This window comes from Lissotriton vulgaris, chromosome 2_1, assembly GCF_964263255.1.
Source record: "Lissotriton vulgaris chromosome 2_1, aLisVul1.2, whole genome shotgun sequence".
In the NCBI taxonomy this organism is placed as follows: domain Eukaryota; kingdom Metazoa; phylum Chordata; class Amphibia; order Caudata; family Salamandridae; genus Lissotriton; species Lissotriton vulgaris.
The window spans coordinates 699,502,783-699,574,871 of NC_141687.1; positions in this window are offsets into that span (position 1 = coordinate 699,502,783).

Genomic DNA, 72,089 nt, shown 5'->3' on the forward strand with positions numbered 1-72,089 from the left:
ACCCTTTGATTTGAAACCAACATTAATACCAAAAAAAGTAATTTTTATAACGTTATAGCAACATACCGATGCTCTACAAAGGCAGATCAAATGGATAATTCACCCTCCCGTCTTGTGACAGCCAGCCACACATGCACACTTTAACCAGCTTGGTTAGAGCAAGCCAAAGCCTCCAGAGTGCTGTGGAGCACAGAGTGAGGACGCTCCTACCAATCCTAGCGCTGCTTTCATGCTGGTGAGAGCAGCACCAGGATTTGCCAAGGGAGTTCCAGTATCTGGTTCCTGTGTCGGCGGATGATGAGGTCTGGAGCGAGGACATCACTGTGTTCAGTATGTTTTATTTTATTTTTTTATATTATTTTTTACAAGTGTAACCACCCCCCCATGTCAGCCACCACTGCCCACAATACAAGATTTGCAACCACCAAGAAATTAACTCCCATTCTTCAAATTGTGATTGGTGTTCGTAACAATCCAGTAAATACTATAGGCTTCTCAATCAAAAATTAATCGCCAGGAGTTCGCATCTGTGAATTACTCACTAAAAATAAAGTGACATTGGAAGATTGGGTTTAGCTCCCGGCTACTCCCAATAATATAGCATCTGTCTGTTGTGACTGAAGTCTGAATAATATCAACAACGAAAATAAGCAAATTAGGCTCTGTTCTTGGAATGTTCATGGTTCCGCTTATGATATCTTATCTTTTTTACAAATCTTTGAAACCTTAATGTTTTAGGAAACGTGGAAAGAGCAAGATACTTTATTGATCAGTTGGTTACAAGGAATTCAACCTCATAGCCACACTTTCAACGAATCAAGGTTGTGCCACAAGCAGGGTCTCATTTTACATGGCAATAGAATTGAGCATTAATGTAGAAGCTATTCAACTTGTACCTATTAGGGTTACAAGGTGCTTTTACAGTTTAAGTCCCAATTGATAATAACATCTATTTAATTGAAAGAAGAAAGAACAAAATGACCCAACTGTTTACTTTGTTGGACACTGTAAGAACTTTGGTACTTTGTTGTCCGACTGCCAGTTTTATCATCTTGAGTGATTTCAATATACATCTTGTATCGCCAAGATCATCAGATAAGTCAAGTAAGGGGGCAGCCACATTGTGTTGCGGTGACTTCCATCACTCAGGCCTAATAACTGACCAATGAGAAATTTCCAGCTAAATCAAGAGATGTACCAACATTCAAAATATGATTCAGTCATTGACTACTCTCTTGTAACAGAAGGATTGAGCCCAAAAATCTCTGTCTATAAGGTCATTTCAAGAGCTGAAAGTGATCATAACCCTCAGTAACTATTGTTGGTTCTGTCGGTATGTTGCCATCCCAAAGCACTCCATAAACAAGTCTGAGAAGACTGGTCTGGCTTTCGGATAAACAGTGCAAAATATTGGAATATGCTGATTTATTAACTAACAATAGCAGTCTGGGCATGCTGGATAAGTGGAAAATTAACTCCTCCACACTGGTGAAGAAATTTCCTGCAATTAATCACTCAAAGGCAACTCCCCTATGTTTGATGGCTAACAAGTGGTATACATTAAGCTGCCCCACCTAAAAAAGGCTCTTAATGGTGCCTCCAGGGTTGCCTTCAGTCAATCCCACTGGTCAATCTATTGCTCCCTTAAAGAAAAGGTGAGGTCATTAAGAATGATCTATCGGCAAGAAGTTTGGAAGGCAGAGATTCAGTACCAAGAGGTGCTGTGGATCAGGCAATTAAGTGCCACCATGTATAATAATGCTAAAGCTTTTCTGGGAGTATTCAGTAAATTGGAAAAAGGAGGTATTAGGGCCTACAATGTCAACATTACAGAGAATGTATGGGTCAAGATCATCAATAATATGTATAGCCCTAGTACTGCCAGCCGTAATCGCCCAATAAGGAATTATCCCCTTGTGTAGAATATTATGACATCTGAAATGATTGGGAGTTGCCATAGTCCACCTTAATCTATATATGAGTTTAAACCTCTGAGCAAAAATTAGAAATTCCCACTATCCTTCGCCAAGTCAGATCAAATGGGGCCCCCTGCCCAAATGGTCTTCCCAATGCTATATTTTGAGCCAATCCTGATCTGTGGGCATAAGTCCTGACTTTCCTGTACAATAAGGTTCTTTCGATGAAAATCAATCCAGAGTCTTGGCAAGGAAGGATCCTGCAACCAATCCACAAAAGTGGATCAATAGGTAAATCTTCAAACTATCGGTTATTCGCTTTAACTGATGTTGAGGCTAAGGTTTTTGCTTCCTGTTTACGGTCGAGTTGGAAGAATGGGTAACAGCACAGGAGGTAATTCCAATTAACCAAATGGGATTTTGAAAAGGTCAATCTACTATCACTAATTTGCGGACCCTCACCCTGTTGGTGGAGTGAAATGTTATAAAACAACAAAATGTATATATCTGTTTTATAGATTTAAAAGCTCCTTTTGATTTTGTTACACGAGCTGTACGATGGAAAAACTCACTGGTTGGAGAATTCCCTAGAAATTGTTGGATACTATCATATGTTTGTACTCAAATACATGGGTACAAGTGAAATTAGGTGATGGCTCTAGTCTGCTTCAGAAATGTAAAACGTGTAACGGCCTTAAACAAGGCTATGTATTGGGCCCTTGTCGTTTTAATATCTTTATGTCCGATTTGTTTCTGCACCTAGAAGTCATTAATGCTCGTCATCCTAAACTTGCCAATTGCCATCAAAAATATCTTCAGTATGCCAATGATATGATATTACTTTGCCACACCCCTATAGGATTACCATGGCTAATCGCTGCTTTTGATTTATATATTTCAGCAAATCGTTTGGAACTGAATATAAAAAAAAACTAAGGTAATGGCCATAGGCCCATCGACTACTAAATCTCGAACTTGGCAAGCAAAAGGAAGGCCAATTGAGATTCTAAAGTTATGTAAATATTTGAGCATCCTATCTGCTAATAAAGTCTAGTTTAAAAGCCATTTTAATGTACTAAGAGCAAAAACATAATCTCTAATATTCGCTTTAAGTCATTACTAGATTCTCTAAAATTCCAATTGTATGAACATTATGGAAGCCAAGTTGCTCCCCACTATTTCCTATGGCTCTCATATCATTAAGGGAAAGGATGCCAAACTATTGGACCTATTGATAATAAAGGCCTGCAAGTCTGTTTTTAGAATTCGAAAAGGTATTAGACAATCTGAAATACATCTCGAATTTGGACTTCGAAGACAAACTATAGTGAGCCAAGGGTGGGTCTTGACATGTATGCATTGTTTGTTTTTATCAGAAGTTGGTTACTTAACAAATAATTGCTGGTGCGAAATTAACCATCCTGAATATGCTGGGGCCTGGATATCCTACCTGTCAGAGGGCTTCCAAGGTTTCAATCTAGAGTCAGGATTCCCTAATATGAATAAGCACTGTTTAAACAGTTTTTCAACAGAAAGATAAAAGTTATTTCTTTCACTGCTGATTAGGAGGCTTTAGCTGCAAAGAAGCCTTCCTGGACAGTGATACATTCTCACCAAAGACTGGAAATTCAGCCTTATTTAACTTCCAATTTACATGTTGCATGCGTCTGCCCAAACTTGCTTACTGCACGTCGCATACTGTTAAAGCCATCATTTCTCGATACTGGGGTGAGATCTGTCCGCCAGGCCCTCGTATTATGCTTATCAGGTTCCTCAATTACAACTTTACCATAAGCACTAACCATTTGCTTCATCCCCAGTGTTCATAATATTTACAAGCAAGATCTTGGACTAGGAAAATTGCAGCTTTATTTTTATCCTGATGAATTATACATGCATTGGCTCAAACTGACTTGTCAAATGATTTCCATATGACACCTTGATGCATTGTTTAACAACGATGAATTTCTATGTATGGCACTTTGACATAAGAATGTTTTTACAATTTATGATTTTTATGAACATAATGTTTATAAGCACCTGCCACTTTGTATGGTTCTTTATAGGCAGAAATAAATAAAGCTTTATCTTTATCCTGATTAAATGTATATGCATAGGTTTTAATCGGACTGTCGAATGATTTCTCATGGCACTTTGACGCTTCGTTCCTTGATGTGGCGCATCAGTGTTTTTTTTATGCCAGATTTACAAAGTGACGCATCTATGGAGATGCGCACGGAAGACAGACATGCGATGAAATGGAACTGTGCGAGAATCTGCTGCGTCACGTAAGTATTCAAATATGCAAGGTCGGCATTCCGATGTTAAATCCAATACATTTCCGACACAGGGATATTTACAAACGTACCCTGTGGTGACGCATCTTTTTGGCTGAGTCACACATGTTATGTTATGTTACATATTTTTATATAGCGCTCAGTGGCCCCAGCCAAGGGGCGTCCCGGCGCTTATCAAACAGCAAGGAGGGCAACTGCCTCTAACACAGCACGGCAGGCCCTAACCTAACAGAGCCTAGGATCTAATCTGAGGGAAAAAGGTAAGACTTAATGGCTTTCCTGAAAGTCAGGAGATCATTTAAGCCACCCAACTGCGACGGCAAGGCATTCCACAATTTAGCAGCCAGATAGCGGAAAGGAGCGACCGCCCATAGGAGAACGTTTTCCCCAAGGAACCGCTACCAGGTGCCGGCCTTCCGAACGCAAGGATCGTCGGGGGACATACGGGGTCAGGAGCGGGCAGAGCATAGGTGGGGTCTCGAGCTTTAAGATCTTGAATGAAAGTCAGAGAACCTTGAATTGGATCCGCTTGGCCACAGGCAGCCAATGGAGTTTACTCAAAGTGTCCACAACCGGATGAAAGCGAGGGAGGCCTACCAAAGTTCTTGCTGCCGCATTTTGCACCCGCTGCATTCTTCCAATCTCTGCCTGGTTAGCCCCTAGCAACAAGGAGCTCACATAGTCCAAGCGAGAGAGAATGGTCGATTGCACTATGAGCTGATGGGTAGAAGGGTCAAACATTTTTAAAATGTAGAAATTGTGCTCAAAATGCTATGCCACACAAACCCATGCGCAGGAAATGATGCATTTACCATCGGAATAAAAAACAAGACCAGCAGAGCAGTCTTGCAGCAGATCAGACAGCATGGGCGTACAAATCCTGCAGCTGGGAGTTGGATCAAAAAGACAACAACCACCACCAGATCAACTACCACGACCGCAACCTCTACCATCACCACACAGGCAGCGCAGGAGAAGGGAGCCCATCTACCGGCAAAGGACCAACCTCACTGTCATAAAAATGTTATGCCTTAAGAGGGCGTCCATTGTGACCCTGCTGCATCAGATCTCACCACGGCTACAGGCAGCAACAGACATGGTCTGCAACATTCCACCTCAGACAAAGCTCCTGGCGGTCTTACGCATGTTGGCCTGTGGATCTTTCTAAGCAACAGCAGCACGAGTGGCAGGTGTCTCACAGGCATATTTCTCACCCTTTCTCCCTTCTGTCTTAGATGCCATAATGCAGCCTACACCACAGTACATCCATTTCCCCAACACACAATAGCAGCAGATGGATATTAAACAAGGCTTCTATGCCATTGCTTGTTTCCCACATGTACTTGGTGCACTGGACTGCACACATGTCCAACTGGTACCACCTGCAGTAACTTCACAGGCATACCGCAAATGGAAGCACACACACTCCATCAATGTCCAGGCCAGTGTGGACCATCGTGGACTATACACCAATGTACTTGCCAAATAAACTGGGAGTGTGCATGATTCATATATATTCAGAAACGGCATCATCCATGACCGTTTCCAAAATGGACAATATGGCAATGGGCTACTCGTCGGAAAGCAACAATCAATTAACACACATACTAGTACCATGTAAGAACAGTTGGCATCTGGCACATGGCATGCACACGTCATGATGACAATACTAGTACCATGTAAGAATAGTTGGCATCTGGTACATGTCATGCACATGTCTTGATGACACAATACGTGATTGTGAAAAGGCTAACTGACAGCTACACTATAATTTCATAACATACAGTCAAAAGGTGCATACACCCATGTCAGCATAGCAGTAAGTGTCCTGTTGGTGCCATGGTCCCATCTTCCCCTCAGTTTGCCCACAGGGCACATAGTGATTACAGAGGTGGGCACAGAAGCATGTAACCCACCTCATGAAATGAGGTATGCAGAAGTGCCCATAAGGCCACAGTGCTGTCTGAAGGCAAATTATTCACCATTGCATGTAGTGTGTGAACACATGCAAATGATGAAATACCCTTGGCTCAATGCCTACACAGTACTACAGGCACAAGAGCTGAGTACCGGAAGTTCACATCATGTGCAAAAACATTGCAGCACCTCAGAAATGTGGCACTGTCAGTGTGCCCGCAAAGGTTACCCATACTGATGCCTTAAAGGGTGTCCCTTAGCTAACACAGACATCACCTTGCATGCATGTGTACCTAGTCACAGCACCTGTCTGTAATGGAACATGACACATCTGTCAAAATTTCATTTTGAAAACCACATGCTAAGTGACACATAGACCGAATAAATGAAAGCTGGTATGCATATTAATTTAATGTTCTGACCTCATGGCAGCATGAATAAGTGTCAGGCATGTGTGCCGATCAATCAATGTGATTTGTCACACCTCCTATATTTTGTGGACCTGTGCACACAAGTCTAGAATGATTCTGTACGAGCTCCTTGCTCAGCTGGTACGCCAGATTGTGTGATGCAGGGGGGAGTATTCTGCTAGTACACAAATACATGAACACATGAGTTCACCATGTGTGGCGTTCTGTGTGCCAGCTAATACTGTTAACTTTCATGCAAGACTTTGTGTGTAAGATGTGTTACATGGTTGTTGCTGTGGGTCCATCGATGCAGCAACCATGCATCCTGATGGACATCAGAAAGAGCAAAAAGATACAAGCTGGAAGTGCCACAGAATGTCCTTCAAAACTATGTTGTGCACACTAAGTCACACTGTCGATATATGCTTACATCTCACATTCTTAAATGTTCCTCCTTCAACGTATAATGCATTGTGAAACATTTCTAGAAAGAGGAATCCTGCAAAATTAATTATTTTTGTGCTTTAAGTTGTCCCTTCATGTTTAAAAACATGCTACACATGATGTAGGCATCTGTGCACCATGGTACAAGGCTGTGTGTGCAGGGCCATGTCATCCGATTGTGTGCCAACAAATGGAATAAACTATAGAAATATGTTGTGCCTTTAAACTGACTCACTTCAGCACAGCCAAATTATTGGCAGCATGTTCATAGTGAAATTGTCCTGGGTGTGCCATGCACAATCATGGAAGGTGTGCGTCTAACATAATAATTACCCATGTATCACTGAAAAATTGCAAGACCTCGCACATTTCAGTCAACAAATCATGCACTGCAACCCACCATCCCATGTCATGCACATCACAAAGTAGATAACAAATTAAGGGGTATGAAAAAACGATTTTGCGAATCTCAAAATGCTAATGCAGCCAAGCTGACTGGCGGATGAACCTCCACTGCAACTGAATCTACGCCCCTTGAGGAGTTGGTGGAGTCCACCCTACAGCCAGAGAGTGTCAGTGGTGTGGCTGACATCAACAGCTCCAACCCTGCCAACACAAGACAAGGTAATATGCATGTCGAATCATCGCTGTCACATTACCATCTCAATCACACACTCAGGAATGCACCAACTACAAAGTAAAAATGCACCTCCATTACACTTTTTCTAGCACACCCAGCAATGCATCATGGGAGATGTAGTCACACACATCTTGCTGTGTTGAGCAATGACACACAGCAATGTGGAATCAGTAGAAGTAACTCAGTAAAGGCAGAAAACGCTAGACAGCACTTAACTAACCCAAAATCAGAAAACTTTATTAAGTGAAAACTATGAAGCAGAACACACAATTAAAATGTTCCTTTTCATTTACAGTTCTACCTGAAACACATAATGACAGTTCAGGAGCTGAGAAGGCTGCAGATACAGAGGACCAGGCAGGGCAGGAGGACACTGAGAAAACCACACTGACAACACCTGTTCCATGGAGACAGCGTCATATTGTGCCTCCACTTCTGCTGTTAGAAGGAGAACTAGAATCCATAGAGGATGAGGCCGAGCCAGACCAGGGACGGTGTGCAGAACAGGTCCAAGAACAGACCCCTGTGCACCGTAGGGACGAATCATGCAGGAGATGCAGGCCAAGGGCAACCACCAGTGCAGGTGCTGTTGAGGATCACACCGTCTTTGCCGGACTGCAAGGCCCCATGGTAAAGGTCCAGCGCCTGCAAACAAAATCAATGCGATCAGTACACCAGCAGCTGGTGTTTGTTAACAATAAACTTTGACCTTTGTGACATGAAGGAGGGCATTAGAGAAATGAAGGTCGCAACTAAAGAACAATGTGCCACCATGAAGAGAGACCAGGCAGACAGACGCAGGGGGAGACAACGTCTCTACAGTCGTCTAGACACATATAGCAAGGCGGTCAACCGCCTGTGTAATGCAACATCTCTGCTGTCACACCGCTCAGTAAGCATGCAGGTTGAAATGGCAGACTGCAGCCAGGATGTGGCCAAAGGGTTGGTGCAGGTAACTAATGCTGTAGAACAGCTGTGAACGGCTACCATAGGTGGCACAGGATTCCTTGGCTCAGGGGATGACCTCTCAAGCAGAAGCAGCATCACCCCACCAATTGCCGAACACAGACGTCACAGTGTTAGGCAGGGAACAACACCAGATGCCTCTAGGGAGAGCAGTCAGCACCATGAGCTTGTGACAGCAGGACCTGCCAGAAAAAAATAACTGTCCCAACAACATAATGTCAATGGTTGAAGTGACCCAGGTCATGTTGACTTTTGTTTACCCTCATACATGCAATGTGGCCATAACATGTGCAACAAATTATGCCAGTCATAAAGTTATTATTTTAGGCCGTGACTGATATTTACCTGCAGCTAAAGGACAAATAAAACTATATTTTGCATTGTGTCATCATTACTCACCTAAAAATTGCTTTGTGTTATCTCATCATGTCTGTGTCGGCCCGCAGCTGCCCCAACATCACCTGCTGGTCTGCAACATGGACCTGGGCCCTCATCCACAGATTAATCATTATCAGTCAGTTCAACTGGAGTGCCTTTTTTAGTTGGTATGTTGTGGAGCATGTCACAAGTAGCCACAATCTTGCAGCAGGTCTCTGGGCTGTATTGGAGTGCTCCTTCACTTTTGTGGAGGCAGCGGAACCGACTCTTTAGTATCCCAAATGTCTGCTCTATTACACAGCGTGTAGATTTTTGTGTGTGATTATATCTCTGCTCCCTTGGATTGGCTGGATTGAGGTAAGGTGTTAAGATGAAGTCTCGCACAGCATATGCACTGTCTCCTACAGGATGAAAGACATAATGTTCATCAACTGTCCTCTCACTTCAGACCTTAACTGTATGTTAGAGTGTTAGACATACATTTACCTAGCAGGTAGCCCTCGCCAAATACGCCACCAGTGAGACATCTGTTTATCCCACTGTATTTAAATATAATGGAGTTGTGTGTACTGCCTGGGTATTTTTCAACAATGGTATTGAATATATCTGCATTGCAGATGATCTGTATGTTGAGGGAATGATAAGATTTGCGGTTCTTGAATACATACGCATTGTTTGGTGGGGGTGAGGCAGCTACATGGGTTCCATCTCTACAGCCAATGACGTGTGGGAATTGTGCAATCTGGTAGAAGTCCAGTTTTGTTTGCTGTAATGCCTGTTGTGTGGTTGGGAATTGAATATGATGTGGTAGCCACTGTACCATTGTAGTGTAGTTCCTAGTTTCCCACTAGGCCCTGCGCATTGGAATAACATAAACAGTAGTATCGACGTGGAACTGCGGATATTCCAGGCCTCCACTGACTATGCTAAACTTAATTGGGTTGTGTTACCAACTAGCTCAGAGGTCACTGGAAACTTTCTTCTCTGCATAGGAAGTGATCAGCTTCCTTGGCACAGACAAGAAGGGATTCAGTTTTCCAACAACCGTGCAACATGACAACTTTGCTCCTCAGATCAAGAGTCAATCTCTAGGGTCGTGTGAAACAATAGACATGTATTTCACTCAGTCAGTCTAGTGCAGTTTACTTTCACGAGATGTAGAGAATAGAGAGACGGGCGTTAGTCAATAAAGGGTTAACATTTATTGAACAGTCTTTCTTCTCGTACAAGAGAAATGTATTGCCACAATTGCAATAATTGTTATTATAAAAAGTACGTACAGTAAGATAAGTATTGCGAAATAGAACTGTAAAAGCATTGATATGGTTTCTTAGCCATACAATGGTTTAAAAGTAATAAAACATATATACAGTCATATATACATTTGGCTAACGTACTCAACTGGTGCTTCTAACTAAGCCTACCCCAGTGTGCCTGACCTAAGCCTAACACGTGAGAAGGGGAGTAAGTAAGTAGCTTTAAGTTAAGTTGGTTTTGCCAAGGTTTGTTTCAAGAATTCTCGTCTAAGGGTTTAGTCAACACCATACCTCTGAATAGAATGATGGAGGATTGGTATCTCCTTCAGGGGTCTCTCTCGATATCCCAGTCACCCGCGAGGGTAGACCGGAAGCGCCGGGACTGGATTTCTCTGCACGAGAAAGGCAGCGGCTTCTCTTCAGCGCGTCGAGGAAGGAGGGGTGACAGCGTCCGCGGGCAGCTGGAATCTGCTGGATGTCTTCGCAGAGGACGGCTGTTCAGCTCCTTAAGCGTACTGCACCATAGTTCGCGCTGTAGCGGCGATAATGGTAATCAGCAGCTTCACCACCACAGGATAGCAGGCTGCAGCGACAGAGTGCTAGTTTTTACCAACACAGGGTCATGCAGGCAGCTGGCATCAGCAACAGTAGCTTGCAGCTCACATTGCTTAAGGCAACGTTGGTAATATTTATACCTGACAGGTGCCGGGTTTGACGCAAGTTTGCTGGACATAAGACGTCAATTAAAGATGTCACTAGGAAGTGACAGTTATCAGTTGCTCATTAGAGTTCCATTACTAATCAAAACATAGCAAGCGGGGATTTCCAGGTTTGCTAAGTTTTTATCTTGTTGAAGAACTCGGAGTGTTATCTAGGAATATCAGATAGTGACTGCTGCTCTGTCATTGCACTAATTGGTCGCAAAGGAAGTAGCAGAGAGTCATGCTGGAATGTGGCTCTGTTCGTGTGAGGCCAGAGATGACTTTTCAGAAAATCGCACGTGAACGGTTATGCCAATATAGGGAATAAATGGATTTATAGCCGAATAGGGGCATAAGGTCACAGTATCGATCAGGAACCTAGATAAACACGCAACACCCACTCCACGTTTTCATGTCCATCAAAATTACTAAAACTAAGCAATAAGATGCATGTGTAACATTGCCCACCCCAAAATACATAAATGCATTCGAAATAGGCGTACTTGTAATACATGGAATTTAGGTACTGTACGTTTTTTAAAGCATATTAATCATTCAAAAAATTATTGCATATGAAGTAAATGAACGATTATGCAAAAGGAATTACACATGAAGTATCTCTGACAGAAGAAAGGCGAGATAAATCATCACATAAAAATGCATTGTAATAACATGAGTGCTAGAGGCTGGTGTTATGTTGTTATGTCTCTAGATGTGTTTAGAAATAGAAGTGTCAAGCTTCTGTTCTCTAAGAATAGTTTTTACGTTAAGCAAAGAATTGTTCGTGCCAAAAAGGGGTCAATATTAAAAAAAATTGTCCAATTCAAAGAAAATAGATTTCCAAAGCTCCTGGCAGTTTTTGTTGATCAAAACTGAAGGCCGAATTCAGAGTTCATGGGAACGCTGTGTGTCGGAAAGCTTCTCAAAAAGTTATTGTTTCTCTGTGGGTGAGAACATCGTATCAGACAGGCTCTCAAAGAATTGGTCTACAAATTCAGGTGATAGTTCAACCAAATTAGATAGCGCTGTAACTTGGCAGGTGTGAGAATGATTGCTGTCATCGAAGGCAGGATCAGCAATGCTCACAGAACGTTGTACCTGGATGATGTTGCTTTTGTCACTCGCTCCACTGATACCACTTGGCTGTAGTACAGGAGTCTCCACAAATGCCGTCATCAGGATTGGTAGCCGCTGGGGACAACACAATGCGTGAGCCGTTATTGGACTGAGCAAAGTATCGACGTCCATTGGTACTGCTGATGGAAGTGAAAGACAGATGTCCAACACGCATTCATCGCCGCAAAGCATACACCGTAGCACAGGTAAAATGCAATTTTGCCATATCGGTCTGAATGAAAGGAACCAGGTCATGTTTAGATCTCTCAGCCTGGCCAATCCAAGGACGTTAGTTATCCTGTCCCTGTAGCGCATTGCTAGGATTGTCTCTTCCATTCCCATGGGAGCTATGTCTGAGCCGAGGCTTGCCATAACGTAGCAGGAGGGTCAAAAATAGAATCCCTGCAACGAGTCCCAAAAATAATGGAATTGCCCCAAAAATGGAGTGCACAAAATTAGGAAAGATTCCCAAAATTGCCTGGAAGGGTGTTAGCAGTCCCGTAAAGACTGTCTTAAATATGCCTGGGATGCTTGTTGCACTAGACATGTTAAGGAGTTGGCTGAACATTTCTACGAAATGCACGGGGCAATTTGTTGATAAAAGGTCATGAACTTCAGTAGCCGTCCTTGCGACTAGAAGATCATACGTCTCTTTAGATGACGTTATAGGCACTGTTGTCTGTAAAAGTACAGATTTCATTTTGCTTAATGTATCAATTCGTATAGAATAGAGATTCAGACGAGGCCAGAGGGGAGTCACTATGTCTGGAGGCCCGCTCGGAAACAATGCTTGACCATGGACGTTACTTGTACTAGATAACTTTTCCCTGGCGTCAGGCCACAACATCTGTGATCCGTTCTAAGAATGTAACTCCCGTTTGCGAGTTGCATAAAGAAGGGCTCTATCTGAGTTGCAGGTGTGACTAGCTGGTGGCATGAAAGGTTGTTTGAATTTCCATCACATGCTCCGTGTAAATTAATACCCTGACACAAAAGTATACCGCTTAGTGAATGTTTACAATTTTCACCACTAAGAAATACATTTTTGTCACTGTCACTATAGCAAGAATGAGTGTATGGTAATTTCCATTCGGATTTTACATATCCCTTACCCAATTGTTCATATTGGCCAGCAGGTATGTACTCAAGGCACTTTTTAAATCGGAAAGTTGTTATCGGAATTGTGATAATTCCGTGTATTATCCATTCAATGACAGGACTCTCTGACATTGTCAATGATAATCTCTCGACTTTTTCGATGCTCAGGATTGTATAGTCTGCTCCTTTCTGTGCCAAACTGATCTGTTTATCAGTAAGGTTAAAACTGGAAAATAATGACGTTGTGTTGATTAAACGCCAAGGCACATAGCCTGAACGAAGATTTTGCAGCGTCCAGCCTAATTCTATAATAGAGCGTAATTGAGATTGGCCATGTTGTAACATTAGCAAATCTCTGTCTATCACATCAAAGGCAGAGGATACAATATTGTCCAAAGAATATATTCTGGAAGACAGAGTCATTAACCCATTGTCTACCACAGAAAGTGATTTCTCCAAATTAATACGATCAATTTCTCGTATTTTTTCAGCAGTTTCAATTTGCTTTACTTTCCAAGCCTCGTTGTAAGCAGCATAGATACTGGTCGCTATGAAACGCTTTTGACGCTGTTTGCGTGGTCCAAGAATGAAATCGCGCAAATCAGCACCATCTTTTAGTAAAGACAAGTGTTGCTTAATTTCAGCCAGTGTGGATGAAGTTAGCCATTCTAGGCAGAGTTTCCCTACACTGTATGTTGTTATAATCCCTGGATGTTGTCTCTGGGAGTATCTAGGGTCTAATCTGGTCATTTTTAACCCCTGTGTTTTATTCAGGAATCTATCTTGACAGCTATTTGTGTCTGTAGGCCAGATTAACCACTTTTTCCAATCAGCATTTGTTCTGTTGAAATGTAAAATTTGTGTTACGTCTAACTCAATATCTGTTGTTGTATTTTCAGGTATTGGCTTTGGTATAGACGGTGTTTTAAGGTCTTTGATCTTAGCTAGGCCAAGACAAGATGTTTGGTGTACAGTGTCATTTAAAAATAACATTTGTTCTGGTATCATGCAGGTTCTAAATAGTGCTTCTATGCCTTGCACCTGCCAATCTTTTGTACCCCAACTTGTTTTCGTTTCAATATTATTTTTCCAATAATCAAAACCAAATGTCATCATTTTGTCATAAAATGCTTCTGAATATATCAATTTAGAATTTGTCAGCATTGTTTTCATTCCTGTTTTATCTAACAGTTTGTAATAAAACGTTTCTGCATTACTTGTGTTAAACCCTGAGAAGTATTTGAATTTCTCAAAAAATGCTTTAGAACTGCTTTTAGGTGGTGTAGCACAATGTTCCCATTGATTATACATAAAAACATTTCTAGGCTGTGCAGATTTATGCAAGTAATGATCCCCATAGTGAGTGTAACAGAATAACTGCTCATAACTAGATGAACCTTGTAAATAATCATGATCTGTGAATCTAGCTGACATTACTAAATCAGACATCATGTCATTAATACTGTTAAAGTCCCAATCATCAGAGAATGTACTAGGTGTCACAAAGTCACTTAAGGAAACCTTTAGTTGATGAGGATACTTCAGGATTTCGACCGGACCATAGATCTCATAGTCTGTTTTCTCCCATACTACCCCACCAGGTATTGGAATTGCTGTGACATTTACTGTTGACAGTTCTCTTTTCTTCACGTGGGATGATCTGTGTGGTTTCAGGACTAGGTTGATGTTCTGACTTGCTGTGTCCATTCAATTGTAATGAACTTTCCTAAAATGAAAACTAAAATTAGGCAGAGTAGGAGTATCAATACCCCTGAGATAATCCAATGCTCAATCAACGGTGAATCCAGATATAGTTTTTTGATTTGTTGAAGGAGTCCTGTTGTATTTTCTTTAGAATACTTTTTTGTTTCTGGCATCACTTCGGGGTCGTTAAAATCTTTAGAGAAGTTGTCGAAGTTGATGAAATAACCAGAGGCAGTTCTGTCAATTGATGGGATTGTTTTTTCAATCTGTCTTTCGGTAGCACTTTCTGATGCCACATCATTGTAGACTGGTGTTGTTTCTTGACAAACTGTTTCAATCTGTGTTTCAAGAGGCACGAGTTCCATGGCATTATTGCATAGTCCTTCATTGTGCACTGCAGGCTGATCGAATGTGATGAGTCTTTCAGTTTGAAGCTCTTGGATTGTTGCAAGTTTGGGTATTCTGTTGTTTCTTGGGAGTCCACTGGGCCTACTGTTGATTATAGGCCACATGCTTGTGGTTTTACCAGATCGATAGACACGACTCTGTTCTCCTTTTTACCAGCAAGGGGCGGTAGCACAACTGATCTTGTTCCGGTGACTGCTAAGACAGGTACTGCTTTTCTGTAAGAAGGCCCAAATTCCTTCTTAACCGCGATCTTTTCTCTGACTAGATCCCCAATCTTTGGAATCCAGACAGGCCTTGCTGGGGCTGTTGCGGGTGGTGCCTCGTCAGTGGTACTTGGCTGTTGCTTTAACTTTATGTTGCTTAATGATTTTCTTGTTTCATTCAGTTCCTGTAAAACAGCCAAACGGTCTTTTACATCAAACTGCGTTTTTTCTTCTTGTACCACTGACATCTGACTATCGAGGTCCTGAACGTTCATTCTAATTCCGAACAATAGTTCGTATGGGCTGAAACCTTTTAGAGAATTTCTTGGCATGTTGTTAAGACTAGTCTGGACACTTATTAAATGTTTGACCATCCCCCACCGCCTGAACCTAATACCTTCGCTGTTATAGATTGCTTTATGTCACGGTTTTTTCTTTCTACCACACTATTCCCTTCGGGGTGCGACGGACAAGAATACCGCAACCCAATTCCCATGCTGGCCATGGCCTCCCTATAGGCTCGAGAGCTGAAAGCAGGACCCTGGTCAGAATGGAACGTGGTAATTGCGTATGTGCCGATAAAGACTCGCAAATCTTTTATAACCGTTCTAGCGTCAGCCGAGCGCTGGGGCCACATCCATATGAACCTCGTACAGGAATCCACTGCTACCATGATATATCTATAGTTGCCGTCCCTTTGTAGGGGACCACAGTGGTCCAGGTAAACGCATGCAAATGGTTTATCCGAGATGAGAAGGGGTGTCTGCGCCGGTCGTTTCACTGTTGATACTTTTATCCTTTGGCATATGTCGCATTCTAATACATACTTTTTAGTTTGTATTCTCAAGCGAGGCCACCAATATCTTTGTTTTAATAGTGATATTGTTGCGGAAACGCCAGCGTGTGCAGAAGCAAGCCCTTCGTGTGCCGCTTTGATTAGTCCTAGTCTGTGTTCCCTGTTTGGAATTACTCTATCCCCCACTCCAGGGATTCGAGCAAAAGGAACATTATTTTTATCCGTTAAGTACAAGTACTTTTCAGGAAAGCCTTTTGGGAGTGTTTTCTTATCATTTTTTACTGACGTACTGACAGCTTGTAGAATATCGCTGTCTATTTTTGTTTGTGACCGAGTTATCGCAGCTACGGAAGCCGTTTGCACAGCTGCCTTCGCGGCTTCATCAGCCAATGAATTCCCTGCAACGTGAACGGCATCACGTTGATGACTCAGTGTATGTATCACGTGAGTCTTTTGTAGTTCTTTTTGTAAAAGAACTACCTGTTCCCAAAGCATTTTATGCTTTATTGTGCCACCTTTTGCATCTTTGAAACCATTTTCCACCCAATTCTGCAAGTATTCATTATAAGATTGTACGCAATAAAAAGAATCGCACACTATTAGTGTGGGGAATTCGCGATCGGTATTTTCTAGCGCCATCTTAAATGCTACTAATTCAGCTCGTTGAGCCGAGCAATCTCCTAGAGATTGTGTTTTAGTGACCAATGGTCTAAATTTTCCTTTGTGCCAGTGACCTTTAACAATCGCGCACGCAGCACTGTAAGCTTGCTTACCCCCAACTGCGGGTTGTGCTGATCCGTCAGCATATATAATACTTCCGTATTCTTCGAGAGGCAGGATTTCAATTGGCAGAGGACATTCGTATTCATATTGTAAAAATTCCTGTGTTTTTAAGTTAGGATCAAATTCGTAAACTACGTCTGTTGCAGCAAGAGAATTAACCCACTGAATCCATCTCGGATGCAAAGCTTTAGCATTAGGAATGCTTGCTTTAGTTACCGCTTCTAAAGCCGGTATGGGTGTTACGATTATTATTCGTTTACCTTGTGCTAGGGGCCTTTCTTTCGCTACAGCAGTCTGAACCGCAGTTAGAATTTTCTCCGTTGAACTGAATTTTATTTCAGCCTTTGTGTACAAATGTGATTTGTAAGCTATTGGTACCTTTTCTCCCTCATTAGAGGTTAGGTATGTGAATCCGCATCTCCCTGGGATGACTCGGATTACAAGATCACGTGTGTTGTCACGTGTATCTAATTTAGTTTTTGCTAACATGTCTGTTTGCAGTGATCTCAAAATTTCTGTGTGTTTTTGAGTCCAATTGATTTGTTTAAAATCAGGTTTTATTAGTTCGTAGAGAGGTTTAACCCTCTCTGCGTAATTTAGTATGTAAGTTCTTCCGAAATTCAGAAAACCTAGAATGGATTGTAAATTCTTCAGCGTTTTTGGAGCTTGGAGTACAGCGCACTTCTCTAAGAAGTTGTCCGCTAGGCTTTTCCCTTCACTTGATAATTCGTACCCTAAAAATAGTACTGTCAGATGGGCAATTCGAGACTTTTTAAAGTTGAATTTGTAACCCTCTGCTGCGAACCCAAGTATAATGGTGTTCACTCTTTTCAAGTGAGTATCCAAGTCGTCGTCTGTGAGATAAATATCATCTACGTAAGATAATGCTTCATCATCATAGATTTGTAGTAACTCTGTTACCCTAGCTGAGAATAGTCCTGGGCTGTTCTTGAACCCCTGTGGGAGTCGACAGAATTTTTTCTGCGATCCAAATGCAGAGAAAGCGGTCAAATATCTGCTTTCTGGTGCAATGTTTTGACAAAAGAAACCATTAGAAATGTCTAATGTCGTCTTATATTTTTTCCTAACTATGTTATTCATTAGGGCTGCACTATGCGAGTTTTGTACTGCAAAAGTTTTGCAACACGTATTAAGATGTCTGTAGTCCAAAACTAGACGATATGAATTGTCTGGCTTGGAGACAGGAAACAAAGGATTGTTCATTTGAGAGGTGCATGTTTCAATCACCCCCTGGTACTCAAGTTGATCTAAGATCTCCCTGACCTGTTTTTTAGCTTCTTGCTTTATGGGATACTGCCGTTGGGCAGTTGGTTCACTTTTAAGTTGGATTTTGTGAGGCGGAGAATCCTCATCCCATCCTACATGATTTTTATATAATGCAGGTGCCTGGGCTACTGCCCATTTCCTTGCATATGTATATTTTTTATGAATCGGTATGTGATTCGAGAAGGCAGGCATAATCACTTCTTCGCCACGAGGGCACTCCCTGACAAACTCCGGGGGCCAATCTTTTTCAGCTAACAGAATATCATAGCCTTTTGAGAGCTTATCCCAAAATAGACCCTTAATTTTCCTAGTCTTATCACCCTCTATACGCAATGTTATTTCGTATATTCTATGGGGCTCGCTAAGTCTGGCGTCGGCAGTTTCAACCTGAATGAATTCATTCGTGTCCACTGTCTCCAGATGACTCATCAAGATCTTGCGCGCTATACTGATCTCTGCTGCACTGTCCAACATTGTCAATGCCCACTCCCCGTTTTTCAACTGTGTCCTCAGTATTCTCGGCATGGTTGATTACTCTAATACTGGCTACCTTCTTTTTCTGAAATTGAGATTTCTTATTTTGAGCACGTTCCTTGTCTTTGGACTTGGTGTGCTCTCCTGGGTCTGACCGTCCTCTTCTTTCCGAATTCTGTGGAGAAGATCGAGAGGGACGTGTATCAATACTTTGATATCTATCAGGTTTTTTTATATTATCCCTATTTCTAAGGTTATATCTTTTCTCAGAGGGCTCCCGTTGGGGAGACTGGCGTTCTCGAGTCGGAGTTCTTTCCCTCCGTCGAGGAGACCTTCCTCTGGACTGCAAAACTTTTTCCTTGGGAGTGGATTGTTTATTTCCATCCCAGCTCTTTTTAGGAGTGTTTAAATTATTTTTAATAAATAATTTTTCAGGATTTTCGAGCAGTTGGGGTTTAACTGGTTTTCCACCCAAGCTGTCTCTACCTAATTCTTCATAGCATTTTTCTATGATTTTTGCAAGCTCAACAGGATCTTTTATATCTGTTTCCCTCAACTTCTGGCGGATCGCCACAGATGCTGCTTCTCCCTTTATGTTGGCTAATAATATAGCCGTGACCTGCTTGAAGTCTTTCAGTAATTTCATACCTAGATTTAAAGCGGGCTCTGGACCGAATTCATTTTGAATCTGTTTTAGCACTTCTGGTATTACCGCCATAGACGGAACACCGTGTGTTTTTGTGTAAATGGAAGCAAAGACTGTACCCCAAGTGTCGCAGTCCTCCACGTGTGGTGCGATTCCCATAGGAAGGCAGATGGTCAAGATTCTGTGTTTCTCAATAGGGGTAGTATCAGGAAATACTGCCTCTATTTGAGTGATTTTCTGGGCTAACCAGAAAGGAATTTGTTCCCGTTTTGCGGGTGTTTTACCAAGACATGACTGTATGTTCTGTGGTGTAATTTTATTTGTGTTCCCCTGGTGAGGGGTCAGCTGGTGTGAATTAACAGCTGGCTGGACTGTTGCAGTCCGCATTACATATTGGACTAATTGCCTATGTATTTTTATTAATGTGTTTAGCTGTGCTAACAGCTCTTCCTTAGACATTTTTGCAATGTCAGGATGTGGTGTGTAGCTGGCTAAAACCGGCCACGTGGCTCCTGGTCTACCTAGTGGACCGAGCCTAGTTATGTGATCATTGTGTTTTAGGGCGCCATTAAACCAGAGCAGGTGCTCTTGAAATTTAAGTGGGATTTCAATCTCCTCGAAAGGAGCGTACTCTCCCGGAGGTTCCTCTATTTTGTAATAGTGAAACTCTTTTGTTCTAGCGTTTACCGCTGGAAAGTTTATCCATGAATAGAATACCTCTGTCTGCCGATACTCGTGAGCCTCTATCACGAAAATTACTGTACCACCTTGAGGTGTCAGTCCGTTTTCTATAAGTTTTTAAAGTTATAGATCTTCTTAAGTGGACCGGGATGATAATAGCATCCGGGTCTGCCTGTAGGAGACTCGAGTCCTCCTCTATTAGTATGGAAGCCAGCCTAGCTGCTTCCCTTTCTTCTTCATTGTCTGACATTTAAAAAATGCAGGCTTTGCAGAGTAGGTCTCCAAGGAGACAAAGATTAGGTGCACAATATTTTGGAACACTGTATCCTTCAACGTTAAATAAACCAGAGCTTTACATAGGAATCTCTTCCTACTAAGGTCGGGCGGATTTTAACCTTTCACCCACTCCAGACGTCCATTGGAGTATTTACGGGAGAAAGGGGTCTGTGAAATATGCACGACTGAGTTACTCTACAAGTCTTGCGTTAGTTTATCGCCTTACCAAACGTTGGGCGCCATGTAGTGTAGTTCCTAGTTTCCCACTAGGCCCTGCGCATTGGAATAACATAAACAGTAGTATCGACGTGGAACTGCGGATATTCCAGGCCTCCACTGACTATGCTAAACTTAATTGGGTTGTGTTACCAACTAGCTCAGAGGTCACTGGAAACTTTCTTCTCTGCATCGGAAGTGATCAGCTTCCTTGGCACAGACAAGAAGGGATTCAGTTTTCCAACAACCGTGCAACATGACAACTTTGCTCCTCAGATCAAGAGTCAATCTCTAGGGTCGTGTGAAACAATAGACATGTATTTCACTCAGTCAGTCTAGTGCAGTTTACTTTCACGAGATGTAGAGAATAGAGAGACGGGCGTTAGTCAATAAAGGGTTAACATTTATTGAACAGTCTTTCTTCTCGTACAAGAGAAATGTATTGCCACAATTGCAATAATTGTTATTATAAAAAGTACGTACAGTAAGATAAGTATTGCGAAATAGAACTGTAAAAGCATTGATATGGTTTCTTAGCCATACAATGGTTTAAAAGTAATAAAACATATATACAGTCATATATACATTTGGCTAATGTACTCAACTGGTGCTTCTAACTAAGCCTACCCCAGTGTGCCTGACCTAAGCCTAACACGTGAGAAGGGGAGTAAGTAAGTAGCTTTAAGTTAAGTTGGTTTTGCCAAGGTTTGTTTCAAGAATTCTCGTCTAAGGGTTTAGTCAACACCATACCTCTGAATAGAATGATGGAGGATTGGTATCTCCTTCAGGGGTCTCTCTCGATATCCCAGTCACCCGCGAGGGTAGACCGGAAGCGCCGGGACTGGATTTCTCTGCACGAGAAAGGCAGCGGCTTCTCTTCAGCGCGTCGAGGAAGGAGGGGTGACAGCGTCCGCGGGCAGCTGGAATCTGCTGGATGTCTTCGCAGAGGACGGCTGTTCAGCTCCTTAAGCGTACTGCACCATAGTTCGCGCTGTAGCAGCGATAATGGTAATCAGCAGCTTCACCACCACAGGATAGCAGGCTGCAGCGACAGAGTGCTAGTTTTTACCAACACAGGGTCATGCAGGCAGCTGGCATCAGCAACAGTAGCTTGCAGCTCACATTGCTTAAGGCAACGTTGGTAATATTTATACCTGACAGGTGCCGGGTTTGACGCAAGTTTGCTGGACATAAGACGTCAATTAAAGATGTCACTAGGAAGTGACAGTTATCAGTTGCTCATTAGAGTTCCATTACTAATCAAAACATAGCAAGCGGGGATTTCCAGGTTTGCTAAGTTTTTATCTTGTTGAAGAACTCGGAGTGTTATCTAGGAATATCAGATAGTGACTGCTGCTCTGTCATTGCACTAATTGGTCGCAAAGGAAGTAGCAGAGAGTCATGCTGGAATGTGGCTCTGTTCGTGTGAGGCCAGAGATGACTTTTCAGAAAATCGCACTTGAACGGTTATGCCAATATAGGGAATAAATGGATTTATAGCCGAATAGGGGCATAAGGTCACAGTATCGATCAGGAACCTAGATAAACACGCAACACCATTGCATCCAAAAATGCATGGAAGAAGCGCGACAGGCAACTCAGGGAGACTCCTCCTGCTACTGCTATCACCCCAATGAAACTCCCTGATGCCAGTAACTGCAATGAACACAGGACCTGCACATGGGTTGGAATGGTTTGTGTCCTGCGGGTTGGGTGTTGAAGCATGGATTTTAGCTCAGCAATCAAATCCATAATGGTGGCTGATTCCAGCCTATACTTATCATGGATCTCCTCCTCAGTCTGCTGGAATAGAGTGTTGCGGCAACAATGGGGGTTCTGGCTTGAACGCAGTAAGGCTGTGCCAATATGAAAATCAACAAACAGGGTGCCAGTACTGCGCGTTAGATCAATATTTGCAACGAATTGAGTTCCAATCCTCAATTCGAAAGACCACTCTTTCAGTCTAACTTCTTATAAGTGCTTCTTTTTATTTTTTGAATTATGTTTTTTATGTGTCTTCTATTTTTGTTGTTAAACCTTTTGAACAAAAGTTGTTTTGCAAAGGGAAGGACTTGGAGGAGTATATACAAACATACAAAAAGACTTGAGGGGGGTCATACAATTTTGTCACAACTCAAATACAATATATATCATTTTTCAAAGCATATGGTGAACACATTAAACATTAAATGGACAACATTAAGTGCACTTGGGGACATATACACACAAGACTAGACAAATTGGTGAGACAGTGACAAAGTAGATAGATTATAAAACTAGTGTAAGCGCCCTGTATCTGATAGTTTTTTGAAAACAGGTGCGGATACTTCTACTTAATAGAACACTTGCTAGTGAATTTTTTTTATACATTAGACCATCAAATAATTCAATGTTCTTTTTTTTTTTTTTTTTTTTTAATACAATCATGTAAAGATTGGTCTATTGAGAGGTCAGGGGTCGACGCGTTTCGAATCCCTTAAAATGCAGGGATTCTCATCAGGACCGTGTAGGCTCAATCTAAAAAGATAAATGAAACATTCTGTCAGTCATACTATCCAGCAACTCTCAACTTCACTCAGTCACACACACTCTCAGATCATACCTGCACTTTATTTTTCAGTGGTCGGTCTCCCAAAGGTAGAAAATGGATTTAGCTGGAACATTAAGAATGGACTTAGTTAATGGTGGAGTACCAGGAATAGATGCAAAGCAATTAACATTTCGCAGTCGCAATACTTACATTGACAACCAATGTAGCGGCGTATTCAATTTTTTAGTTGTGTCAGTTTCCTTTGTACGAGTAGTTCTGTAATAAGGAAAAATACCTGATTTAAATATTTGCAATTTTTTAGCTTGTGCTTTAGTGACAAGCGTATGCTATTGCTTAGAACGGAAACAATGTGGACGGGCTCTGGAATGGGATCCCAAGTGTAATTACACCTTTAATTTTTGCTAACGGCTTAGCGTGATTGTAGAACCGGACTCCCGAGTGGAGGATGCGGGCGGGTTAAGGAATGGAAAAGTATCCTAAAGTTGAACAAATTATTATTATCGTTTGTTCCAACCGCAATGGTTAGTTCCCTGATATATCTAAAGACACGCATTTCCTGCTGTTAGCGCTTTTGAAAACGAAGGGCTGGGTGATAAAGATCTTACCGGTGCTGGTAATTTAGTCTCCTCCATAAGCGTCTGAATCCATTGTCAGGACGCGTTCGCAGTGAATCCGTTTGACCCGGTTGTTTTAAAAGATCAATTCCTGTTGCCCAAGATTATGGGAAATGTAGTTCAGTCCGTCGGTGGAACACATTGTACTGGTTCTGGTTAGGTCAATTGAATTGGGAATCATTTCCTACTTAGTGGGCTTTTGGGAAATGTAGTTCAGCGCTTCAAATTCCGTTTTATACATGATTGAGAAATTATGGGTGATGTATGAATTAGATGCCCCACATAGCCTCAATCAGATAGAATTGTGGATTGAAGTTTGAAAACCGTTTATTCCACAGGGTCCAAAACTTCTTCATAAAATTGTGAAAACTTGCATTTGGGAGATCCAACATCTATATTCATAGATTGTAAAGTTCAGGCAATTCATTTAAGCCCCGAGTAGCTGAGTTGAATTTCAGAATAAGCATTGCTTCTCGTTGCTTCAGTTTGGCCTCTAAATCTCCACCTCTCTGGTCATGCTCTAGCTTCGAAATCACAGTCCATCTAAAATCGAGATCTCCATGTGACTCATCAATCCAGTGTTGCACAAGAGGTGCTGTAGTGATTTTTTTCTTTATTGTTGATTTATGTTGAGAAATTCTCTGTCTGACTTCCTGATTTGTTTTTCCTATGTACAATTTGTCCTGTGACATAAGAAGTGTGGAACATGCCTGTGCTGTAACTCCACAATTGAAGGGAATGTTTTTCAACATGAAGGAATCTCATGGAAACACAACACCTTTACAAATTGCAAATCAAGGAATTTGATCTACGCCATCCTATGCCCATGTGCAAAATTGTACATAGGAAAAACAAATCAGGAAGTCAGACAGAGAATTTCTCAACATAAATCAAGAATAAAGAAAAAGATCACTACAGCACCTCTTGTGCAACACTGGATTGATGAGTCACATGGAGATCTCGATTTTAGATGGACTGTGATTTCGAAGCTAGAGCATGACCAGAGAGGTGAAGATTTAGAGGCCAAACTGAAGCAACGAGAAGCAATGCTTATTCTGAAATTCAACTCAGCTACTCGGGGCTTAAATGAATTGTCCGAACTTTACAATCTATGAATATAGATGTTGGATCTCCCAAATGCAAGTTTTCACAATTTTATGAAGAAGTTTTGGACCCTGTGGAATAAACGGTTTTCAAACTTCAATCCACAATTCTATCTGATTGAGGCTATGTGGGGCATCTAATTCATACATCACCCATAATTTCTCAATCATGTATAAAACGGAATTTGAAGCGCTGAACTACATTTCCCAAAAGCCCACTAAGTAGGAAATGATTCCCAATTCAATTGACCTAACCGGAACCAGTACAATGTGTTCCACCGACGGACTGAACTACATTTCCCATAATCTTGGGCAACAGGAATTGATCTTTTAAAACAACCGGGTCAAACGGATTCACCGCGAACGCGTCCTGACAATGGATTCAGACGCTTATGGAGGAGACTAAATTACCAGCACCGGTAAGATCTTTATCACCCAGCCCTTCATTTCCAAAAGCGCTAACAGCAGGAAATGCTTGTCTTTAGATATATCAGGGAACTAACCATTGCGGTTGGAACAAACGATAATAATAATTTGTTCAACTTTAGGATACTTTTCCATTCCTTAACCCGCCCGCATCCTCCACTCGGGAGTCCGGTTCTACAATCACGCTAAGCCGTTAGCAAAAATTAAAGGTGTAATTACACTTGGGATCCCATTCCAGAGCCCGTCCACATTGTTTCCGTTCTAAGCAATAGCATACGCTTGTCACTAAAGCACAAGCTAAAAAATCGCAAATAATTAAATCGGGTATTTTTCCTTATTACAGAACCACTCGTACAAAGGAAACTGACACAACTAAAAAATTGAATACGCCGCTACATTGCTTGTCAATGTAAGTATTGCGACTGCGAAATGTTAATTGCTTTGCATCTATTCCTGGTACTCCACCATTAACTAAGTCCATTCCTAATGTTCCAGCTAAATCCATTTTCTACCTTTGGGAGACCGACCACTGAAAAATAAAGTGCAGGTATGATCTGAGAGTGTGTGTGACTGAGTGAAGTTGAGAGTTGCTGGATAGTATGACTGACAGAATGTTTCATTTATCTTTTTAGATTGAGCCTACACGGTCCTGATGAGAATCCCTGCATTTTAAGGGATTCGAAACGCGTCGACCCCTGACCTCTCAATAGACCAATCTTTACATGATTGTATTAAAAAAAAGAAAATTGAATTATTTGATGGTCTAATGTATAAAAAAATTCACTAGCAAGTGTTCTATTAAGTAGAAGTATCCGCACCTGTTTTCAAAAAACTCTATCAGATACAGGGCGCTTACACTAGTTTTATAATCTATCTACTTTGTCACTGTCTCACCAGTTTGTCTAGTCTTGTGTGTATATGTCCCCAAGTGCACTTAATGTTGTCCATTTAATGTTTAATGTGTTCACCATATGCTTTGAAAAATGATATATATTGTATTTGAGTTGTGACAAAATTGTATGACCCCCCTCAAGTCTTTTTGTATGTTTGTATATACTCCTCCAAGTCCTTCCTTTTGCAAAACAACTTTTGTTCAAAAGGTTTAACAACAAAAATAGAAGACACATAAAAAACATAATTCAAAAAATAAAAAGAAGCACTTATAAGAAGTTAGACTGAAAGAGTGGTCTTTCGAATTGAGGAATAGAGTGTTGGGCACTCTGAATAATCGTTCCTGTCACCTCCTCCTCCGTGCTGCAGCTTGAATTCGCATCTTCCTGGCTATCACATACAGCGCTGTCATTGTGAAAACTCATGGTGCATTCTGGGCCTGTTTAAATACTTTGCACCTGGTTACCACCTGCTTTCAGTTGCTGGTAAACTGCATATGCAAAATTGCGAATTCTGGTAAATCACAATTTGTGATTTTTTATTATATATATTTTACGAATTCGCAATTTGAGAGACCGCAATTTGTGATAAGCGCAAATTGCGTGTCGGTTATTCATAGGAAATAGCTGTTTTGCGCTCGCAAACACTTGTTTTTTTCAAATCGCAGTGTGTGCGACCTCAAAATAGATTGATACATATGCCCCTAAAGTGACATGTGTATCAGCAATGTGCTACTCAATGTTAGACATGACATATAAGTAACACAAATAGTTAACACACTGAAAATTTTAGCAAACATGATGTACACCACATGCCATGTATACTCAATTGTCATAAAAGTCAAAGCATTTGTATTAATTTCCACTTACAGCTGATCAAGGATATGGTCTACAGACATGGTTGATGACACCATTGGTCAATCCCCAGACTGAACCACAAAAGGCATATAACCATGCACACTGTCGAACAAGAAACATCAGAGAGAGAATCTTTGGCATGCTCAAGTCCAGGTTTTGGTGCCTGCATTTATCGGGTGGAAGGCTACTGTATTCACTAGAACTGGTCTGCAAGATGATCATTATATGGGCAATACTACATAACGTGTGTTAAGACAAATGTGCCTTGCGATGAAGAGGAACAGTACTGAGAACAAACGGATGATGATGATGATGAAGAATCAGAAGCAAAAGGACGAGCCATAGCCAACACTGCGCAGGAGTATGGCGTCCCACTCGCATTGTCACTCTTTTTGTCACATGATGTTGCTATTCAACATTTGTACCAATAAACACCAATGTCACAAATAAATTCACAAATACACATGAAAGACTTTCATTTGTGTTCATTTTGTATATAGGTCATAAGATACTACAGCATCAAATGTGGTCATATTTTATGTTATTTAATATATCATGTTATGTATCTTCCAAATGACGTGTAGTGCACATATGCCTTTGCATCCTACATAGGACAACATGAACAAGAAGGTGCTGCATTCGCTTGCGTGTTCAACACATTGATACAGATAGGACATGTGCATTCAGCACGCTATCAGCATCTACAGATGTGGCACACAGATTGGTATATGTGCATGAGAACATGCAAATGAGTACATATTCAAGTCTTGCATTGCATGTTCACCTGCCTCAAGCAGTGACTGTCAAAAATGTTCACGAGAGGCATTCCTAGAAATATCACACATGCAGTGACACAGTATGCCAATAGGAAATGTAATAACATTAGAAACAGTGCATATTGGCCCATACTGTGATGTGTCACATCACAAATTCAAACAACTCCCATGTAAAGTGATAATACTGTTCACAGCTGTCCCTGTGAACTATAAAGTAACACTCCATATTTCTGAAAGTACATTTTGGAAACTCAAGCAGGGTCATTTATGAGACATGGGCATGCAAAGAAGTTGCTAACATGTTGTTCTCTGGGGTTTATTGTGTGCATGCATACAAACTGTTGGCATGTGTTGGCAGAAGCACGCTTGCACCATGGTGCAAGGATGGCTGCGTGGCGTGGATGACATGCTGTGATGCAGAAAGGGGCACCTTCATGCAGATACAAAATTCATTTATGCAGATTAAAATGTGTGCCGTCTGATGCAGTGCACATAAAATTGTGTAAATGTATGGGCAAATACGAATTGTCACCTCATTGTGGCTGGTGATACCAACGCTAGTGTGGTGTAGCAGTTTCATGCATATACACATGAATAATTGACAATAATTGTGGAAATGCAATATTGGACATTTGTGTTGAATGGAAAAGCCACACCAACACACATGTCCCACACAACATGCACATTTGTGCATGATAAGTGGCAAAATACACAATCATATGTAAAGCCCCACAGGGTGCCTGGCTGTCTAATGGTAAGATGTGGCCTGCTGGTAGTGCTGCTGGTAAGTGATGCAATGTGGGCCACGCGTTGCACAAGTTGCCTGTAAATGTACCTCAAACATCACAACATTTCAATTACCAAAAAAGTATGGACACATATCCCATGATGTACGTGAATGTCAGAACCAAAAAAGGACCACCACACAGCAAAAAATATACATTATGTGGAAAAGAAACCTTACATGGGCATTACGTGATGCATCACTTGCACAATACCATGCATCTCAACTTACTCATACATAAATCAGGGCTGAGTCACTTCGACACACAAAACGGCTCGCATCTTGGCGAATTTTGACAAAAAATAAAAAACGTGTTGCATCTTGGTGAATATTGACGCAAAATTAATAACGGGTCGTATCTCTTATATAGATGCCTGTTACCGCATAAAGCCTAACGCAACAAAGTTGAAACCCACGCAACACAGAGAAATGTCATGCTTGCAGATGGGATCTGTAAATTATAATTGTGTCTAAATCAAGACGCTTCATCTGCAATATGACGCAAAACTTAAAAACGTGTCGCATCCATACAGGAAATAATACAATGACTCAGCCATGAGTCAAATTATGAGGTACACAGTTACTTTCTCTTTCACTTACTCGTCTTAGGAGTGTGCTTGGTGGAGGAGGCTGTTGTGGATTCTTGTGCAAGTTTTTTGATCTTGTACTGTATTTTATCTGTTTTATGAGAACTTTAAACATTTATTTGTCTGTGAATTGTTCCTTTAAAGTCTTTGTGTTGTCTAAATTGTTGTCTTTCGGGATGTGAGTGTTTTTTTGGGGCAGAGAGATGTAGGTTAGTTATAAGAGAGTTTTGTTTTGTTTTTGTGGGATAAGTTTATTTTTTTCACATTAAGTTTCATTTAATATGTCCGGTAGGTCTAAAAACTTGTCATACAGACAGTTTGGGGGCCTAGTTTGGCACATTTTTCATTTCCTGCCGAATGATCAGCACAGAGGGCAGAGTGAGCAAGGGTCACTCCCCAAGTGAACGTCAGCAGAGGTGGTCAAAGGTCCAGCACCACATTGCATGCATATGCGGTGTGGATCGAACAGTCCCCCAATTGAAACACCGCTGGCAGGATTTCGTCAGCAGAGAGGGAGACTTGCTGGATCATCTTGGACTGGAAGTCGGTAGCCCAATGGGTGAGTTAATAGCTAATAACATATATGTGGATTATTTACAGGTGTACAGCAATGCCATACTTTGCTCACACCATAATTAAATGAGGAGCACTGGTGGCGCAAAGGTCTCAGAGAAAAGACCATATGTTTTAATTTGCTAAGTTTTGCATGTTGGAAGGGAATTCTTCCATATGTCTGACACCCAACAATAAATAAAATGTAAATAACATAGTTGCTCATTCACAAGCACTCAGTGCCGAGGGTGGACCACTTTGTGTGAAGCACTGAAAGAGTATCTAGCGTCATCATATTACCACTGAAATATAATGATAACATGTGGGGCGTTCACTGTCCATGTAAATATACCACATATTTGTCGTGCACTTTTACATCACAAGCCTGTTTCATAGGTGTTGCTGTGTGTGTTCCCACTCAACATCCATGGAATATCAAACATTTCCTGAAGGTGTTGCAATGCAAGATAATGGAAAGGCATCGCAATGCCACGCCTCCCCCTGGGAGAGATATGTAGGCACAGCGGTGACAAATGTGCTCATTTATCATTTGTCGGAACAACTTATAATGATTGATGCATCCTGCTGCAAACATGTTGCCAGTCAAACAACTATGGTGATTTATTATGTGCAAGAAGGTGCACATACACAAGCATCTTCGTAACGCAGACATCCTTGTGCAAATGTGCCTGCGCCAGGGCATGTTGGATGATTCTGGCCCAGCACAGGCAATATCGCAGGGATGCAGCACATCATTGTTTAACTTTCATAAGACGGTGCTGTGGAAGTGTCACAGTAGTCAAAGGGCCAATTGGTGCCACATTGCAAGACTTTATTGTAAATGAGTTGCATGGTCTGTGAATTACCTGCATATGTAATGATAATATCTTGTGCCCAACTACACTGTATATATTTCCTACATTCACAGCTCATTGTACATCTGTTCATGTTGCCTAGGTGGACCACCGCCATAAACGCCAGGGGAGGGGACTCGTTTCAGGACCCCAACACTACCAGTGAGCATCATTTCTAAATGATTGAGATTATGATGGCTGAGTGGGAAAAGTTGTATTTGTCTGTACTTTCCTAAAACATTGTTCTACAGATTCAGCTGATTTCTTCACTTGGTCTACTTACATGAGGCACAGCATTGTGCATGGTGCACTGCATGAAGACATGCCTGACCCTATGAAATACCATGATAGTGTCAGCCATGCTTTCACGCAATCCTCAATGCACAATGAAGTGCCTGTTGTCAATTTGACTGGAGTAGCAAAAGACAAGTGGAGACAGCAGCATAAGCTGGATAATGTTTTGTGAGGAAGGTAAGTCTACCAACAGCCCTCACTACGTGGGAGGGCTGGGGGTGTGTCCAGTTGTTTAACAGGAATGTTGGAGGTCGTTGCAGTCGGGGTGTAATGTTTGAGTCAGCCAGGCCAGGTAAGTCCAGGGAATTTAACGGAATTTTGCAGTAAGTACATAGAATTACGCAGAGTACAACAACGCAATATCCACCCAGGCTTAGTGTGTATCCTGGCCATCTATGTTTACATAATTTAGCAACATCACATGTGAGCAACTTGACATTTTGAACCGTAAGATGTGGTACATCCATCAAATCTCTGATGTTTTTGGAATGAAACATTGGATCAATCAAGCACTTTCAATGTCCAAAAATAGACTGATCCAATTAGCAAGCAACAGATGTCTTAGACTGTAAGTGTGCCTTGTGGCATGTCATGATGTGATCATTGTGCAGTGTTAAGGACAAGATTTGATTGTGTATAGATGCCATCAATGTACATCTTGTTGTCAGGAACTGCCTTCTAAGTCCTGACTGTGTGAGACTGAATTTGTTTATCACAAGAATTTGCTTGCGGCATCAGCATGAGGCCTAATTAGCTGTCAACAAAAAGTGTTTTCACAGAAGATTGGTGCATGTACACGATGCACCAGTCAGGATTGTTGCACAAATGTGATGTGTTGTTGAGTAAACAATGGACCCAATACCCAAGGATATTGTCTTCCAGGTAGGGCCATGGATCTCTGCATAATCAATACATGGGTAGTTTACCCTGCTAGTACTATATGGTATGCTGCATGTCATTCAACATTTGGAGTGGCATTCAAGAGATGTGGCATCATTGTTGCACCACAGAGAACATTGCTGCTTCTTACAAGTCCCCTTGCGCCGTCAGTGCAGAAGTTTGTAAATGTGTGACATTTATGTACAAGTGGCACAAATGGCTTGAAAATAACACCTTTTTCAGCAACATGCTACAGCACTTTCTGATCACAGCACACATTTCTGGTCATGGATCAAATGACTATATGAATGTATCATGGTGAGGCATAGTGCGTACATTATGTGGAAACTGTTCTGAGACCATGATGTATGTTTACTAGTTTGTTATGGCTGGGAGTCTTGTTATCAATTGACTTCAATAACATCTTATGAGGTTCAGCTGATGCTCAACGTTTGCTGTGTGCTGTTGCTTTGTGTTGACCACACAGTGATCAGATGCATGGCACACATTTCCTAGTCAGGATCTCAAATGTACTCATGCATTGTCTATCTTTGAATGTAAGTTATGTATACATTGACTGACGTGTACTTCTTGTACAACAGATAACATGACTGCTGAGGAGGAACTGGCTTTCCGAATAAGAAAGACATGGTATTCTCCCATCTGTGAGGTAGCAAAGGGGTTCCGTTGGATGTCACATCTGTATAGCCGCACAAGATGGGGATTTTTTTAACTTAAAATACACAGTTTGGAACTGCAAATGGTGACAAAGTTAAAAAAGATGGACCAACTGCAGCAGTCTGTGGACACAATTCTGGCACAACTGTAGTGGTCATTTTGTTTATATATTTTTTTAAGTCTGTTTTTATTATACTTTAGAATAGTTATAGTGTGGGTGTAGTGTAGATTAGATTAGGCAGTCTTAGGTATAGTACTAGGTTTTTTAACATGTTAATAGGATTACGTTTCTTTTTCAATTCTCATTATTAGATACTGCGGGTGGGTGGGCGAGTTTGTTTTTTTCAACATCATTCTAACTTTACATAACAAATATATATACATTTGTGTGTTTTACGACTTATTAGCTTAGTTTATTTGTAGATTAAGTATGTATATGTCCATTGTGCATTGATGTGTTAAGGATGGGAGGGCGCTGCTGTTTTAGTGGTCGAACGTGATACATGTACAGTATAGCACAGCATAAGTTTAGTTACGCAGATAAGTCATATATTAGATAGATTTTTAGATAGAGATGTGGGTTTTATTATTGGTTAGGATAAGGTTTTTAGATATATTCATTAATACTTTAAGTACTGTTTTTATTGTTAATAAACATTTGAAATTTGCCATTTATGTTCTTGTTGATTGATGGTCAGCATTTCAATGTAAATATTTTTTTGTCATTAGGCACATGGAATGTAATCTGGATTTTGTGTTTGTGTGGTTAGGCATAGCACAACTTTGTATGGTGAAGCTTAATTTCACTTGGGCTTGTAAATAACCCTTAAAGTGGTAGGAATGGTGCCAAAGCAGGTACCCTTGCACCATAGTGCACGACTGCCTGCATAGAGGGTAATATTGTTTATGTGCAGGGATGGACACCTTCTTGCACACACACAATCAATAGCATTTGTATATTTATTTGTGAGCTGCACAACACAACACACATGGCAATAGCATGATAAAAGGATTTTGCACATTTGCACAATTCCCATCAAATATCAGACCAGGTTCTCAATAGTAATTTTGTTTTGGTTGTTAAGCTTTTGCAGCTAGCTGTTCATGTATGTGTCAGTCAACACTCACTAGGTGTACCGATTGCACACTCACATGGACACCCATTGCCTGCACCTTTCACAATGAGTAAGGTGACATATCAACAGAACTGCGTAAAGCATTGTGAAGTGGCTTAGCACTACTTTGCGATTGTCCCAAGGACCATATTCCCAGGTCTATTTCCTATTAGGTGACAGGGTTTGGGATTTGGCTTGTAAGAAGGGCACTTTATGTGTATGGTCCATGCCATGGGTCTTGACAGTGGCGTCACTAGGGTTGGTGTCACCCGGTGCGGGTAACTCATGGTGTCACCCCCTCACGACTTACTGCATGGACCTCCTCCGCTCCGAGTCCGCCAGTGGTCACAGTTGGCAAATAACGGGACCACAGGACAACACAACACAACACTAGACAACCTGGCAGTATACCACCAAGGACAACACCAGAGATCCACAATATAGCATTGCTTTGGACAACTTAAAACATGGAGCCACAACGCACAACACAACATGGACATTACACTAGAAAGTATGAAGCCACAGTGGAAAACGTGATTGCACCATATTAACCAACATGGCACAACTTTGTTTAACATGGCATCACAATGAACAGCACAGCATCACACTAGAGAGGACACCACAATAAACAAAACGTCACCACACAAAACGCAATGGCCCAGCAATGGATGATATGACACCAGCTTAGCAACATGACACCACACTAGACAAAATGGCACCACTCTGGATGCCCCGATGGCGCAACACTGGTCAATATGGCACCAGACTAAACAGTGTGGTACAAAACTAAGTAATGAGGACCCACAGTAGGCCTCAAGAACCCTCACTAAACCACAACCTAGACTGCACCCCATGTTATGTGGCACTAGTCAAGAAAAACAGCACCACACTGCACAGGCAGGCGTGAGACTAGACTGAAAAACACTGCACTGAACAACACGGCAGCAACACACTTGACAATATGATGACACTGTCTGGCTTGACAACACGGCACACTCTGGGCGAAACTAACTGCCACGTTAAAATGTTGTGAAAGCTCCTAATACAGTACCTCGAGACTGACAAAGCAAATAGGTACGTAGCTGTTCTTAGTACAGCAGGTGCAGTGGCCCCAGGGCGCTGGGGTGTAAAGTGCCCAATCTCACGTCAATTGTCACTATTTTTTGCTCTCGCAAACGGAGGTGGTGGTCACATTTCCTCCTGCTTGCACTAGGGCCCATAGTGCCCCACTGAGAACAAAAAAAATACAGTAAATAGCCATTGCAAAAAAGTCCTGAGTTTCAAAGCGCTGCCCTTCCTGCGGGCAGAACACAAACACACACTTGGCAACCGTTGTTTGTGGAAACCAATATCCATTTAAAACTGTTTCTTTTCTAATCACTCTGCTAATAGTCTAATCGCACGGAGTGCTGCAAAAATTGCAAGTTAATGGGTGCCCTGTCTGGGTGTATTTGCGTGCAGAAAACCCCCACACACATCACGGAGGGCAAAGAGAGAGAGGGGTGGGAAGGCGCAGAGGGCTCGAGCCACCAGAATCCTGAAAAGAGCCCAGGAAGCCCCCCTCCCCAACTTCAACGAACCCCACAGTGCACCAGGACAGAAAATGGGAGGCGGGGCAGGGGTACCGTGCGCGCGCGAGAGAACATCTCACCAAACTCTAGACAGATGTTGTGTGCAAGAGGGGAGGAAACTTATTGCCCCATGTATGTGCACCATACTGAGAAATACTAATATATGCTGAGAGAAAAACATTATGTTTATACAAAATAAGTTGCCACAAAAACGAGGAGTCCAGTTCAAGAGTATCAATCTGCATCACGTAGGCATTTTTCCAGTAACGCAACCTGCCATTCTGAAATGGCGGTACTATCCTATGAAAGGCACTGAAGTCCGATAAATTACCATCCACATGGTATACATATTGCTGTAGAAAAGTTTTCAAGAGTGTGCCCAAACTCTTGCTCAACTCACAGTGACATCTTACCCTTTCTTTAGACTCCACTGTGGTGGTGGCTGGGCCCCTAACGTAGAGGTTCTGCAAATCGCCCAGCAGCACCCCACTGCCGAGACTGTTTCCACTCAGTCTAAGCGTGTGGTGGTGGCGCGCATCAGTGGAGCACAGCGCAGGGGCTGGCCCAGGGCTGTCATTGGTAGCGCTATAAGATTGACGGCCCTGGGACCCACAAACTTGGTACGCCGCCGCCGCGCATCTCACCATCACCACTATGCAAGTAGGTTGTGTGTGCCTGGCATGCACTGCAGTATTTGTTGTAAGCAGGTGCGCAGTGCGTTTGCACAGTACACTAATAATTGCACGTAATGTGTGCACTGTGCTGCTGCCGCCGCCTCCAAAATAGTGGCGCCTGGGGCTGACGGTGACCGCCCCTACCACCCCCCAACCCCCCTTACTATGCCGCTGCCTAGGATGGGCGAAGGCCCTAAGCATCCTTTCTGTCCCACTGTCCTCTCCAAGGAAGGCATGACAGTCAGCACCCCTGCACACACTGCTCAGAAGAGGACTCTTCAGGGTTAGAACAAATGCATTTTGCACCATTTTCATTGTCTCCTCCATACTAGGGAATCAAACAAACTCGGCCCAGAACTAAAGAAATCCTCAAATAGTTAAATTGAGCAAGCTGATGGAGCATGATTTTGGCTGTGTTCAACCAGAAAGGAAGCACTTAAACTTTCCAGTTTTCAAATCTGAAAGACAGAACTACGTTTGTGCAACATCATTTTGTTTAATTTCTTGAAATTGCCCAAAATTCTGAACCAGGGAGCTCTACGAACTTCTCAAAAGTAATGCACACGATGTGCATTAATTTCATACTCTGTTTCCTACGTTTTAATTTTTTGCAAAAACAGGCACCGGTACAAAATAACTTGTGTACCTTGACTATTAGCAGAACGCGCGCAAAACAGATTCGATTTGCTCTTTGCATACACCTTGGCGAAGGGTGCCTAATGGTACAAGGTATCATTTCATATTCTATGTGCCAACAAGTGTAATTCCGTAAAACCTGAAACATCACTGGCATATATGAGTTGTTGTCAACGCCGCCCGTCATAGCGCTAGCAGAGTTCACTTCTGAGCGCTAGGCTGTATAATTTCTCTGTGAGGCCCTGCTAAAGCTCCCGGCTCGAGAAGGGGCGTGCAATCACGGGCTCCAGTTCCCTTCCATTGTTCACCTGCCTGACTGTGCTCCTGGGTGTACCTGTTTGTATCGCCACCTCGTGCCTCAGCGTTACAAATAGGGGGGTTGAACCCATGCAGTCACGGGGACCTGGGCGCTATACGGTACATATGTAAGGGGGTCCCCGCAAGGAAAGTGTATTGTGAACTACATACACTAGAATTATTTAGAAATACAATTAAGCGAAAAATTGTGACAGGTGTTGTAATTTATTAAACAACACTACGTACTTGCCAGTGGCAGTATACAATCACATAAAATTTCAAGCCCCAAAGGGGGGGAGAAAGGAAGGGAGGGAGGGTGGTGCTCAGGGAAGTGTCAGATCAAAGAAAAATAACACAGTTTCAAAAAGGAGTAAATGTATTACAAAGTCGCAAACGTTGTAAAAACAATTATAATACAAAAGCCCAGATACAAGGCAACATTTGAAACATATTCAATAGATGACATTCAACGGTCACATCTGAATTTTAGAAATATCGGGGGTGTGCCGGAAATCCAACGAAATAAACAACCGTCGACGTTTCGACCCCTATCTACAGGCTATTTAAAGTCCTTTCGCGGGGTCTTCATCAGGACGTCTACAAGGGGTGAGGGGGTGATGGGGCAATTCTGTATGGAAAAATGTAAAGTAATCAAGCTTTAGTACATAGTAGGAGTGAGGATCATCATCCTATCTAACATTTTGACAAAGGTAAATAATGAAAGAATTACCATGGATTACGGCCCGGCAGGGCTCTGTACATGGGAGGGAAATCGCCACGCAGGGAGTCGTGGTCAATCTTGTTAGGGGAAACCTCAACTAAAGAGGAGACAACAATCGATCAGATTCAAAGGAGTCAGAGGGTCTAAGGCTGTCAGCTCAATTGTGACTACACTTACACTCCACAGTGGTAGAGACGGCTGATATGAGAATAGAAAAAATGATCGTCAGGGATCAATTTCAGTGCAGGCCAACCCGGGCTGTGGGTGAAGAGAGTTACAAACATTTAAAAGGGTGTAATTGATAATGATACTGGACAGAAATAAAGTCCGGTCACTACACGCCTGTCAGGCTTAGGTGTCTATTTTACGCACAAGGACAAAGAAACGGAACTAATCGGTCACCCAACGGAGTTAGTCAAGCATTGTAACTGGAGACACTAAACATTGGGAAATACAAATTATACCTCCAGATCGATGAGAAAGGGAAATGGTTATATCAACTGTAGTGCCGGCCGAACCATCAAGGGGTCCACGGGTCTGGCACGAAGCGGGAACACAATACGTCCGCCTTTGTGAGTTTTAGTCCTGCGGTAAACAAAAGTGGGAATGTTTACCGAAAGTGCGGGACGAGTGAATCTCCAGATGCGAGGGGCACTCAAAGCGGGCTGAAGAATACTTACAGATAAACGAGCGGACACAGCTGTCTACGTTGGTCATACAGCAAACTCCGCAGCGTCTGCAACGCGGAGTGAGGGGTCCACGGGTCTGGCGCGAAGCGGGAACTGAATACGTCTGCCTATGTGAGTTTTAGTCCTACGGTAAACAAAAGTGGATGTTTACCGAAAGTGCGGGATGAGTGAATCTCGAGGCACTCAAAACGGGCTGAGGAATACTTACAGATAAAAGAGCGGGCACAGCCGTCTACGTTGGTGATACCGCGAACTCCGCAGCGTCTGCAAAGCAGAGTTAGGGGCGGAGCTCACTGATGTTACAGAATAATTTAATGAAAAGGGAAGAGTTACTCGTGGCTGACGGTGTGAGCGCCAATCTAGCATGTGGGATAACCTTTGTGAATTGCCTACGCAAAGAAGAAATTTAATTTAATAAATGCACACCTTGGTAAATGAAACAGCTACATTAGAAAAAACACATTTGAAAACCCACATTCAGTGAAGTAACTGGTGCAACTCTCTCGCAGGAGGATGTAAACCAGTAAACAAGGAATTAAAGGAAACGATAATTACTAGGAGTTATATACCTGGCCATCATAAACTTTGGATGGCCTAAAATACCCGCGCGACTCTCTTGACAAGAGGTCGTAGGCGGGAGACATATCACACTTGTCACAAGATTACAGCAGACTCGTGCACTTCTCCAACATGAGAGTGTAACGAGTGTTATTAGTAATTGATGAACACTTACGGGTGAGTGTACAGTCTTTAAATTAACCCAGTGCTGCCAATTGTGCTACACTACTATCCTGCTCATTCAGGCCGTTCTTAATAGAGTCCAAAAGGGACATCCACTTTGACTCATGTGTATTCAATATTGTGGGAAGGTTACCACCTCTTCTGCCCAAGGATACTTTTTCAATAACAAACCATTGCAGGTCTGTTACAGCATGTCCTGCTGTCAGCCAGTGGTCTACCAATGGCGCGCCTGCCACTTTGCATCTTAGTCTGCTACAGTGAGATGAAATCCTAGATTTGATCTTCTGTTGAGTTTGTCCCACGTATAACTGGCTACATGGACACCGAATGATGTAAATAACTCCAGTAGAATTACAATTCGTGTAGTGTTTTAGATTGTAAGTCCGACCCCCGTGATCAAAGGTTTTAGTCTGGATAGTGGTGTCACAGGCAGTGCATGTCCCACACCTGTGATGTCCAACTAAGGGGGGCAGGTTCCAAAGGGTTGTTAGAGTCGGTTGGCTTACTGAGTCCAGATAAGAATGGACCACCATATCCCTTATGTTTTTAGCTCTCTTGAATGAATGAAGAGGGAGTTCCGTTTGTTCAATCACATCCGCAACCAGAGGCCAGTTTTGATTAATGATTTTTTTGATGTCATTGCTGCGTGTCGTAAAAGTCGTGACACAAATGACGCGATCAGCCGAAGTTCGTAGGGGATTTTCAGGGTTGTGTAGGGAATCGCGTGGGTTATACCACGCCCGTTTTCTGGCTCGTTTCACCATCCGCGATGGGTATCCTCGTGAGATAAGGCGCTCACTCAGGACCTCGGACTCCTTGAGGTAGTTGGCTCTTGTTGAGCAATTCCTCCTGATTCTGAGGAATTGCCCGACTGGTAGGTTATCCTTGAGACCTCTGGGGTGATGACTCTCATATTGCAATAGTGAGTTGCGTTCAGTCGGCTTCCTGAATAACGTTGTTTGTAAGCGATCTGCTTCCACGTAGATGGAGATGTCTAGGAAGGGTATGATTTCATTGCTGGATTCCATCGTGAATTGGATATGGGAGTTCCGGGAATTGAGCCAATCATGGAAAACTTTAAGTTGATCTTTATTTCCCTCCCAGATGCAAAGGACGTCGTCAATATATCTGACCCATAGGGTCAGATTGGCCTTAAAGGGGTTAGTTGCTGGGAAAATATGCTGATGTTCAAAATGGTCCATATAAATTATTGCCAGATTTGGAGCGAAGGTAGCCCCTATAGCTACCCCCTTGGTCTGCAAATAAAATCCCTCCAGAAAGATAAAGAAGTTGTGCATCATAGCAATCTTCAATAGCTCAATTATAAAGTCTGTAGGAACCTGTACCAGCGCAGTTCTTTTATCTAGGGCCTCTCTCATCACTTCCAAATCGTCTTGTTGGGGGATGCTGGTGTAAAGCGATACGATATCGCAAGTAATTAGGAGTGCATGTTCTGGATTGAATGGTCTCTCATCGATCAGGTTAATTATCTGTGTAGTGTCACGTAGGTACGCCCTGGTGTTAAGGGCGATGGGCTTGAGGAAGAAGTCCACATATTGGCAAAGGGGCTCTAACATCGATCTGCAGCCGGACACGATAGGGCGTCCTGGGGGGTTGTTAAGGTTCTTATGCACCTTCGGTAAGGTATAAATGGTAGCCAGTCTTGGAAATTTTTGGTTAAGGAATTCAAATTCTTGTTTACTCAGGAACCCAACATCTAATCCTTTCTGTGTGGCTCTCAGAATGGTGCTTGCCAATTCACGTGAGGGATCACTTGGTAGTAGCCGGTAGCTGATACCATCCGACAATTGTCTGTGATTTTCCCTCAGGGCCCCGGTTCCTTCCTTCTGATTATAAAGCAGAGCAGAGGCGAGGCTGCAGCGCTGCAGAGCACAGATTGGTGTCACCCCATGTGATGGTGTCACCCGGTGCGGTCCGCACCCCCCGCACCCCACTTGTAACGCCACTGGGTCTTGATTTGTATTTTCACATGCAATAGATGACACGTAATTTGATAACATTTTGAGAACATCTTAATCTGGGTATGCATCATTGGCCTAAGGCTACATTAGATAAACAAATTGATGCACATTAGAGGTTTGTTAATAGATTTGCTGTGACTTTCAACTTTCAATGGATTCAGATTTTCAGCAACACACATGGAGTGAGGGATACAGCTATTGTGAGCTCTTGCATGCAAGGGCCACGTGCCTGCACTAAATGATTCACTCACACAACCCAGGCACTATTGCACCATCGTGCAGGGATGCCAGCATTGTTGGGAGATTGTTTTTGTAAAGGAAGGGGGAACTTCATGAACATGAACAATCAATTGAGGTGAATTCATCTTCTGATGCATGCTGTGGAATGTAGTGTGGATTTGAAGAGGATAAAAAAGCTGGGAACACGTGAACATTTCTCCTAGTTGCACCTCGCTAGGCCCGCCCTAGGGTGGCATTGTATTTTGATGCATTTGCAGATTAATGATTGCTCATTAATCTGAACATGCACCAGTGGACATAGGTGCTGCATGGAAATACCCACAGCAACACACATGTCACACCACTGACACGCAAAGTGCAGCATTAAAAGGGTGATTTTTATGGGCACAGGTAAAGCCACACAAGGTGGCTTTACCTGTCCTTGTAAATACCACGCAGTAGTTTACCCCACTGATGCCTCACACAATGTGTCACTTGGGCGGGACAAGGGGATTGTAAATCTGCCCCGGCAGAGAGAGACATAGCATGGCTGTTTTGACACGTGCAAAGTGTGATTGGCATATGTGATTTACTTCCATTACGGATAGGTGGGACTGGGCACACGTCCCAGTACATCAGGATGCACACAGCAGACTGTGGCACAGATACATATCCAGCAGAAATCACCATCATGACCCATTACTCACATATTTGCACTTCTTGTGACTTACCCGTTGACTGCTGTTTATTTTCTAAGGCTGCACTCTCCGTTCCCAAGATTCCAGTGACCAACTCCTCTGGGATAACAGCTGCCACCTGCTCCTCCAGGGCATCCAAGACCTCCTGTTCTGCTAGGCTTCCTCCTACTGTCTGCAATTCTGCCTTGTGGTTTGGCGCAAGTTTTTCCTTTGTTCTGTGCTTGCCGTTATGCCAGCGCTTTTTACAGTCAGCGACAGTCCTCTTTGATTGTCCTATGCTCTTTATTTTCTGTACAATTGTCTGCCATATCGCCTCCTTTTTTTGAAAATGTCAACTTTGAACCCACGAAGAGCTGGTGCTGATAATTGGTTACCTCAATGACCAGTATTTAATTCTCCTTTGCGCTTCCTCTTTGCCATGGTCTCTGCATGGCATCAGGACTTTTGCTGCGGTTGGTTGCTTGAGGGTTCTGACTACTAGACAGCCGCAGTTGGCAGTAGGAGATCCTGCAGGGCGGTGATGTGGGGGACGGGCGGAGCAGGGTGGGGGGTAGTAATGTATGGATTACGGAGTTTAACAGGTAAGTAAACATATTAATAAATAAAATGAATTTCGTTGCACGCACTGCATCACCAAATGCCATGCAGTGCGCGCAACAAAATTTGTTTTATTTATTTACTAGCAGCCCGTCCCAACGTTGTCCGGGTATGAATTGCTGCTGGCCAGTAGTATATTGTTTTTTAGGATTTCGTTCTGATAGCATTTCTTATCTGTGACAGGCCTGTGAAACGCTCCGATTCACAGTGCACTGCTGATGCACTTAAGAGTGCGCGGTCAGTAGTGTGTGAACTCGAGTTTCCCTACTTTATTTTTCCTTGCAATATTATATAGCGCGAACTCGACAAGATGGCATGAGCACAATTTACATTACAGAAGAACACATTCATTTGTGGTAGGCACGGGGAGACAAAGCGATTTGCCTGGAATCACAGGATGTTGAGCTGATGCCGAGATTCGAACATAGCTCCCCAGCTCTAAAGTTCGCAATTCTAGAACTTGTGGCGGGAGGTGTGTCTAAAAGTGTATGTCGGTGCTGGCCATCAATGAGAGAGACCTGTGCATTTTTCAAATGGGTGGTGAAAAAATATGAGTATGTTGCTGGAGATGTGGGCCGCCGTGCCACCAATGTTCTTACCGGGGAGGGAAAAAACACCCATTGTTCCGCAACTTTCTTTCCGCATACTTTCATTACGAAAGTACCATGACTCCGCAATGCCATTATAACGCATGGCATTACATTTTATATGCTTTTACCACGCATACATCTACAACGAAATTCGTTGTAAATGCATGAATGGTAAAAGCATGTTTTTTTTTTAATGTTTGGATAAGGTAAGTATGGGTATAGGGGTATATGTTTTGGGGTACTGAGGTATATGTTTTGGGGTGTTTGGGTATTTTAAGGGTTCAGATATCGTTTTGGGTTATGGGGTACAGGGGTAGTTTTAGGGTTTAGGGGTAGGTTTTGGTTTTGGGGTATAGGGGTATTTTAAGTAACCCTGGGCGTAGTTCGCGTAGCCGCACTCCGCGGAGCTACGCGAAGATGCACTTGCACTCCGCGAACTACGCATAACTCCGCGAGCATGCGTAGTAGCTTGCTTGACCCGTTGGCGAGCCATTTTTCGTCTTCGGGAGCGCCATGGAACTCTGGAACCTGCCCGACACCACATCTCCAGACGTCGCCTTCCTCACGGAAATATGGATGAACGCCTCCTCAGCGCCCGACATCGCCATCGCCATCCCGGACGGATACAAGATCACCCGGAGAGACCGCGTCAACGAGATAGGAGGAGGCATCGCCATCGTCCACAAGAACACCATCCGCATCACGACCAACTCAGACGACACCCTCACAGCCGCTTAACATCTTCACTTCCAGATACACACCGACCCCAAGACCACACTCAGAGGCACCCTCATCTACAGACCCCCAGGACCTCGCACACAATTCAGCGAAGACATCGCAGACTTCATCAGCCCGCACGCCCTCGCCTCCGCTGACTACATCCTCCTAGTGGACCTCAACTTCCACCTGGAGAACAACAACGACAACACCACCACCACCCTGCTAGACAACCTCGCCAACCTCGGACTCATGCAACTGGTGAACACCCCCACCCACTACGCCGGACACACGCTTGACCCAGTCTTCTCCTCCAGCAAGTACATCTCCTTCAGCCACTCCACCGGACTCCACTGGACAGACCACAGCTGCGTCCACTTCAGCTTCAGAAAGACCACGACTCACCACCACCCGCAACAGGTTCCCCGCAGGAACTGGAACAAGATCACCACCGACCAGCTCACCACTTCACAGAGCCAGAACCCTCCAGCCAGCTCAACGGACCCCAACCAAGCAGCCAACAACCTCACACAGTGGATCACCAATTGCGCTCGCCCAACCAGCCTCGACCACTCGCAGTCCGGCTTCCGCGCCAACCACAGCACCGAGACCGCCCTCATTGCAGCCACTGATGACATCCGAGCCCTGCTCGACAACTGGGAAACAGCGGCCCTCATCCTCCTGGACCTCTCCGCAGCATTCGATACGGTCTGCCACCGCACCCTAGCCAGATCATCTTCAGGGCTTTCTCTTATGACACGGGTCAAAGCCAAACGTGTTACTAATCCATCATCGATGAAGTTGCCTGTGGCTCCAGAATCCACCATCACCATAACCTGATGTTGCACCTGATCACTTTCAATAGTCATAACCACTACAAGATGTGATTCATTTTCCTCAGGTCCTGCAGAGGACAACGAAGTGAGTTTCCATTCCTGCCCCCCATCCGTCTTGGTTTTGCTGTCATCTCTTGTTGTTAGGTCTGACACATTAGATGAAACAGCCACCCTCTTAAACCTGTTGAAACTACCAGAAGACTTGGGTTTGGAGGGACACTCCCTAACGTAGTGTCCCTTCTTCCCACAGTACATACACAAGCCCTGAACACGCCTTGTCTCCCTCTCTTCTTTTGACAAAGGAGCCCTAACAGCACCGATCTCCATGGGCTCAGGTGCAGATTCTGCTCCGCCTAAACTTCTGCGAGGGGTCCTTTCATAACTGAAAGTTCCTTTGTCCCATCGTCTCCTACTGCCCCCTCTCTCAGTGAGACGGCTATCCAATCTTAAAGCTAAATTCACCATATCCACATACGTGGTGGGTTGTGGATCCACCTGAGCCACCACATCCTTCAACTCCTCTTTCAACCCTAGGTAAAAGAGGGACATTCTTTTCTCCTCTGGCCATTCAGCTTCGGCCACCAACCTGTTAAATGCTGTCAAATAAGGAACAAGTTCTCCCTTACCCTGCCGCAATTCCAAAAGTTCCCTATCTGCACTACATGAAGTAGCCCTCCGATCGAAAACCCTCTCGAATTCAGTTCTAAACGCGGACCAATCTGACAATATAGCGTCGTCTCGTTTTACCAGGGGTACTGCCCAGTTTGCTGCATCTCCAACCAGATACGAAATAGTGAACGCTACCCTAGAATGGTTGGTAGGAAAAGAAGATGGTTTACAAGAAAAGTGCATAAGAACCTGGGTCAGGAACACCTGCACCTTTCGGGGGTCACCAGAAAATCTTTTGGGATTAGCCAAAGGGATGGGAGGTGGTACTGTGACCTGTACAGTGGAGGCAGGGGCGGAAGCATTAAAAGGGTTACTCCCCAACCTATCCACCTTTTCCCTCAAAGCAGCAGTTTCCGCCTTAGAGGCGGCTAACTCCTGTTGAACCAATACTAAAGCGTGTAATACATCCTCCATGGACGCCATTACTCCCACACACGGATCGGGCGGAGTGAAATTCGTGGGCTCGTGATTCTGTCAAGATCACACTCCGCAGGATCTGTATGCAGAAGAAATGCTCCACCTCCGGACCCCCCAAACACCCTGAATGGAATATCACAGGGTGTTCAGGTGATACGGTGAGGGAAAAACCCCAAAAGGGGAAAAAACCCAATAGAAAAGATAGAAGGGAAGGGTCAGCGGGGGAAAAGAAGCTGTAAAGAAAAACACACAAGCATTAATATATTCTTAATGCTACTCTCATTCAATTCTCGCTAAAACAAACATATCCTAGATTCACCTGTGATAAACTCCTTTCAGCCCCTTCACACAGCTGTCTTCATAAGTTCCTCCTTCCCCTGCATAACACAAGAAGCAAGCTCATCAACATAAGGTAATTGCACCCTGACCTTCCTAAATTAAAGGCACTCCTCTAGATACCTACCCACTCAGTAGTAAGTAATGCTTAAAGAAAATGAAACCCTTTTTTCGAAGCCTGAAACTTCAATAGGCAGTTCACAGTTAAGAGTGTATAGAAATGTAATAAATACAGTAATACACATCCAACTGGCAAAGTCACTGCTGCTCGAAGTAAGCAAACCAAGTTCCGGAATCTCTAGTCACCAGAGATAGACCTAACACGGTGTGCTGTAGTTAAAGGCACTACCAACATCCGCTTAGGCATTTGTAATCCTTTAGGTTATAATCCACCACATTAAACCTAACACGGTATGTTGTAGTTATAGACACTACCAACATCCGCTTAGGCATTTGTAATCCAATACATAGCAAGACATAAATACTGTTATTCGTGCCGGCATTGCGGAGGCCAACCCCCCTGCAATCCGTCACTAGACGCGAAAGGCTAGGACCCCCCTCCGGAGGCGAAATGACAACAGTACGTAAATGCTTACATAAAACACACAGCAGACACCCCTTGCAGCCGCGAGGGTTTCCAAATCTGATCAGCCTGCAAGCAATACGGCAGAAGGAGCAAGCATACACAATAGCGCGTTAGCGCGAACTCGTTACCGGCAGGAAATCCTTCTCTCAGGATACAAGAACCGGCGTGTCAGGAACAACACGCGAATGTAGTACATGGAAAAAACGTTACCAACTGGAAGCTCCTTGGACCTCCAAACAAAATCACGAGCACGGTTTCCTGGCCCTGCCCCGCCTTATCCTTGCGTCGCAAAGGATCATGGGACCAGTAGTTCTTTTCCCGATGTTCATGGGGATTGTAGTTCTAGGTAGGCGCTTCAATGTCCTAGATCCTGACACTGACGACATCCGAGCCCTGCTCGACAACTGGGAAACAGCGGCCCTCATCCTCCTGGACCTCTCCGCAGCATTCGATACGGTCTGCCACCGCACCCTAGTGCAGCGCCTCAGCAACATCGGAAACCAAGAGAAGGCACTGGAGTGGATCATCTCGTTCCTCACCGGAAGAACCCAGAGAGTCCGCCTCCCCCCGTACAGATCCAAGGCCACCGAAGTCATATGCGGCGTACCACAAGGATCATCACTCAGCCCCACCCTCTTCAACGTCTACATGAGCCCCCTCGCAGCCATCGTACGCCAACACAACCTCAACATCATCTACGCCGACGACACCCAGCTGATCCTCTCCCTCACCAAGGACCCAGGAAACGCCAGAACCAACCTACATGAAGGGATGAAAGACGTAGTCGAGTGGATGAGGAACAGCCGCCTGAAACTGAACTCAGACAAGACGGAAGTCCTCATCCTTGGATCATCACCCTCCGCCTGGGACAACTCCTGGTGGCCCCCTGCCCTGGGCAGCGCACCCAAACCAACGGACCATGCACGCAACCTGGGCTTCATCCTGGACTCCTCCCTCTCGATGACCAGACAAGTCAACGCTGTCTCATCATCATGCTTCAACATCCTACGCATGCTCCGAAAGATCTTCCGATGGCTCGCCACCGAAACCAGGAAGACGGTCACACAGGCACTCATCACCAGCCGACTGGACTACGGAAACACCCTCTATACCGGAACCACAGCCAAACTCCAGAAAAGACTCTAACACATCCAGAACGCCTCCGCACGACTCATCTTGGACATCCCCCGACACAGCCACATCTCCGGACACCTGAGAGACTTTCACTGGCTCCCCGTCAGCAGGAGAATCACGTTCCAACTCCTCACCCACGCACACAAGGCCCTCCACGACCTGGGCCCCAGGTACCTCAACAACCGCCTGACCTTCTACACTCCCACCCGCCTGCTACGATCGACCAGCCACACCCTCGCCGCCGTGCCACGCATCCGAAGATCCACCATGGGAGGAAGATCCTTCTCCTACCTGGCAGCCAAGACTTGGAACTCCCTCCCCATCCACCTCCGCCTGACCCAAGACCACATCTGCTTCAGGAAGCAACTCAAGACATGGCTGTTCGAGCAGTAGCGGACCCTCCTCCCTCAAGCGCCTTGAGACCCTCTGGGTGAGTAGCGCGCTATACAAATATCCTGATTGATTGATTGATTGATTGCCTGCATGCTCATGATGTGTAGCGCGCGAAGTTACCCATGAGGTTTGTCCCGCCCGTTCGCGTCCCCTTATTTCCGGTCACTACTAACGTGTTCGCGAGTTATTCTGTGCCAGATTGCAGTTTCTGCGTGTTCGGCAACTCGATCTTACCGACAAGCATCCTCGCGCACGCGAAAATGCTATTGAGCGCGCGAGAACTACGCTACGCAGCAGTTTGCGGAGTATTCGACAACTTCGCGTTCTCCGCGGAGCGCGGGGTTGCCGAAACTCCGCAAACTCCGCGAACGGAGCGTAGTTCTTCGCCCAGGGTTAATTTTAAGGGTTCAGGGCTAGGTTTGGGGTTTGGGGTACATGGGTATTTTAGGGTTCAGGGATAGGTTTGGGTTTTGGGATACAGTGGTATTTTTAGGGTTCAGTGTTAGGTTTGGGTTTTGAGGTACAGGGGTATATATAGGAATCAGGGCTAGGTTTTGGGTGTACAGGGATATTTTTAGGCTTTAGGGATAGGTTTGGATTTTGGGGTACATACAGGGTATATTTATAGCGTTAAGATGGGTTAGTGTTTAAGGGTGTTGGGGTATTTTAAGGAGTAAGGGTGGGTTATTATTATGGGGTGCAGGGGTATTTAAAGGGAGCAGGGTGGGATTAGCACACAATATGAGGAAGGGCGGAACGTACCACACACCCCCAGCGTTTGTCACGCCCCCAGCACACGCCCACAGCACAACGCAGACACGACCACAAGAGACTACTTTGCTGGCACGGTTCTTTACCTTTTAAATGTATATGGTGGGCGTCTGCATAGCCTATGTCCTTCTGCTGCAACTGCCCTTTCCAATGCTGTATTGGGTGCTGTGATTGGTGCTGTGGTTCCTGAGATTACCCGCTTCAAAGGTTTGGGCTCTCTCTTTATTATATTAGTATGGATATGTTTACTTACCTGTTAAACTCCTTAATCCCTACATTACTTCCCCCACCCTGCCCTCCCCCTCCCTACGTGACCGCCCTGCAGGAACTCCTACTGCCGACCGCGGCTGCTACTGGAGTGTCCTTCCTGGTCCATTGCAGACTCCTCTATGGTCCCCAAAGATGTTTTTCTTGAGGACGTTATCTTTGGGGTGCTCTTTTGCCGCTTCACGCAGTGGTGAGTGTTGCCGACTACTCGGACTGGCATTGCGTGACGCAAATATGCCTTACGTCACTTTTTCAGCAGTTGCGTCAGGTTGACTTGCTTCAGTTTTGAGGCACCTACGTCAGTTCTTGTGAGACAGGTTGCAGCTTTGCGCCATGGTCTGCCAAGATGTTAATATGGCGCAACCGTGGTGATTCGGGTTGCCGCAGTGGTGGTGCATTGTTTTTGACGCATCTCTGTGTTGCAGCAGCGATGTGTCACTTCTTGTAAATCTGCCCCTTAATGTCTATAAGCACTTGGCACTTTGATGTAATCATTATGTTTTTTTTGCGGACCAGAACAAATGTAGCTTTCTCTTTATTTATATAATGTTTACCAGCACCCGGCACTTTGTATAACTCTCTGTGGGCTAGGATAAATGCAGCTTTATTTTTATCCTGATGAAATCTATGTGCATTAGTATTATTCAGCTTGTCGAATAATTACACATGTCACTTTGACTCGTCATTAACTTAGATGAACGTTTGTTTACACATTAAGGGGCCGATCAGGATAGCGGTTTTTCCGCATCCTCGGGGCCGGCGGAAGCCACCGCCGGCCCCGAGGATGCGGAAAAACCGCAGCGGACTGACCAAGGACCCACCGCCACATTAGGATGGCTGGTGGGTCCTGGTTTCCGTCCGCAGCTTTTCCGCCGCGGTTGGCTTACAACCGCGGCGGAAAAGCTCTAATATGGTGACGGTGTCTCTCAGACACCGTCCACCATATTAGGATGGGCAGTGAATTATGCTTTTCCGCGGCGCGTTTCCCGCCGTGGGAAAGCATACGGAACTTCACTGCGGGGGCCCGTTGCGGGCCCCCTAGGTGAAGGGGGGGTGGGGGGTGCACATGGGGGGTACCTATGGTACCCCCCTGCATTTGCATGCAGAAAGCGGCAGGCACCGCACGGTTCCTGCCTCTTTCTGCATGCAAAAGCAATGCGTGCATTTTTAACATTGCCGCGGGTGCAGCTTGAAGCTGCACCCGCCGCAATGTTAAAAATAGAGGATGTGACCGCCAGGGTGGCGGTCACATCCTCCGTCCGCGATCCTGATCGGCCCCATAATGTTTATAAGCACTATAAGCACTTGGCACTTTGATGTAACCTGTATGTTGTTTTATGGGCTAGCTTCAATTTTAACCTTGATGAATTTTATGTCTTTTAGCTCTAAATCGAATATTCGAGTGATCCCACAACGTTGTATGGTTTGTACAAGAATATTATATCATGTGAAATGTATTGCAATGTATCTCTTTGTGATGATTTTAATTAATCAGACAGTAAAATGTATTTTATTTCATGTGTGATGCCAGAAAGAAATACATTTCTGAAAAGTAAGGTTCTAAATTCAGCAAGAGGTCATTTGTGTAGATCGATCTAGGTTCCTCAAAAATTAACATATTTAAAATGAGTAGGAAAACCAGCTGTTGTGAAAACGTTTTCATCTGTAACGTCTTCCCACAATGGCTGATGTGCAAAGCCAAACCACCAGTATACCCCATAGATTCTTCTGGTCGTTGAGATATGTAGGATTTAAGGGTTGTCCAAGATTCATGCGATACCCTAAGCTGCATTTTATAATGGTTTTTCATCGTGTAGCCAGTATAGAGCAATTCATAATGTAAAACATAAAGAGTGAACAATGGGTATGAAGGAAACCTTTATATTTCTCAAATGTACACTAGATACTGATTTTAGGAGCACTGGTTATTTGTACATCTCTGAATTTGTGAGTACCCATACTAGCATACGATTCAGAGGGCATTTTGAATTTTTTTTTCTTTCATACACACTGGCTGACATCTGGAAGGCAGGAAGGCACAAAAGCAAATATTTCCAGACAGTAACAACAAATGTTCTACTATTCCGTGTTCCCACATGACTCTAAATAAAATGGTAACTCCCTTGTGTGAGTGGTCCTTGTGCCCGCAACAGGAAAAGACCCAAAATGCAAGATGGACACATCAAATTCTTCTACCCAAAACCAATGCTTTTTAGCAATGATGATGGCTTCAGACTTTGAATTTTAGCTCAGCCAGGAGAACGTACCATACTCAGACATTTTTAAAATTTTGACCCCCAGGGATGTCCTGAGTGGTGTGACTTCTGTGGTTCTAGCAAGGTTTCCTTAACAGGTAGCCCTTGCATACCTCAAACTTTGGTTAAAAACATATGTTTGGCTCACATTTCTGTGAAATAAAGTTCTGGAATATGGGAGGAGCCCCAAATTTCATACCTCTCAGCGTTCCCCCAAGTCTCCCAATAGAAATGGTACCTCCCTTGTGTGCATGGGCCTAATGTCCGCAGCAGAAAAGGGCACAAAACGAAACATGAACTTTTTTTTCCAATTTGGTTAGCTGTGGAATTTGGGCCCTTGCTCATCCGGCACCTACGGAAACCTACCAAACCTGCACATTTCTGAAAACTAGACACCCTAGAGAGTCTAGGGGGGTGTGACTTGAGTGGCTCTCACCAGGAAATTTTACCCAGAAGCCCCTGCAAGCTTTAAACATTGACTAAAGACACACTTCTATGACAGAAAGTTCTGAAATAATCACTGAGTTACACATTTCCTACCACCCAGCGTTCCCCCAAATCTCTTGATAAAAATGGTACCTCACAAAGTTCCCAAAATGCAACATGGACACATCAACGTTTTCCAGTGCAAACCAACCCTTTTTTTGCAATTTAAAATAATAATAATAATAAAGACATTTATAAAGCGAATGGTTACGCCATCTCGGCGTGTCCCTGCACTGAGTGAGAGGGAAGAGCAGTGCACCTAAAAAAAAACGGCCATTACATTATTTGCTGTCAGAGAATAAATAGGTTTTAAGCAGCTTTCTGAACTTGATCTCAGAGCTTTCCAGCCTGAGTTTTATCGGGAGTTTATTCCAATTCTGAGCGGCCCGGACCCTAAAAGAACGGCCCCCCATCCTGGCCTTCTTTACCTTAGGAATCTCCAGTCGCCCGTTGCCAGTAGACCTCAGAACCCTCCTTGGCGCACATCTGGTGATCAAGTCACTCAGATAGGATGGACCAGTATTGTTAAGAATATGATGACAAGTGCATAGTGTCTTAAACATAACTCTTTCTTTTACTGGCAACCAGTGCAATGAGTTTCTGTGATATAAATCTCCATCAATCAATCCAGAGGGGACTGTTAGATTTGTTTTGGGATGGGGGCACAGCCTGATCGATGCCTGGGTGGCAGAACCTTCACCTATCTTTTTTGGAACCAAATTTTCCCTGGTGGTCTAATGGACTTTCTACCCCCCGGGTGAGTACTTGGCCTGGGCAGCAAATTCCGTTCCGCTTGTGGAATTTGCGGAATTTGGGTAATTTCGCATTTTGCAGAGATGCAATATTGCAAAAATTCTGCGTTTCGGGATTTCGCAACATTTTTGGCTTCTTCGCGTTTTCAATATGCGTGTTCGCGAGATATTTCCCCCCGAGCATGCAAACAGCGACTGAAAACAGCAAAAAAGCACAGCGAACAAGCAATTCCACTTGTTCGCAGAATTTCTGTGTGTTCGCAGAGATTTTTTACAGTTTCGCAGAGATTTGCGTAACGCGATTACGCAAATTCCGCCCACCCCTAGTGAGTACCCCAATCCACCTGTCGGACGGGCAGAAAAAAGTATGTGTCCTGAGGCAAGGGGAGCACAGATCCACGCCCAGGGAGGAGCACAAAATACTGCCAAATAAAAATCCCTAGTGTCGGACTTTCTGTCCTTCTGGAGGGGTAGATTGGGGGTGAGCATATCCATCTGCCTCTGGGGGCATAAATATCTATGCAGCCTGGGACAGAGGGGAGTAGAGGCCCATGGCCAGGGCCTCCTAAAAAATATTTTGGGGCCTATCCCTGGTGTCTAGTGGTCTTCTTGTCCCCCCAGGGGCAGATTGTGGGTCAGCACCCAATCCACCTCTGGGGCGGAGGCAAACAGATATAATACAGACTGGGGTGCGGCAGCACAGGCTCATGCCCGAGGGGCCTCTTCCTGCCTTGCAATCCTTATATATGGTGTCTAGTGGTTGAATGCCTTGAGGATCGCCCTTCTGCGGTGACCGTCAAACAGGGATACATTAGGAAGGGTAATCATTGGGAAAGTGTAATTCTCCTTCCCAACGATACCACCCCCAATAAAAATCGAAGCACCGGGGGCTGAGACAAGCAGCTCATTTCACTTTCAGTGTAAATTATGTCAGCATGCCATAAAAAGGTAAAACAAGGAAAGCCTCTTATATGAACACCAGAGGGTCCTTTACAGCCTTCCCCAGCATTGGCCAATTGCTGAAAAATACACTAGGGAAGGAGTGCAGATGACTGCCATGGGCGGACGCCTGCAATTAAAACGTGAAGAACTATTTTTTTATGCTTTCTCAATAGTTGTGATGCTAGCTTTATTTAAGTCTTTAATTGAGCTTGGGCATAATAAAAATTTATGCATAAGCACACACTCATTTTTTATATACACAATGACATAGCAGTATCTCTAGGTTTGCTTTTACATCATTCGCCTGACTTTAAAACGTGTCCAATCCTCTTTAACGTCAATGTCCTCCTTATCTGATGTTGGAATACTTCTTGAAAGATATTCTTCAATCACATAGCTAAATGTATATTCAACCAAGTGTTGAGGTTTCTTTGATGTTATTCAAGCTTTACCTGCCTCCAAAGACTATTGCTATTCATAAGGCTTCTCTTTTAGACAAGTTGAAGAGGCATGCATGCCATTGATTATGCTGTACTTTGTTAATCTTCCAATTTCAATCTGCTTGCAATAGCCCATTTTCCTCTCAATTCTAAACATGTCTTTCAGACACTTGGGTGCAACTGAATCTATCCCTCAATTCAGTTCTGCAACAAATGTAATCCTTATGTCTATTTCGAATTTCCTAATTTGAAAAGTAAGCTAAAGTCTCAGTGTCTCCTCTCTAAAAGATCCTGGATTGGCAAGTACTTTATTCAGGACCTTATTCTCAAATATCTAAGAATTCATATCCTTTTCTGTAATCAAAGCTACAACTCCATATCATCTAACTGGTGTAACCTTCTGCGAGTACGCTTTTAGCAAAGACTGTGGCGACTTTCCATCTTACTCTCTAGCGAAATGGCCAAGTCAATTTTTTGAAGCAGAGGATGTTTGCTGCTTGGTTTTCCACTATGAGCATTCTCACCCAAAAATGACTATATTGGTTTTTTACAGCTGCTTATTACCACTTAACCACGTAAAATTACTATTTCTCTTCTTTCTTCCAAACTGCATAATGAATGAATGAATGGGGATTTATAGAGCGCATAGTTACCCGGAAGCATCCCAGCGCTAAACCAGAACAGAGAGACCAGTGCGAATACCAGAGAAATAGATAGAAAAGATTAAGGAAAGAGGTGGGTTTTTAAGAGTTTCCAAAATCGCAGATGGCAGGATTCAGCCCGTAGTTTCAAGGGGAGGGAATTCCACAGTTTAGCTGTATTTACCGAGAATCGCCGTCCTCCTGTACGTGCCTTTTTTACTCTGGGCACAGTGACCAGACGCTCATGATCTGAACGGAGTGGTCTGTTGGCTTTGTAGGGTATGACTAAGTTCTTCAGGATGGGGGGCCCCTTACCCTGCAACAGTTTGTGTGCAATACATAAGGATTTGAATTTTACCCTTTCGCGTATCGGAAGCCAGTGCAGCAGCTTAAGTGCTGGTTTTAATTTGGATTTCCGTAGTCGATTAATATGTTACTGATATAATACTGATTCAATGTGTATTAATGACCAGGTCATCTGCATACAACAGTACTTTGAACTGAATAATCATCAACCTGAAGGAGTGGCTGGAACAACAGCCCGTGTGTGGGAAGGCATACATGAATAAAGACAATAATAAAGGAGTCATAACACAACCTTGTTTAACCTGGTTTTTCTAATTTCTATCGGATCTGAAGCTTCACTGTTTGCGCCTATCTGAATCGTAGACCATGTCTCTTTATAGATAGTCTTTATCATCACTAATTATCTCGATAGAGCCCAAGCTCACCTGCTCAACATACTCACTTGGGCCCATACAACTAAGTATATAATTAAACGGGTGAACTTAAACTCAATCAATTTTTGAATTTTACCATTCGGGATCTATACCTTTAACTTACCAATCCAAGTCACCGATACCTAAAGTCCTAGTGGATTAAGAGAGTTAGCAAGAAAAATAGGTAGTATAATAACAGGTAGCATTTCATAAATAACCACAAACTCAAGAAAAAGGTTTAAGTTCTTTTATCTAAGTATATCGTTAAATGTTGAAACCATGAAATCAATAATTTCTTGTTCTATTTAGAATGATGAGGATTTGAAAACAAACATATGCAAATAATTTGGAAAGAAAATATCATTAAGCATTTAGTGAAAGGGTGGGTAAAGAAAAGGGAAAACAGTACAATGACAAATCAACACTTTATAGTTACCTGGAATGGTGTGAAGACCAACCCTGGTCACTGGCTGATGACAAAGGACAAGAATCCCAAAGTGCAGGTGCCAGCGAGAAAGAACAGGTGCAGACCAGAATCAGGACAGGTTACGGACCAAATTGGATCTGGACAGGACCACCACAGGCAAGGACAGGCACCCACAGCTAAAATGCAATGCCTGCATCACACCCCTCTCTGCAGCTAACAGCCAAACCCCAATTGAGTCATAGTACTCCTTCCCAGAACCCCGATTGGGTTATCGAATCTTCTGACAGAGTGCTCTGCCAGCAACTCTGCTCTCGATCACCTATTGAGTGCGCTGGATCAGTGACAGGTCAGCTATTCGGACAAGTCGGACAATCTAACTAGCTAAGCCTACCCTTGTTATACTACTTTAAAAGTCAGTGTACCACCCCCAAATATTGCAAATGTGTGAATCCCACAGTTTTATTGGACAAAAGACGAGGAATAGTAATCACATCATATTGATATGAGGTAACTTGTCAATAATGTATTTAAATGTTCCCTCCCATTACTTTATCTTCCCATGTACTTTTTATTTATAGTGAATGTAACAGTAAGACATTTAAACATTTTATTCAATTCAGCTTCCTCTGGCAGGGTGAGGAGTTCACTCTTCTCATAGTTCTTTCCATCCATGTCAGATTTGGCACCGTTTCAATGCCACAGCTTCAGCGTTTTGGGGATTCTTTCGCACAGGCGCAGTTTCTCCAAGATGGAGTTCAGAGGTACATTTAGGCCCAAATACGATACATGCAAGAATAGAAAAGAAACAGTTTTAGAGTCACAGAATAAAATGAAAGCACTGTATACCACTTCTTTCTACTCTATTACCATTATTTTATGTTATCTATTGCATTAAATGTTAAGCAAAACAAACAGCTTAGCAAAGCAGCGATGCAAGCTTCTTGCACTTTAGAACACAGAACAGCCATCTTAGTTCTAGTACGCAGATGCAATAGTTTTTCCACCAAGCATGTCACGTGAGTGTGACAGACGCATGCGCAGTAGAAAATCCCGCGTAGCAGCAGCCATTTTAATGCAAGCGGATTATTAGTTAGTAAAAGAACATTGTCAAGCTTCCTCTAGATACCTAAATGTCATGTAATGCAATATTAATAAAACAAAACATTTTAGTTAATACATTAATATTATTTTCGAGAGGGCGGAATACAAGCAAGTCACTTCACGTATGCAACCTTGCTCCATTAATCCCCCCCTTGATGATAGTTTATATCATCACTAATTAATGAAACAGATGCCAACTTTTCATATATCACCCAACTCAATGTCTTCAAACTTTCTGTTAAATTGTTTTCCATTTTTCATATGAAGGTCTTTCACTTTCCTGTATAAATGTCTATTATGCTCTTCTAATTCAATGTTGTTAATATTTCTTTTCTTTCCTCTCTTATTCACTGTATATATCTTTTTATGCTTGCGACATTTGCAACAAGTTATTATCCCTAAAATCATTAGGGCTATTCCCACCATTGGCATCAGTATTCTATCTACAAAACTTTTTCCTACGTTGGAAACCAACTACCTATAGAGGAGAGACCATCTGTTAGTCTCATCCATGCACTATCAACCTTCAGTGGTTTAAGTTATTTTTCTAATGCCTTGATTTCTATACTTTTGTCAAGTATGTAGGTGCAACAATGTTGCGCTTTCAACATTCTGCAGACTCCGACCTCTTTTACCAACAATGTATCAAGAGCAAGACGATTTTGTGAAACCATTGACCTTACCGCAACTAGATCAGTATTGAGACCTCCAGCAGTGTCAGTCGATAACCACTGTTGACAATTTGAAATTTTTTTGAGTATTCAAAACTACTCCCACTTAAGGTATCAATGCACTAAATATATCACCTACAATTTCTGCAAAACTAGCTCTTTTACTATGTATTAGTCCATTAGTTTCTTCATTGCTTCCAGTGATTGTGTTTACATGGTATACCTTTGGGAATACTATACCAAAATAGCAACTCCCATACCACTGAACAGGCAATTTGTAATATGCTTTGTTCCCACAGATTTAATAAATTCCAGGAAATACTGGCTCAGTCCCATCTTACTTTATAATTGTGTTCACATTCACTAGAACCAAGGAATATACTGTTATAATAACTTGTTCTCTCTATGTGGGGACAGAGTTTCCCTTTCTTTTCAAAGTCCAGCAACATAGCAGCATGAGTTTTGCCATTCAAGGTATACTCTTTATTTTCTGCCTGTTAAGGAATTTTTCGTTTCTGTTCTGTAGCTTTTCTCTGGAAATCCTCTCTCCTTTTCTCAACTAAATTCAAAAATATCTTTTCTTCTTCATGTAAAATGCATGTTAAATTATTCTTGTGTGCCTCAGCTATGTCTATTGTACCTATTGTTAGTAAATATTCACCCATATAACGAGTTATGTCACTCTTAGTATGTACAAGATTCAGGTTACGATGAACAGGAAGTTCAGAGAAAATCACGTCTGAGTTAGAATAATAATACTGTAAGGGTCCTTTCTGTAAAAAAAATAAACAAGCTTAAATACTACATGAAATACCATAAGTCAGGGGCAAATGATGATATATGACTCATTCTGCTACAGACAATGGTAGCTTCATACAAACATGGCAATCACTTATTTCCATTGCCTCTACATAATGTACTAACAGATTTGCGAATACGTTCAAGTGTGTTCTATTTCTAACTTTATTGTAATGCAATTTTTCCTCATCTGATGATTCTAATTCTATTATTTGCTGTCTAAAGCTATCTATTCTGCCATGTATATTTAACTTTTCAGGTACATCTATTTTCTAATGAATACTAGTGTTATTCTTCTCACTTTTATCCATTAGATAAGGAATAGTTACTGTCAGTGCTAACCATACTATGAGTATTATTACTATACTGAATGTGCATATTCTACAGCATGTTTTTAAGCAATTTCTTTTGGTTTACCATTAACAGTATGATCAGACATTTTTGATTAAGGAGACTTAGCCCCTCTTTGAGACTTTTCACAGATTTTTTATCCTGTGAAATTTTCAAGTTGGTCTCACTTCTTCGTCTGTCGGATCATCAATTAATTCGTCATCACTTTCATCACTCAGTTCTAAATTTTCAAAATCTTCAAGGATAGCATAGGTCCATTCAGGGCCTCTGAACGTATTATTCAGTCATTTCAATCGTGGACTTCTCCTTCTTGGTTGTTCTGTAGAAAGCCCAGTTTGACTTGATATTTTGTTTACTTGTTCTGGTTCTTCATTTATTGATTTAAGGCGAAATTTCAATCTTTGAACAAATCCAGGCCACTTATCTCCCTTTTGGAGTCTTTTAGCTGGCATTGTGCTTTGTTTTTCTTCAATCGCTCTTTTATTCTCGTTTAGTTGTGGCACAATTTGCACATCTTCGTCGTCTGTATCCCCCTCTATCTGACTTGATCCAGGTCTTGCTTCTGTGTGTTCTGCCTGGATGCTCATCTGGCCTTGTTCAGGAGTGTTCTGTAATTGACTATGATTTGGTTCACTTTCTTTTTCCTGAACAAGTTTTTCTACATCTATCTGATCCTGCTCAGGTATCTCAAATTTTTGTTTTTCTTCTTCCTGAGCTTTTGCCCTATTACCTATCTGTCACTCCTCAGACTCTGGAACTGTGACAGATATCTGGAATGTCTGAGTATATTGATCTCTCCTTATCTGTTCCTCCTCAGAATTACTATTGGCTTTGATTTCTGTAATCTGAGTACGTTCTTCTATTCCTGACTCATCCTCGCTATCACTCTGTTTATCTAAGTAAGTCTGGCTTCAAGTTCTCACAACATCTGCAGGAATATCAATCACTGGAATCCAATCATCCTGACTGGTGTTCAGTTATTCATCATCAACTACTTCGGAATCACTTTCTTGGGACTCCTCAGCTGCACAACCTTCAGCTTCAGTTTCATCAGGTTCAGCAAATCTTTTAGTATGACTTGCATGGATCCAGTTCGGAATTCCTTCGCATTTTACTGCTGTAGTGGTAACCAATATCACTTGTTTTGCCTTTCCCCATCTCGGAGCTAGGCAAGATTCTCGTGTATGTTCTTTTATCACAAACCAGTCACCTGGAATCAGATCATGTGCTGGAGTTGATTGTCTGGTGACAGCGTCTTCTCCAACCTGGTGAGAGATAGAACGCACTTGGTTAGCGAGTTCTTTGCAGTACTCTAGTACTAAGTCATCAGATATATTTATCAGTTTGTGTCCTGGCACCCATGCCTTCCTCATTGCTCTTCCCATGAGTCCCATCAGAACAAGAGGTAAAGCATCTGGCCATTCTAATCAAGTTGATTGATATATTTTTCCCAATCTTGACTTGATTGTGCCATTCAGTTGTTCTACCACTCCAGAAGCCTCTGGGCAGTATGCACAGTGCAGCCTTAGCTCAATTTTAAATGCTTCACAGATTAGATCAATTATTTCATTATTAAAATGTCTTCCTCGGTCTGATTTAATTGTTACTGGAAAACCGAAACGTGGTATGAGCTCTCTAAGTAGTAATTTTGCTACTGTGATGCTATCATTCCTGCGTGTAGAATAAGCTTCCACCCATTTTGAAAATAGGCAGACAATGACAAGAACATACTTCATTCCTCTGCAAGGTGGTAACTGAATGAAATCAACCTGAAGACGAATAAAAGGACCTTCTGCCTTCCCAATCTTTCCTGGCAACACTACAGTTTTCTTCCCAGGATTCATCTGTTGGCAGATTAAGCACCTATGGCAAAGACTCTCTGCAACATTCCTGAACTTTGCATTGAACCAAGTTTGTCTGAATAATCTAGCCATGGCATCCCGTCATAGATGAGAATCGCCATGTACATTCTAGCCATAGGAGCAAGCATACAGTCTGGCAACACAGGCCTTCCATCAAGGTAAACAATGACACCATCTCCAGCCCTTCTCTGACAACCTATTTTTGCCCATCCTTCCTTTTCTTTTTGTTCTGCATCATTTTGTAAATCTCTCACTTCTTCCCACGTTTTCACTCTCTCAAGCAACATAAGTTGGCAGCTGTTTCCTTTTGTTTCAATTTTCTTGTTTATTGCATTTTATTTTGGCACAATATTGAGCTAACTGGTCAGCATATCGATTACCTGCTGTCACTCTGTCGTTGCCAGATTGGTGAGCAGCACATTTGACCACAGCCACTGTTTCTGGTAATTGGATTGATTTCAGCAAGTCTTTCACAAAATTTCCATTTTTAATAGGAGTGCCTGATGAAGTCCGAAACTCCCTCTGCATACAGAGTTGGCCAAAATCATGCACAACTCCATAGCCATATTGGCTATCAGTATAAATAGTCACTTTCAAATTTTTCCCAATTTTACAAGCCTATGTTAATGCAATTAATTCAGCTACTTGTGCAGATTTGACTCCAGGTAAATATGATGCTTCAACTGGACCCCATAGAGTACAAACAGCAAGTCTCATGCATGAACCATCTACAAATAGCTCATGTTCTGAATTTATTAGTGTCTCTTCTCTTATATCTGGGTGAGGTTTAGTACAGTATTCTGTAAGATCAATGTAATTATGTTCAATCTCATTTTTAACTTCTGCAAAATGTGAATCAGGTAATAATGTTGCTGGATTCAGAACATTACACCTAGCAATAGTCACATTTTCTGCCCCTACAAGAATTCGTTCATATTTAGTCAGCCGACTAGGTGTTAGATACTGAGTTTTAGTCCTTGTCAACAAAATCACAACTGCATGTGGGACATATAAGGTTACTGGATGTCCCATAATAATGGACTCACTTTGCTCAAGACTCATGCAAGTTGCTGCTACTGCTTTCAGACATCCTGGCAATGCTGCTGCCACTGGATGCAGTGTAGAAGAAAAATATGCAACAGGACGTCTCATCAGCCCATGGGTCTCAGTCAGAACTGAAAGTACACAATTGCCTTGTGTATCACAAAACAATGCAAAATCTTTTGAATAGTCAGGCAACCCCAATGCTGGAGCTGAACACAGACAATCTCGTAATTGTACAAAAGATGACATGCTTTCATCATCCCATTCTACTGGGTCTTTTGCTCTCTTCTTTGTAATTTGTTTCAATGGTTTGGCTAGAACTGCGAATCCCACAATCCATTGCCTGCAGTAACCTACAACTCCAAGAAACATTCTGATTTCTTTCTGCATTTGAGGTAGATTCATGTTTTGAATTATTCTGATTCTTTCAGAAGTAACCCTTCTGACACCTCTCTCTATCTAGTGCCCAAGATATTTCACTGATATGGTACAATATTGCAGTTTCTCAGGTGATACTTTGTGTCCTCCTTTACCTAAATGATTCACTAAAGCAATAGTATCAGTAACACAGTCTTTTCGATTTTTAGATGTCACCAACAGGTCCTCTATATATTGCACCAGGACTGATTGTCCGGGCAATATCAGAGATTCAAGACACTTTTTCAAAATCTGATTAAAAAACTCTGGACTTTCCATGTACCCCTGAGGGACACGATTCCAAACGTAGATATTGTCGTCAAATTTGAACGAGAAAAGATACTTGCTATCTGGATGTAATGGTATGGAGAAAAATGCATGGCATAGATCTATTACAGAAAACCAACCTGCTGCCCATGGTATTTGATACAGAATCACAGCAGGGTTTGGCATGACTGGACAACATGGGACAACAATTTTATTAATTTTGCGAAGGTCTTGTACGACCCTGTACTTTCCGCTCGGTTTCTTAATGCCAATTATGGGTGAATTACATGGAGTGCTCATTATCTCCTGTAAAATTCCTGCTTCAACTAGACGTTTTATTTCTAGTGCAACTCCTGCTTTTATTTCTGGGCTCATTTTGTACTGTCGAATATTTGGGTAAACTGCACCTTCTTTTACTGTCACTTTTACTGGGTCAACATCCGCCATTAATCCTACATCTTTTCCCGTGAAATCCCATACTTTAGGATCTACTGTATGTTGTAATTCTTTTGGCAAGTCTTCAAAAGTACATTTTTGTTTTTCAGTTTCTTGTTTTGCTAACATGATTTTATAAATTCCATCTTCATCTGGGGTTTGAATTTCAACACCATTTGGTGTACAAAAAATAGTGCAATTCATTTTGCACAACAAATCCCTACCTAGCAAGTTTACTGGACTTGAGTCACATACAACAAATGTGTGCATTTCTTTAAAATTGCCTATTTTGACTTCCATTGGTTCTGAAACTGGGGTACTAATTTGTTTATTTGAAACACCCACTACTTGGACCGCTTTTCCCGAGAGGGGTAGGTTGGGAACTTCTGCTGTTCTCACAGTAGAACGGATAGCGCCAGTATTCAACAGAAAGGTAACATCATTTCCTTCAACCTTTTCCATCAATGTATGGACCTGACTGATCTACCTGCAAGGATGCGCCAAGTACGCACTCCTCATCCTCCCCCCTCAGGCACTGTCAGAAACTGTTTTCATCAAGGTATGAGTCGCTCAAAAGAAATTGGGGTGTCACTGTGTCCCTTTTACCACTTCCTTCCCCATTTGTGGTATCCACACTGTATGTGTGCTGATTCCCAGGGTTTGGCATAGGAGCCAATGGTAACTGGTTTTGTATTACCTGTTGTTGCTGCTTTTTCGATACCTCATTCTGCGTCTGTCAATTCAAAACATCATTTTGCATGTTATTATTTAATACAGCCTTACACTCGTTTTTCCAATGCCCCAACTTGCTGCACCCATGACAAGGAAATTTCTTTTTAGCTTCATCTCGGTTATACTTTCCCCTAGGTTTATTTCCATTTACATCTCCTTGGGTCTGAATATTTTTCATTTGAAGTTCTTGTTGCTCTGCTAATTTTACTTGTGCCCACATTACTTTTACTTCTAAATTCTTTCGCTTATTGTCCAATTCATCTGCACAATATTTTGCATATTTTAGTATTTCATCAATAGGTTTGGCCTGTCAACAGATCTTATGATCTTTAATCCAATGTGAAATTTCTGGTTTTAGCCCAGACACAAACCGATAGATAAAATGCGTCATGTCTTTGGTATAAATGTTTTCTAATCAACTATACTGTTTAAAAACTTGTAAAAGGCGTTCATAATATGCATGCACAGATTCAGCTTTATTCTGTGTAGTTCTGTCTATTCTAGTCCAATCAGTCTTTTTTGGAGGTACCTTCCCTTTCAAGTACAATATTACCTGATTATACTTCTTCATCACCTCATCTGATGGGGCTCCTGTTTTTGGGTCTCTAGGATACTCATCACTAGGCCAATCTACTGCGATTTTACATTCTGTCCTTAAATCAACAGGAATAACAATATCAAATAACCCATCTAGATCTTTTAGCAACACTTTTGAGACCTTTACAAACCTTTCGACCTGCCTATAACATTCTACAGGTTTCTCTCTGAGTTTTGAGAAATCATTTGTAAATGATAAAATATCCTGTCGGGACCATGGGACATGTACATAACCTCCACCTGGCACTTCTCTCATTGGACACAACTTTTCCACTTTTTCTGTTTCTTTCAACATATATTCTGATGCAGTGTTTTTCCCTTGAGCTTCTTCCTTTTTCTTTATCCATCTAGCTTTCCATCTATCTAAATCACCCCATTTTTGCAACAGTGATAATAATTCTTTGATCTGTAGTTTTCGTCCTGACACATTCATGTTTTCTAAATCTTTGTCAGAAAATTCAGCTCGATATGGTTTCTGTAACACCTTCGATTTACCAATGTCAATTCTCATTTCATTTGCCAACCTCGTTAACTTTTCATGAAATGTTTTTGTATTTCGAGTTATTCTTCGACATATAAACAACATTTTCATTTAATGCATGTAATCGTTCTAACCACACATTTCCAGCAAGCAGTTCTTCTAATTCAACTCTTAATTTAAATATATCCAATGTCTTTGGCTGTGATTTTGGTTTTTCTATTTCACGAGACCATCTTTCAATTTCTTCTGGGGTAACAACAGAAGCACTTCTCGTACCTGAGGAAGTTTCCATTTCTACCTCTCTGGAATTTATAGGTGTAGTTTTCCTAGCTGAACTACTTACTGGTTCTCTTATAGGTAAATCCATCAAAGAAATTTCTGACTCACATTCACTTGCTTGATCATCCACTATTAATGTTTCTTTTCTTGACTGCACTACAGGTGTAGTTAGAACAGGATGTCTAGGACTGGTTTGTTTATCTCCATATAAAGGAACAACAGGCCCTATAGTTACTGGAATCGGTAATGCTTCAGGACTTACATTCTACTGTGTACTTTTCTGAATTACCTAATTTCTTTGTTTATTTATTGCCTCTCGCTCCTTTTCCTGCAACACTTTTTCTAATGATGCCTCATGAATCACTTGTGGAACCAAAGGTGTCTTTAAGAACGGAGCACTAGGATTAACTTGATTTTGCTCCTCATTATAAGGTGGTAGATTTTTCATTAGCAAATCCTCCAAGAAATCATCTTCTGGGTCAGCACTTGTCATTATATTTTTAGTTTTCTCAGTATTTTTATTCCCTGTTTGTTCCTCTAAAGCTCGGACAGGATATAATCCTTCCACTAACTTGGACTGCCTCCATTGTTTCATCAGTTTATCTCTTGTCTCTTTAGGAAATTTTGGATAAAATGTATTCAAATTTTTATCACTTCTAGATCTATCTCGCTCAAAAGCCTATGTTTCCCATTCCTCTAATGCCTCATATTGGGTTAACCTAGGTCTTGGATCTAATTCATTCATGCATGCTCTTACATTGTACAAAACTCTACCATTAAAGGTACCATTTTCGGGAAATGCCAAAATTCCATCATCTTTTGTACATTCTATCCAGTTTTCTAACCATATGCAAGTGTGATAGCCCCTTTCAACCATCATATATGATGCGGGCGTATTCGATGGTGGAATAATAATCCTTTCTCTGGTTTTTATTGGTTTATCCTTTTTAAAGAAATGTTTAACTTTCTTGACAAATGGCATTTTTCTTCTATCTCCATACATGATATAAGGTCTTCCTCCAATCATTTGTTCCTTAGCAAAACCTAGATATTTTTCATCTGGTCTATTTCCTATGAATCCTGGATCTAAATTCCACATATATTTTATGCCGCTTTACTTCGTGATGACACTCAGTTGTTTACGGAAAACCTCCAATACCAATGCGTTTCTTATTTTCAATGACCAATCAATGCTTTGAATTCAAGTAAATCCAGCCAATAATTGTGCGGCTTTTCTCGTGAACGAGTTCTCACGCTCCTGTACTCACCCCTCCTTTACAATATTACCTCAGCAACACACCTGCTGTCTCAACCAATACCAGCGCGGCTCTGAGTGACATCGGTGCAACTCCGCAACTGACTCCCTCCTTTGCAAGGTAATACGAGAACTTCCTTTTATTCACTTTAAATGTTTATTTTCATTAATTAACAACGTAAAAACATTCGCCACTGTGCCTGAGTAACTAATTCAAAGAAAAAGATGATTTGTTTTCACTGCAAGTAACTCCCTTCCGTTTTCTCCTAATACACTACAAGTAGAACCCTTCCGTCTACCTTTCACTCAAGCATCAGAGAACCTGTTACTCCCTTGGGCTTACCCTTTTCTAGGTAATGTAAGGCCAAAGTTTCACCAGCAAAACCCTTTGCTGTCATTCAAGCTCAGAAGAACCTGCTACTCCTTCAGTGTGACCCTTTCTAGGTGATATCACACCAAAGTTTTACTAGCGAACTCTTTGCTATCAATTATTCACACATTTATACAGAAAAATCCCTAAAACAGTGCTTTCGGTTTTACCTAACCATTTACTTACTTCCTCGGACAAGTGACCTCACTACAGAGTGGCTTCCATTTACCACCTGATATTCTGCCCCCGGGGTTTCCAAAACAAAACATAAAACAGGTAAGAATAGTTTTGGTTAATACATCAAAACAATCAATAATCAATAATCGATCACTATTCAATACATATCTAACTACATACCGTAACTAAACCCTAACCTTACCTCTGCTACCAAAAAAACTGATAGAGCGCAAGCTCACTTGCTCAACATACTCACTTGGGCCCATAAAACTAAGTATAAATTTAAACAGGTAAACTTACACTCAATCAATTTTTGAATTTTACCATTCGGGATCTATACCTTTAACTTACCAATCCAAGTCACCAATACCTAAAGTCCTAGTGGATTAAGAAAGTTTGCAAGAAAAATAGGTAGTATAATAACAAATAGCATTTCATAAATAACCACAAACTCAAGAAAAAGGTTTAAGTTCTTTTATCGAAGTAAATCGTTAAATGTTGAAACCATGAAATCAATAATTTCTTGTTCTATTTAGAATGATGTAGATTTGAAAACAAACATATGCAAATAATTTAGAAAGAAAATATCATTAAGCATTTAGACAAAGGGTGGGTAAAGAAAAGGGAAAACAGTACAATGACAAACCCACACTTTATAGTTACCTAGAATGGTGTGAAGACGAACCCTGGTCACGGGCTGATGACAAAGGACAAAAATCCCAAAGTGCAGACCAGAATCAGAACAGGTTACGGACCAAATTGGATCAGGACAGGACCACCACAGACTAGGACCGGCACCCACTGCTAAAGTGCAATGCCTTCGTCACACCCCTCTCTGCAGCTAACAGCCGAACCCCAATTGAGTCATCAAACTCCTTCCCAGAACCCCGATTCGGTTTATCGAATCTTCTGACAGAGTGCTCCACCAGCAACTCTGCTCTCGATCACCTATTGAGTGCGTTGGGTCAGTGACAGGTCAGCTGTAAATTGAGGTAAATTGTCAATCATGTATTTAAATGTTCCCTCCCATTACTTTATCTTCCCATGTACTTTTTATTCTGACCGATAGTGAATTTAACAATAAGACATTTAAACATTTTATTCAATTCAGCTTACTCTGGCAGGGTGAGGAGTTCACTCTTCTCATAGTTCTTTCCATCCATGTCATATTTGGCACCGTTTCAATGCCACAGCTTCAGCAGTTTGGAGATTCTTTCGCACAGGCGCAACTTCTCCAAGATGGAGTTCAGAGGTACATTTAGGCCCAAATACGATACATGCAAGAATAGAAAAGAAACAGTTTTAGAGTCACAGAATAAAATGACAGCACTGTATACCACTTCTTTCTACTCTATTCCCATTATTTTATTTTAATTATTGCATTAAATGTTAAGCAAAACAAACAGCTTAGCAGCGATGCAAGCTTCTTGCACGTTAGAACACAGAACAGCCATCTTAATTCTAGTATGCAGAATCAATAGTTTTCCCACCAAGCATGTCACGTGAGTGTGACAGACGCATGTGCAGTAGAAAATCCCGCGTATCAGCAGCCATTTTAATGCAAGCGGATTATTAGTTAGTAGATGCACATTGTCGAGCTTCCCCCAGGTACCTAAATGTCATGTAATGCAATATTAATCAAACAAAACATGTTAGTTAGTACAATAATATTATTTTCGAGAGGGCTGAATACAAGCAAGTCACTTTACGTATGCAACCTTACTCGATCAATCCTTCCAGTCAGATATGTCACAAAAAGATCCACCTGGGGCCACAGAGGCCCTGAGGCAGCCCCAGCAGTCCCCAACAGACTGCTGCATTGGTGTGTGCCACAGATGGGTGGAAGGGCTCCCACCTACAAAAAAGAGTGTCCGCCTCCTGTTAGGGGAGCTGACTGTGGTTGCATGGTCCTTAGGGCTCCCATCACGGCCCCCAACAACACCTGCAGTGTGCGTGCCATGGGTGGCACCAGCCCACCAATATTAAAATGTGATTTACAAAGTCAAATGCTGTGTAGAAGTCCACAAACAATAACTATGTTAACTTCAGTTGTTGATATGCTACACCACATTATTTTTTGTAAGCAAATAGAGGAGAATATTGAGGCACAGTTTAAATGTTGCTTGTTTGAATTGGTCAAGGTCTTTACTCTGGAATTTAGTAGCAACTAAATAATGATCAATCCAAATTTTTTTGCAGATGAGTCACACATTTATATTAATTGACATCTCAGGGGAACCGCAATATTCCTTGTTATTTTGGTGCAAGGTTTAATAATCAAACCTGCCAATGTTGTGGGCAGCTCACCAATACTGACTACATGCTTAAACAGTTTGAGTTTGAGTTTGAGTTTAAATCACTTCTAAAGCGCACCTACACCTGACGGTTTCATGGCGCTGTGGTTCACTGAGCCTCAATTAGCTGGGGGGACCAGGAGACAGCAAGAAAATCATTGAGGGAAGGCCTGTGAGAAAAGAAAGGTTTTTAATGCTTTTCGAAACAAGGAATATTGGGTGAGGGACCTGAGGTGGAGCGTGAGTGAGTTCCAGAAGATGGGGGCAATTGTGGAGAATTTGGAACCTCCCCATTTTTTCAGCGAAACCGGGGGACAGTTAACAGATGTTGGGAGGATGATCGCAATTCCCTTGCAGGGGTATAGATTTTTATCTCAGAAGAGATAAAGGCGGGGGCGGATCCTGTCTGAGCCTGAAAGGTAATGCAACCCATTTTGAACAATGAGCGTTCACGAATAGGGAGCCAGTGCAGGGATTTTAGAAGGGGGATGACGTGATGTGACTTGGCCAACTTATAGACTAGCCGAGCGGCCTGGTTCTGCACCAGTTAAAGCCATCGAACATTGTAAGCGGGCATACCACAGTATAAAGCATTGCCGTAGTCTAATCTAGAGACGACCATAGCCAATACAATAAGTTTTAGGGCAGGGAAAGAAAAGAAGCGGGATACCTTGCGAATGGTGCGGAGAGAAAGGAAAGAAGAGGACACCACTGAACTCACCTGGGAGTGCAAAGTGAGTTGATCATTGGGGAAGGGGGGGAACCCAAGGAAGGGGGCCAAAAGAGAGACGACCAGGGACTGGCACAACCACCTGTCAAAACCAGTTCGTTTTTTTCTGGATTTAGTTTCAGGTGGTTGTGGTTCATCCAGTCCCAGATGAAGATCATAGTGGTTTGAAAATTAGACATGGAATCAGGGGATGAAGATAGAGTGAATATAAGCTGAAGGTCATCCGCGTAATTAAATACGTAGACCTCCATTTGTTGAAGGGCAAAGATGAGAGGGGCAATGTAGAGATTGAAAATAAGTGGGGAAAGGGAGGAACCCTGGGGGACCCCACATGGCACCTTACAGGGCTCAGCCGAGAAATCGCCCAGCCGCACTGCTTGGGTGCGGTCCCTTAGGAAGGAGGACAACCAGACCAGGGCTACCCCGCCGACCCCGGCCGCCGCGACACTGGAGAGTAAGATGGAATGGTCCACCGTGTCGAAGGCGGCAGAAAGGTCGAGGAGGACCAGGGCCTGGGGAAGGTTGGTGTCCATACCTTCTCTAAGGTTGTCAAGGACGGATAGCGCCACAGACTTGGTGGAATGAGCAGGGCGGAATCCGGCCTGACGGGGGCTAAAACCTGGTTTTCTTCCACAAAGGCGGTAAGGGCTCTGGTCACATGTCGTTCCAGTACTTTCCCTAAAAAGGGTAGTAGGGAGATGGGTCGGAAGTTGACAGGAGCAGAGGGGTCAGCACCAGGTTTTTTGAGGATGGGAAGGATAATGGCTGTTTTTAGAGTTGGAGGAACAACGCCCTGAGATAAGGAACAGTTAAGAAAGGAGAGTGGCGGTAACACACCAGTTGTGAAAATAAGCCTGAGGATGTGAGCCGGGCAAGGGTCTAGAGGGGAACCTAATTTGACCATGGATAGAAGGGAAAGGAGGGATTATTCCGTTAAGGGGGGGAATGAGTCAAAGCGAGCCTTTGCAGGAGGGCTAGGGGGATTGTAGAAGGAGGAAGAAGGGGGAGGAATATTGGCTTTGATTTTTTCAATTTTGTCCAAGAAATAAGTATTCAAAGAGTCACATAGAGACTGCGACGGAGGGGGTTTGAGGGTGGTTCTGTCAGCCTAGGCGAGATTGTGGACTATAGAAAAGATTTCTTTAGGCTGGTTCTCGGCGGCTAAGATTTTAGTAGAGAAATATTCCGTTTTGGTAGTTAAGATGGTTTTTTGTATTGCGACAGGAGGGAGGTGTACTGAGCTTTAAGGTTGGGGTAGTAGTGACGTCTCCAGGCTCGTTTGGCGTGGCGAACTGAGAGTTTCCGCGCCTTAAGTTCCTCACTGAACCAGCGGTTGGAGTCGTTAGGCCGTTTGGAGGAAACTCGCCGGGGAGGTGCGATCGAGTCGCAGTCTGACTGGAGCCATGAGTTAATAGAGTCAGCTTGGATTGTAAGCGGTAATCCAAGTAGATCTGGGCAGAAGGGAAGGAGTGTGGAGGCCACTAAGGATGCATCAATCCGGCCCCAAGAGCGTGCCCAGATATTTTTAGAAAGTGGGGGCTTGGTGGTTAAGTCAAGAGGTGAAGTAAAATAAATCAAAAAGTGATCAGACCAGGGACAGGGAGAGGTGGAGAGGGACACTATAGGGCAGTTGAGAGACCAGATCTGGTTGAGGGTGTGACCCTGAGTGTGAGTGGGGGAGTGAACATAGGAATTAAAGTTGAGGGAACGAAGGGTGTCTGAAAATTCTTTGGAAATAGAGCATTCTGCTGGGTCAGAAGGCCAAAAGTTAAAATCGCCTAGCACCATGATGGAGGAGTTGTTAACCGCTAGGGTGGCCACCAGCTCTTGAAACCCAGGAAGAAAGGCTTGGGAAGGTTGGGGGGGACGGTACATGAGTAGGCAGGTGAGAGGTACTTTGAGGGAAAGAGAATGGACAACTAGGAAATCAGAGGTACCAATAGGGGGGAAAGTGAGAGGCTGAAAGGGAAGTTCCGAGCGATCAAAGCAACACCCCCGCCCGCTTTATCCGCGGATCGGTCGGCTCGAAGCGCGTAATAAGTGGCAGGGAGAACTGCTAAAAAGGAAGGGAGAGAGCTATCACGAAACCAGGTCTCTGTGAGGAATAAGAGATCACGTTTGTGTAGGTCTAAGAGAACAGAGAGCTCATGATAGTGCTAACAGCAGAACACGTGTTAAGGTAATAGATGGAAAGAGAAGCAGGTGTGGGTGCAGCAGGGTGCTCAGGGCAGGAGATGGGGGGTGCAAGGGGGAGTGAGACGGGGAAGGGAGAGAAGATGGGGATATGGAGGCTGTGAGTCCCAAGCTGTCAATGTAAGAGGTCACAGAATCATTGATCGGCCAGGGGCCTTGAAGACCGTAAAGTTAGGCCGACGAGTAATGTCTCGATGGGGCAAGGGGAGGTGGCCCTTGGTCCGGTCGGTCGCAGAGGGGGGGGACGGGCTTGCCTTA